Raw genomic sequence first — 70,337 nt, 5'->3', positions numbered from 1 at the left:
TACACTAGTAATTGCAAGAAAAGAAAGAAGAGAGTGAAATCAAACTCAAATAGACAAAGTAGCTCAACGAACCAATTCAAATTACTTCATAAATATTTTGTGCATTATTTCTTGGCATGAATACATATTTATAGCAACCCCTTGAGAGGGAGCTATTGCACACTAGGTTGAGTGCATGCACACTAGAAAATATAAAAGTACTTTCCCTATTTAGCAACTCACCCAAAAATGGAGTTTTAGGGCCTAAAATAGAGGAGTCTATAATAGGGTTTACTAGAGAGAGCATGATTTAAAATTAATTTCAAACTAACTTGAAAATAGCAAGAAAACTCCAAAAGTAAGACTAAAATTGAAAGGAAGGTAAGTGTATAAGGTTATGGATAAGATAGTTTGCCAAAATAATAAAGGAAGAGAACATTCATGGACAAGGTGGTTAGAGAATAGGAAATTCATACCAGTGGATAGGAAATATCCATGTCACTACCCAATTATTGCCTAGTGACTACCATATGTCATCTTAGGTGCCCCCTACTAAAAATAGGCTTATTGAAAATAAAAAAATATAAAGCGACCCTAAAGAGTAGGGGATTTCTATTAGGTTATGAAAAGTGATCCTAACGTTCATGTACCCCAACATTGAGTATCTCCCACTTAGTTACTAGCGAGTCTCCTGTCAACTTAAGTGCCTTGATATGGTTCTCTTGCAAGGTTTCTACATGGTATTCTAGATTTAGTCTAGAAAAAACTATTTTGTGCTCCTCTAATACATTATGCACACTAAGATAGAATTTATATTTTTGCAATGAATAATTCAATTTATGTTTATCTACCTCACCTTTGTAGTGTTTGATTTCAACCTTCACTTCCATTTTAAATAGGTGCTAAGAAGATTAGCTTCTGATATTCCATTTTTCAAGATTTAATTCTTCCTCTCTTTCTTGAACTTCTCATGATACTTTATCTTTTCATGAGAATTGGGGTTCCCGTAAACATACCAATTATTTTTAGAAGAGTAGAAAAAAGGTTGACCATGCACAAAGAAACATCAACTAGTTGAGCTTCCAATCTCATAAATCTTACTTTGTCTTCTTCTATGGGTCTTTCCTAATGCTCGTTTTCCATTTCTTAGGTTTGTGGCTACTTCTTAACCTTTCTTGGGCCAATCCTAGGATTAGGGTACAACTCTCTTAGAAATTTGGATTTGAGTTGAGAAAGAACTTACTATGCTGAAACTACCAAATTGCCCGATAAGCCCACTTTGATACCAATATGTTTTGGGAACATCTTTGTATATTCAAAGGGTTGACTTACAAAAAAATATTTTAACCTAAAATGACTACAATGAGCCTATGCTCCACAATGACCATCATTTTTCATTTTTAACACTTCAACATAAAAATAGAAACAGAGTTCAAATTCTTTAACTAGTGCAACAGATGAAATATAATATATTAGTAACAACACACGGTTGAACACACATATACCATGGAACTTCCATATAGGAAACCCATCATTCAATTAAGGATTGTTTCTTCTATCTTCTTATATGATAAGTATTACAATAAAAATTATGAAGATTTCCAAGGTTACTAGAAACACTATAGTCTTGTATAGTCCTCTACAACATGCTTTCCCCATTAGTATCTCCTCACAACCTCACTCATACTATGGAACAACTAATGGCTAGAGAAAAGGTGATACCCTTAACTTTAGGGTTTTGAACTTCTTTTAGAATATGCGAGTTTTCTACAGTTACACCATCTTTCTTTTATATTTTCCCTAACTTATTCATCCTTCTAGGGTCTCCACTCTTTTGAAGAAGTGAACTTAAGTTCTCTTCCTTAGAAACTTCACTCCAAGGTTTGTGTTATAATATTCCATTGTCCTTGGGATACATGAGCTTAAAATTGCACAAAATCCCATTTTCTCTCATTTTATTTAGCCCTTCGTTGAGAAAAGATCAAAGACATGATCATAGTTTCTATACAGAAGGGTGTTTGGATATATTTCAGAATGCTTCTAGGGAAAATGAGGTTCTTGCAATGTTATAATGTATAGGTAGAAACAATTTTTTTTAATAAATTGAGGAATATGATGCCATCCTCCCAAAGACAATAGAAACCTATACTATTCCATAACCTTTTCATTGATGCTACAAATTCCTCAGGAATCAATCAATAACTCACTTGGATTCCGATACCCCTTTTTCGACTCCCCTTCACTAGGGTCTTGTCCTTGTTTTCGACACTTACCTCCATAATTTTGGAAAACGTTGTTGAGTTGGTGCTTGTTCTACCTACTATCAAAATATGAGTTGTCTATTATAACACTAAAAACCATTCCCACCTTAGGTTTTCCTAGACACATTTCTCTAAATTTGGCCTTTGTTTTACTTTCCTTTGAGTTTTAGCTATTATATTTTCTAATACCCTCCTTTAAGACATTGTAAATCTAACATCAAAATATTGGCCCCCTTGTCTTTTCTATCAAATTTTCTTGACTTATGGATCTCCTCATCTTTTAATCACTCACATATTTACCACCTTACTCCTGCCCAACAATTCCAAAATTCTCTTACATTTTAGGAAAACTTCTATTTTAGAAAACCTAACCATATTCCTTGATCTTTACTCAATAAAATACCACCATCTTTAATCATCAAAGTATCTAGGCTCTTCCTCAACACAATGATTTAGATCTTGCTTAATATTATCCACACTGATTTAGACCTTGGTTAATGTAATCATTTTCTACCACTAACTTATCTTACCAAGCAAAACCTCTTTATTTAACTAAAATCTCACCTTATTTGACCAAGCAAAACCTCTTTATTTAACTAAAATCTCACCTTTGCTTATTGAATATTATTTCATAGTAAATTATCCTTTCTTTTGCTTGATGAATTGTCTTACCTTTGGATCTATGTTTGCATTTCATCCTTTGAGTCTTAGCATTGAATTTGCCTAGTTGAGCACCCTTACACAAAATCCGTTAAATTAATGTTGCCTAGTAATCTCAATAGAATTTTGATCTTTAACCCGATCTCTTGAATTTGCCTAGTTGAGCACCCTTACACAAAATCCGTTAAATTAATGTTGCCTAGTAATCTCACTAGAATTTTGAACTTTAACCCGACCTCTTGAATTTCACCATTACTCAAATTTCAATCTTTGGTATTAACCTTAGAGCAGGTCTAGACATTCCTCATGCAAAAGTGTTACCCAGAAATTTGAAATGTGAGCCAATTTTTTTTTAAGGTTTATAGTTTCAACTGTAGTTGAGTGGATTGTTTGGGGTCTTCAATTGGTTTAATTTTCATAGATGATATATTGTCATATTGTAATAAGTTAAAAGGAAAATGCTCTCAGTTTGTACTTTTGATATGACTAAATGTTATGATTGACAATACCTTTTGTGAACATGTTCCAATTTTTCAAACGAACTTTTTCTTTTTATAGGTTGTTTGAAGTGGGTTCGATCCGTAGGACGAGATTCTCGAATAAAAATATATGAAAGAAGATGAGAATGAAATCAAATCTCGCACCATTCACTTCCAGCTAATGTTAAACAGCCGCCTATAGCAGGTTACGTGAAGTTTCAGATGTCTCCAAAAATCAATACGGACCATAGTTGCTTCACGGGATGAGCGTGATCCTAACGTACCCCTGCTGGAAAATAATATGCGATGCAAGGCCCGGCCCCGCGTCCGAAAATTCATGTTGGCAGACTAGTCCAATCTTGAGAGAGCTTTCTATTCCCCATAAGTACATAAGTACGTTGTTTTTATCTGTTTGTGATTCCTTGCGTATTATATAAGGTTACAGTTTTTCGGACAGATTATTTTTTCATGTAATTAATATATTGAATTTTTTCCTGTGAAATTTTAAGATAAACGTTTTCAATTTTTTGACAAATCAATAAATTATCTAAAAACTAACCACCAAAATATTTACATAACTTTATCTATATCCTTAAAAACCTCGCATTCTAAATATATATTCAAATTACTCCAACCACCTAAATAACATACACCACTCCACCAATTTAAGATCATTGTCCATATTGACCCATAAACTAGAGAATGTCATCTCTATTCACCACAACCTTAAAATTAAATTAAATTGTTATCGTCATCGTCGCCATCCATTTCTCCGTCGTCAGTTAAACTTGCTACGCAACCAGAAAGAACACCATCCATCGGAAACTCCTTTTTGAAGTTATCGAAAGCCAAGACAACGTCAGCGGGATAAGCTTTCAATAAATTGCGACAGCGAATCAGTTAGTTGATTACGAACGTCTAGTCAAAAGTGACGTTATTCTGTTAGAGGAGGAACGGATACTTCAGTTATAGTGTCTCGGATTGCTTCAATATACAATACAATAAATACCGCGCTCTGCTCTATTATAATTTCGCCCATATAATTGCAGTTTTGCCACACGCCCTGGAGGAGGACGCAATTCAATTCAATGGAGATGATAAAGCTTAGAAATATGATCATGCAGGCTAGCCTGCGCAGGAATCCACAAGTGCCCATTTCTCCACCGAACTTCTCTTCCAGGTAAATTATTATAAAGCGCCCCTTGCTCTCTCACAAACACTGAAATTTTAACATTTCTCACAATTTTCAGGGGCCGTTGGTCTCATGGATGGGCTTCCCCCGATATTAACAAAATAGTTTGCACGCCTGATGATGATGAAGAAGTCGACGATTCTCAGAATTTTGCCAAAGAGGAGGCATGGTGGGCTCTTCAGCCAAAAAAGGGCGGTTTCTATGGGCCGGAATGTGACCACAAATGGATTGAGGACGTCAATAATCGCAAAACGGTGGATGAAGAAGAACAAACGCACTGGTTTCGATCATCGGAGGACGTTCAGAAACCACCCCACCATATTGATATCAATGCTTATATCAGCTCCGATTAACTCTAATTTTCATCCTTTGCGATGGTATTACTGTACACTGCTATGATGCTTTTTATTTTCTAATAATTATGGTATTGATCTCGAATCCCTAGCTTGCTGTACAGTATAAATGCCACTACACACGTCTCTGTTTCTCTTGATTATACAAGTGGGACGGGGACGCGCTATATGAAGGATCTGTTAGAGAGATTTCTATGCATGAGAGGGAGGCTTGATCCCATAGTTATCTAGTATCAACTTCGAATTAGAATTCAGATTCTATTTGATATTGAATTTTTTTGTGGTTTAAAATTTAATATTAATTTTCCTGGGGTAATATACCTTTTATAAATATTTAAATATATTACTATTTTAGAATATTAAAAAAATATTTAAATATATTATTGTTTAGTTAAAGTATTTAAATATATTATTGTTTTAGTAGATTAAAAAATTTAAATACATTATTATTTTAGTATATTAAAAAATCTAAATGAACACGGCTAACATTGAAATGATTAAAAACTATTTAAAAATTGTTTTTATTTTAAATGTTGTGAGAAAGCTAGTAGTTTCATGTTTAGAATAGCAAGTTATGAGAATTTGTGTTTTCATTTATAAACCTGAAAACAGGCTATATAATACTCAATATAAATTTCATTTTCATCCAAATTTCATATTACAGTGAACTATATAAATTTCACAATACCAAGTATTTTATGTTTAGAATAAATAGTAAATAAAACTGACTATAATGAGCCTATGATTCATAATGACTATCCTTTTTAGTTTTTAACACTTTCATATAAAAACAGAAACACAATTCAAATTCATTAACTAATGCAACATATGAAAAATGACTATAATGAGCTTATGCTTCATAATGACTATCTTTTTTAGTTTTTAACACTTTAACATAAAAATAGAAACACAATTCAAATTCATTAACTAATGCAACATATGAAATATAATATATTAGTAATGACACGCACAATTGAACACATATACCATGGAACTTCCATAGAGGAAATCCATCATTCAATTAAGGATTGTTTCTTCTATCTTCTTATATGATAAGTATTACAATAAAAATTACAAAGAATTCCAAGGTTACTAGAAACACTACAATGTTGTATAGTCCTTTACAACATGTTTTCCCCATTAGTATCCCCTCACAACCTCACTCATACTATGGAACAAATGATGACTAGAGAAAAAGTAACCCTTTAGATTTAGGGTTTTGAACTTCCCTTAGAATATGTTAGTTTTCTATAATTCCACCATCATTGTTTTGTGACTTCCCTAACTTATCCCCCTTTTAGGTCTCCACTCTCTTGAAGAAATGAAGTTAAGTTTACTTAGAAACTTCACTCCAAGGTTTGTGTTATAATATTCCATTATCCTTGGGATGTGTATGAGATTAAAATTGCACAAGGTCCTATTTTCTCTCATTCTATTGAGCCCTCCATTGAGAAAAGATTAAAGACATGATCATAGGTTCTATATAGAAGGGTGTTTTGATATATTTTGGAATGCTTCTAAGGCAAATGAGCTTCTTGCAATGTTTTAGTGTACACTTAGAAAAAGAAAAAAAAATTCTTGAGGATTAAGAAGTCATCCTCCCTAAGAGAAGAGAAACCTATATTATTTCATAACATTTTCATTTATGCTACAAATTCCTCAAGAATCAATCAATAACTCACTTGGAATCCCATACCCCTTTTTTTTACTCTCCTTCATTAAGGTCTTGCCCTTGTTTTTGACACTTAGCTCCATAATTTTGGAAAATATTGTTGAGTTGGTGCTTATTCTACTTACTGTCAAAATATGAGTTGCCTATTATAGCACTCAAAACCTTTCCCATCTCAGGTTTTCCTAGACAGAATTCTCTAATGTCTTTTGCTTTACTTTCCTTGAGTTTTGGCTATTATATTTTTTAATACCCTCACATAAGACACCATAAACCTAACATCAAGTATTGACTCCCCTTGTCTTTTCTATCAATTTTTCTTCACTTATGGATTTCCTCAACTTCTAATCACTCACATGTTTACCACCTTGCCACTCCCAAAAATTCCAAAATTCTCATCCATTTTAGGAAAACCTAACCATATTCCTTAGTTTTCACTCAATAAAATACCACCACCTTTAATCATCAAAATACCTAAATTCCTTTTTTGAGAAGAATCTTCGGCGAAAATCACATAGAGATAAAATTTCACTTTTACTTATTAAATATTAATTCATAATAAATTATTCTTCCTATTAGTTGATGAATTGTCTTACCTTTTACTCTATGTTTGCATTTCATCTTTTGAAGAGCATTGAAATTGCCTACCTTGTTAAGCACTCCTACTCATTAAATTGACGTTTCTCGGTAATCTCAATAGAATTTTGATCTTTAATCCCATTTCTTCAATTTCACTACCTTGTTAAGCACTCCTACCCATTAAATTGATGTTGCTCGGTAATCTCAATATAATTTTGATCTTTAATCCGATTTCTTCAATTTCACTAGTTACTCAAATTTCAATTTTTGGTCTTAGAATAGATATAGACATTCTTGATAAGTGTTACCAAGAAATTTGAAACTTAACACACTTTTTTTAGGGTTTATAGTTTTAGTAGTTGAGTGGATAGCTTATTGCCGTCTGCTCTTGGTTTAATTTCTATACATGATATATTGTCATATTGTAGAAGTTAAAAAGGTAGATACTCTTAGTTTGTACTTTTGATATCAATGTTATAGTTGGTACGACCTTTTGCCAACCTGTTCCAATTTTTCAAAAAAAAAATTGTCACGACCTCGTATAATTTTTTTTTTATGGGTTACATTTACCATCGTTATAGAGTTCCATAGTTACAATGTATTGTTGATTACATCCCAATGCAATTTACACTTTTAATGATTTAATTCCACATCCATGATATTTGTGCCCCAATGCAATTTACTTGGTTTAATTCCCTATCCATTTGTGTACAAGCAATCTCGGTATTAATGGAGGTGGCGGCCCAGACTTAATGTAGGCATGGTGCGAGCTTGATCTACTCCATTTGTCATCAAGGAAATATGGGTTAAAGGATCTTGGACATCGATATTTTGTTTGTTGTTGTTATTAATTGGAGTTTCTATGTCAACCTTGCACTACCACTGTACGTGGCATGTGCAGTGTTGTCCAATCTCTTCAACGTTCTCGGGATTCATCCTGGATCGACGGTACTGGGGTTAGTCTGGAGATCCAACGGTTGTGGAGGATGCGGTCCTTGTTCACACCCTTTGGGCTGGATACAAAACCTCATTCCATCGCCATTTCGACCGCTACTTGGCTACTACTTCCCCTCCTACTGTTTTCCACTCGACTCAGGTTTCTACAATGGTCATGGGAGGTGCTCAGCATGCCCTACCCTTGTCCTTATCCTCTAATTCCATCACTGGTAAGCTTCACGCCTCATGTTTATTAATTCTCCTCACCAGTATTGGTTACGACTTAGTCATGCATACTGGTTCTTTTTTTTATACTACTATTCCATTTTTCCTGACACTGTTGGGTTTCTGACTTACTTTTGGTGGTCTCTGCAGGTTCCCTCGGTTCCGTCTTCAAGCTTGGCACCGGTGTATCCTCAGTTCTCCAGAAATTAACTTGGATTACAGCCGGGGATGAGGGCTTTCTGCCTGGTTTTGATTTGTAAGCAAATTCTCTGTTATCTTTCCTGTGAACAGGCCTACCTCGAGGTTTGGGATTAAATTTGTAGTTGCATTTAAGTTTTCTTTTGAGAGAAGGCTTATCTCAGAGTTTAGGACTTTCTTTTCCATGTATCCATGGATTATACACCCACCGAAACTCTATTTCCATGTACTGTGTCATATTTGTAAATTATTTAACTCCGAGGGTTTTCTCCTCTGAAGCGGTATGAACCACGCGGACCCAAATGCAATTTCTTCTATTTTTGGATTACAACTTATTTATCTCCTTTGGCTAGTCTTTGTTATAATTACAGGAATTCTTGTACTGTTTACTCTTGGTATATAGAATGATTGTACATGTGTTGTTCATTGAAATACCCTTTCTTTTGGTTGTGACTGCTGTCAGCTTATTTCAGTGCCCGAAGGCATTTACCATGTATTAGCTTATCCAATAAGGTTTTTTCTATTTGAACTGCCGCCGAGTTTTCAGGCATGTCATTATTTGTACAACATGAGCTCCCATGTCAATTGTTACAGGGGTCTCATTAATTCAATAATTGCATAGAATTATTTGTTGTTTGATCTCTAAATGATACTGTTCATCAATGCATTTCTTTCAACTACGACTCTCCCGCTATGCAGTTAATATTCTATATTCCTGCAGGTTATTTTTGGTAGCAAAGCAATGGTTTCCATTTCTCCTTTCCTTATTGGTAATACTCAGAATATTATAGCCGTTCGCCTTAATTGGATGCTCGATGATAGCGATGGGTATCTCTTGTTATAATAAATAGTAACATATATAGCCACTAGCAGACCCAGATTTTGGCAATAACAATAGGGTTTTTTCTTGTTATACCATAGTCGTATAATCATTGGGCATAAATTATCCGACGATGTAACTGATGCGATAATGAGTAACCCCCGTCGAGGGTTACATGTGAACCCGTTGAACTGAGGGTAGTGGCTATCCATGGAATGTAAGACAACCATTCAGTCTAAAACTCGATTGACCCTCAATGCAAGGCTCCCTTCCTCCTCTTAAAAGAATTTCTAACTTCTACTACAACAAACACTTACTTCTAGAATGAAACCCTACACTTAGGGATTTTGGGTACATAAATTGTGGATTTCCCTCCACAGTCGACGGCTTTAACTAACAACTGCATAGTCACTCCAAACTAGTTTTCCTAGGCCTTCACTACCCCTAATACACAACTTCCCTTATTCCTACAACACTCCACTTTACATCCTATAGGACTACAGATGGTTTTGCGTGTACCCTCTGTGTATCTTTTAACTGTACAGTTGCACAGCTATAATGACCTACATAGTATTCTTGGTTTTTCTGTTATAATTAGTTATCATGGTTTTTGGGTAAGAGCCCCTTTACCTATGACCCAGTCTTTAATAAATAAACACAATAATGCTACCATAAAATACAACTTACTCTGCTAATGGTTTGAAATACTTCTAGCATAGTTCAGCCGCTTACCTGAGCCACTGTAGCTTGCTTAAACACTTGAGAAGCTGAGATTACCTCTGTTCGTCTGCTCCCAGTCTGCCACCCGTCCATGAGATTCATCCTTTGGGACAAGAATCTCCCCCCTTGCTCTCTTGCAGGACCACTGTCTGCAGCAAGATATTCGCACTTAGTGCCTAGCTATCTGGTCCTTACCAGACTTAGCCAATTTCTCATTGCTTTCTCTCTTCTTCTTTTTTTTCTATTTGTCCCAACATCCCAGAACACCTTTTCCTTTCTCTTTTGCCTGTTTTCCTCTCAAAGCCTTCCACTTAGGGAAACCAGTTAGGGTTGGGAATCACAAAAACTCTCTTGCCTCTAATTTCCCCCTTGAGAAGTGGCCAGCTTTTTTTAAGAAAACATTTCTTGAATTTCTTTTTTTTTTTAAAGCTAATATTATTTAAATTCAAATAGATAATGTTGTTAATACAGTTCATCATTTACCACAGTAAAATCAAATATTTACATTTATCCCGGGGCATTACATTTCCCCCTCCTAAAATTAGACATTGTCCCGATGTCTTTCGGCCACGAACAACCCTCGATACGTCTGTTTCATGAGCTCCTCATCTTCCCAAGTAGCCTCATCAAGCCCAAAGTACTGCCACTGCACTTTAACTCGGGTAATAGCTTGCTTCTACAACATTACTTCTCTTTTTTATCGAGGATGTTCAACGGTTAGACCTGCAACATATAACATCCTAAGTCAGTTTTCTTTTAAAGGAAACATTTTCGACTACCTAGCTGGAGATAATTCTAACTTGGATATCTTGCCATCTGATTACATGTTTAGGATCATAAACATATTTTTTTAATACGGAAACATGGAAGACGTTGTGGACCCTTATGTGACTTGGCAGGGTGAGCTGGTAAGCTACTGACCCAATTCTCGCTAAGACCTGAAAGGGTGCACAAAATTGGGGTGCTAATTTAACGCACCCGCTCCATTGCAATGTGCTGTTTTTTTCTTGAATTCTCACGTATACGTGGTCACCAACTTGATATTCTTTAAATCTCCTTTTCTAATTAGCAAAGTTCTTTTGCCTATCCTGAGCTGCCTTTAGATCAACTCACACTTTCTTAACCATTTCCTCCATCTCCTTAAGCATGTCGGGTCCCAACATTAGCCTATCTTCCGACCAGCCCCAGCTTGAGGGTGTGTGGCACTTTCGCCCATATAATACCTCAAATGGGCTCATCTTCAATGATGTATGATAGCCGTTATTATATATGAACTCGACTAAGTGGAGATAATCTTCCCACTTGGTCGGTTGCTGCATCACATATGCCCTTAGCATGTCCTCAAGCACCTGGTTCACCTGCTCTGTTTTTCCATCTGTTTGAGGGTGGAATGTTGTGCTAAAATTCAATTGAGTCCCTAATTCCCCAAACAATGTCTTCCAAAAGACCGAGGTGAATTTCACATCACGGTCTGAAATGATTGTTTTAGGTAATCCATGCAGTCTAAATATGTTCTGCATAAAAACGTGGGCAATCTGCACAGCTCTATAAGTCGATTGCACAGGTATAAAATGTGCCGCTTTACTCAATTTATCCACCACCACCATGATGGAATCATTATTTTTCCTTGTCTTGGGAAAACCTATTATAAAGTCCATGGAAATGGTTTCCCACTTCCATTCTAGAATAGGTAGTGGTTGCAACAACCCTGCCAGATGTTGATGTTCAGCCTTAATTTGTTGGCACTCCAGACACCGTGCCAAGTACTCCACTACATCCTTCTTCATGCCTGGCCAGTAATACTCTTTTTTGAGTGCTGAAATCATTTTCTGATAACTTGGGTGTCCCACGTAGTGACTTTTATGAAATTCATCTAGAATCAAATTTTTAATGCTATTCTGGTAGGGTACATATAGCCTATCCCAATAGTACAACATTCCAACGATATCTAACACATAACCTTGTTGTTTTTCTTTGCTGTTGGAGTGCTGTAATTGCTATTTTATTTGTTGATATTCTTTATCTTGCTCTGCTGCTTGTCTAATCATGTCCCTGAAGGAACTTTTCGACTTGCTATAGGAAATCTCATACAGACATTACACTTTATGACATAGAGCATCTACCACCTGATTTTCCTTCCCCTTCAAATGCTTGATTTCGAAATCAAAACCACTTAGGCAATACACCCATCGTGCTTGCCGGGAACTTAAGGTGGGTTGACTAAAATAATTGGTTAGACTGTGGTAATCTGTCAAAAGTAAAAGTTTCCTTCCCACAAGGTAATGTCGCCACATTTTCAAGGCATGAATAACGGCTACCAGTTCTAGATCATAAGCGGAATATTTATGCTCATGTTCTTTCAGTTTCCCAGACTTGTAAGAAATTACTTTCCCTTCCTGGATCAACACGCCTCCTACACCTTCTTTGCTTGCGTCAGTGCACATAAGATAATCCTTGCTGGGATCAGCTATGCTTAGAATGGGTGCAGTGGTGAGCAGATGCTTAAGCTACTCAAAACCTTTTTAACATTCCGAGGTCCAGCTAAAAACTCTTCCTCTCTTTTGTAAGAAGGTGATAGGATATACCACTTTTGAAAATCCTTCTACAAATCATCTGTGATAACCAGCTAATCCCATGAAGGATTTGATATCTACTACATCCTTCGATACGGGCCATTCCATTATGGTTTTTATCTTTTCGCGATCTACCTCAATCCCTTCCTTCATGATTATATGTCCCAAATACTGTATTTCTTCCTTGAAATCACACTTACTGAACTTGGCATATAACTAGTGTTTTCGGAGGGTTTGCAACACTAATCTGAGGTGCTCCTTGTGCTCCTCCACAGTGCGGGAATATATTAGTATATCATCAATAAATATCAGCACGAATCTATCCAAATATTGATGGAAAATGCTTTTCATTAAACACATAAAAGTCGCAAGGGCGTTGGTTAACCCAAAAGCTAACACCACAAACTCGTAATGCCCATACCTTGTTCTAAAAGTAGTCTTAGCTATGTCTTCCTCCTTAATCCAGATTTGGTGATAACCTGTTCGCAAATCGATCTTTGAAAACATTGTTGCTCCATTCACTTGATCAAAAAGCTCATCGATCTGGGGTAAGGGATACTTGCTTTTGATGGTTAGTTTATTCAACTGACGATAATCTATGCACATGTGAAGGGTCCCATATTTTTTCTTAACAAACAATACTAGAGCTCCCCACAGAGACACATTGGACCGAATGTAATTTTTGTCTAGCAGTTCCTGTAACTGCACTTTTAACTCTGTTAACTCTGGTGTACTCATTCTATAGGGTGCTCGGGATACAGGTGCTGCCCCTAGTACCAATTTGATAGTAAAGTATATATCTCTCTTAGGTGGCCGTCCAGTAATCTCCTTCGGAAACACATCAGCAAATTCTTGTATCACAGGGATGTTGTCCAAAGTGGCTGTTTTATCTTTCGAGTTAGCATAGCCCACTTGGATGGCATACATCTAACACCCCTTTCTGATACATTTTTCTAGTTGTGAGGTAGTTATCGGCCGAATCTGCACTAATCGCTTAATCCCCTGTAGCTCCTGCCTTGTTCCAAGTTCATCTCTGTAATAGATAGCCTTTGTTTTGCAGTTGATCAGGGACCAGTGTTTTTCTAACCAGTCCATACCAATAAGGACATCATATGACCCAAGGGGAAGTACATTCAAATCTGCCTTTACTGACTGTCCTACTATCCTTAAGGGGCAGTTATCGACCTTAGCAAGTACTCTTCGCTTCACCCCTACGCCAACTGTACTAACCATGGGTTCCTAAATTTAACGGTTTGTAATTTACATTGCTCCACAATCTTAGGACTGATATAACTTAATGTGGCTCCTGGATCAATTAAAACACTAAGGTCTGAAATTTTACCTTCGAATTCCACCATAGTTGGCTGGTACTCCCCCTAAGGATCCTCGAGGGAAACATGAATCCTGGGTAGACTACGTCCTACGTCACCGACTATCGACGCTTCATGGATCTGGGAAACTTGTTTGGTTCCCTTTCGTTGAAGACAATTTTTAACGTAATGGGGTCCACCGTAGCCTCAACACTACATGGGAGGCCTCGATGTCCCTTCACCGTCTAATTTACCAGGGGGTTCACTGGTCCTTAACTCATTGGTTGGCTTTGACTTGAGTGAATTTTTCTGTAAATTACTATTGTTTTTCCCTTTTGCAAAGCCACTGTTACCTCCTCCTCGACTCCCTTTATTATTTCCAGCCAATCTACTATTCCTCTTATCAGTCCCTCTTTTACCTGGAACCTCTCCCCTCTGCTTACTTTGTTGGTAACAAATTCTGGCTTTACGTATTGCTTCGTCCATGGTCTTCAGATTGTCAAACTCAATCCTTTCCCTCATACTCATGGGTAAACTACTGACAAATCTCTATACTTTAGCCTTTTCCTCTCTAATATAAGGTACATAACAGAGTAATGATGTAAAACGGGTGATAAATTCATCCATAGTTTGCTGCCCCAAACACAAGTCATGGAATTCCCTTGCCTTTTCATCATAAAACCGTTCTGTCAGGTACCTTTCCTTAAAATATTTTTGAAATTTTCCCAAGTGATATTCTATTTGCTCACTCATTTCACAATCTTGACTTCCTCCCACCACAAAGTGGCTTTCCCTTGTAACTGGAAAATGGCTAACCACACCTTGAGGTTGTGATCATATTCATATAGCTGGAAATATTTTTTCATATTAATCAAACATGCCTCAGCTGCCTCCTCTTGCTCCCCATCAAACCATGGCGGTTTAATTTTATGGAATTCTCCTTGCAACTCTGCCTGCTGTCTTTTTGATGTCTCTTGCTCTAAAGTGTTATCCGATCGCTCCTCTCGTTCTTCCTCCCTTCCTTCCGACCCCTCTGGTTCCATGTGGGGATTCTGTTCCTCCGACAACCTTTGCTGCTCGGCACTGGGATTCAATGGTTGCTGATTCTGTCTGTCGGATAGGATCTTTAGAATCCTCTCCTGCTCCATGGTTAACCTCGCGTTATCCTCTCGTAATCGGGCCATTTTGTTTTTCAATTCTTGTACTGTCTCAAGTATTGCAAGGTTCGTGTTGCGAGTCTCCTCTCCAAGCTGTACCCATAATTCTAGGTTATTTCCAGGATTTGTCGCTGGTCCCTGACCTGCTAAGAACCTATCCGGTCCGTTGTCTACCCTTCTCATGTTGGCTCTCTTATGCTTCCCCCTGGTCTTGGCCTAAGAATATGAACAGAAAAAAAAGGTTAGCACAGTACAATTTATATATATATATATATATATATATATATATATATATATATATATATATATATATATATATATATATATATATATATATCTTAGCTTTTGTTCTTTGAGTAATTAGACATGCAGAGATAATACATAATGAATCTACTCCAGCCATTTATTTCCCCAGAGGCCATAGTTTTGAAAATGTGGCTCTGATACCATTTTTCACGACCTCGTATAACTTTAATTTTTTTTAGGGGTTACATTTACCATCGTTATAGAGTTCAATAGTTACAAGGTATTGTTGATTGCGTCCCAATGCAATTTACACTTTTAATGATTTAATTCCACATCCATGATATTTGTGCCCCAATGCAATTTACTTGGCTTAATTCCCTATCCATATGTGTACGAGCAATCCCGGTATTAATGGATGTGGCGGCTCAGAGTTAATGTAGGCATGGTGTGAGCTTGATCTACTCCATCTGTCATCGTGGAAATATGGGTTACAGGATCTTTGCCGTCGATATTTTGTTTGTTGTTGTTATTAATTGGAGTTTCTATGTTAACCCTGCACTACCACTGTACGTGGCATGTGCAGTGCTGTCCGATCTTTGCAGCATTCTCGGGATCCCTCCTGGATTGACGGTACTGGGATTAGTATGGAGATCCAATGGTTTTTGAGGATGCGGTCCTTGCTCAGACCCTTTGGGCTAGATCCAAAACCTCATTCCACCGCCATTTCGACCAGCTACTTGGCTACTGCTTCCGCTCCTGATTTTTACCACTCGACTCAGGTTTCTACGATGGTCATGGGAGGTGCTAAGCATGCCCTACCCTGGTCCTTATCCTCTAATTCCATCACTGGTAAGCTTCACGCCTCATGGTTTATTAATTCTCCTTGCGCAGTATCGGTTACGACTTACTCATGCATACCGATTCTTTTTTTTTATACTACTATTCCATTTATCCTGAAACTGTTGGGTTTCTGACTTACATTTGGTGGTCTCTGCAGGTTCCCTCGGTTCCGTCTTCAAGCTTGGCACCGGTGTATCCTCAGTTCTCCAGAAATTAACTTTAATTACAGTCGGGTATGAGGGCTTTCTGCCTGGTTTTGATTTGTAAACGAATGCTCCTTTATCTTTCCTGTGAACAGGCCTACCTCGGGGTTTGGGCTTAAATCTGTAGTTGCATTTAAGTTTTCTTTTGAGAGAGGGCTTATCTCAGAGTTTAGGACTTGCTTTTCCATGTATCCCTGGATTATACACCCACAGAAACTCTTTTTTCATGTACCGTGTCATATTTGTAAATGATTTAACTCTGAGGGTTTTCTCCTCTGAAGCGGTATGAACCGCACAGACCTAAATGTAATTTCTTCTATTTTGGATTACAGTTTATCTATCTCCTTTGGCTAGTCTTCATTATAATTACAGGAATTCGCGTACTATTTACTCTTCGTATATAGAATGATTCTACATATGCTGTTCATTGAAATACCCTTTCTTTTGGTTGCAACTGTTGTCAGCTTATTTCAGTGCCCGAAGGCGTTTACCATGTATTAGCTTATCCAATAAGGTTTCTTCTATTTGAACTGCAGTCGAGTTTTCAGGCATGTCATTATTTGTACAGAATGAGCTCCCATGTCAATTGTTACAGGGGTCTCATTAATTCAATAATTGCATACAATTATTTGTTGTTTGTTCTCTGAATGATACTGTTCATCAATGCATTTCTTTCAACTACGACTCTCCCGCTATGCAGTTAATATTCTATATTCTTACAGATTATTTTTGGTAGAAAAGCCATGGTTTCCATTTCTCCTTTCCTTATTGGTAATACTCGGAATATTATAACCATTCATCTTAATTGGATGTTGGACGATAGTGACGAGTATCTCTTGTTATAATAAACAGTAACATATATAGCCACTATTAGACCTAGATTTTGGCATTTAAAATAGGGATTTTTCCTGTTATACCACAACCATATAATTGTTGGGCATAACTTATCCAACGATGTAACTAATGCGATAATGAGTAACCCCCATCGAGGGTTACATGTGAACCCGCTGAACTGAAGGTATTGCCTCTCCATGGAATGTAAGACAACCATTTAGTCTAAAAATCGGTCAACCCTCAACGCAGGGCTCCCATCCTCCTCTTAAAAGAATTTCTAACTTCTGCTACAACACACACTTACTTCTGGAATGAAACCCTACACCTAGGGATTTTGGGTACATAAAATGTGGGTTTCCCTCCACAGTCGGCGGCTTTAACTAACAATTGCACAGTCACACCAAACTAGTTTTCCTAGGCCTTCACTACCCCTAATACACGACTTCCCTTATTCCTACAACACTCCACTTTACGTCCTACAGGACTACAGATGGTTTTGTGTGTACCTGCTGTGTATATTTCAACTGTACAGTTGCACACTTATAATGACCTGCACAGTATTCTTAGTTTTTCTGTTATCATCGATTATCATGGTTTTTGGGTAAGAGCCCCTTTACCTATGACCCAGCCTTTAATAAATAAACACAACAATGCTACCATAAAATACAACTTACTTCATCAATGCTTTGAAATACTTCTAGCACAGTTCAGCCACTTACCTGAGCCAATGTAGCTTGCTTAAACACTTGAGAATCTGAGATTACCTCTGTTCATTTGCTCCCAGTCTGCCATCCGTCCATGAGATTCGTCCTTCCAGACCAAAATCTCCCCCTTGCTGTCTTGCAGGACCACTTTCCGCAACAAGATATTCGCACTTAGTGCTTAGCTATCTGGTCCTTACTAGACTTTGCCAATTTTTCATTGCTTTCTCTTTTCTTTTTCTTTTTTGTCTGTCCCAATAGCCCAGAACACCTTTTCCTTTCTCCTTTCCCTGTTTTCCTCTGGAAGCCTTCGACTTAGAGAAAACAGTTAAGGTTGGGAATCACAGCAACTGTCTTGCCTCTAACTTCCCCCTTGAGAACTGGCCAACTTTTTTTAAGAAAACATTTCTTGAATTTATTTTTTCTTAAAAGCTAATATCATTTAAATTCAAACAAATAATGTTGTTAATACAGCTCATCATTTACCACAGTAAAATAAAATATTTACATTTATCCCAGGGCATTAGATTTCCCCTCCTGAAATTATACATCGTCGCAATGTCTTTCGACCACGAACAACCCTGGATACGTTTGTTTCATGAGCTCCTCATCTTCCCAAGTAGCCTCATCAGGCCCAAAGTGCTGCCACTGCACTTTAACTTGGGTTATATCTTGCTTCTGTAGCATTACTTCTCTCTGGTTGAGGATGTTCAACAGTTCGACCAGTATTTCTCCTTCCGGTTCGACCTGCAACATGCAACATTCTAAGTTAGTTTTATTTTAAAGGAAACATTTTCGACTACTTAACTTAAGATAATTCTAACCTAAATATCTTGCCATCTGATTAGATGTTTAAGATCATAAACATATTATTTTAATACAGAAACATGGAAGACGTTGTGGACCCATATGTGACTTGGAAGGGCGAGCTGGTAAGCTACCGGCGCAATTCTTGCTAAGACCTGAACGGGTCCACAAAATCAGGGTGCTAATTTAGTGCACCCGCTCCATTATAATGTGCTCTTTTTTGCTCAAATTCTCACGTATACATGTTCACCAACTTGATATTCTTTAAATCTCCTTTTCCAGTCAGCAATGTTCTTTTGCCTATCCTGAGCTGCATTTAGATTAACTCACACTTTCTTAACCATTTCTTCCATCTCCTTATCCATGTCGGGTCCCAACATTAGCCTATTTTCTGGCCCGCCCCATCTTGAGGGTGTGCAGCACTTTCGCCCATATAATACCTCAAATGGGCTCATTTACAATGATGTATGATAGCCATTATTATATGCGAACTCGACCAAGTGTAGATAATCTTCCCACTTGGTCGGTTGCTGCATCATATATGCCCTTAGCATGTCTTCTAGCACCTGGTTCACCCGCTCTATTTGTCCATCTATTTGAGGGTTGAATGATGTGCTGAAATTCAATTGAGTCCCTAATTCCCGAAACAATGTCTTCCAAAAGACCAATGTAAATTTCACATCATAGTCTGAAATGATTGTTTTAGGTAATCCATGCAGTCTAAATATGTTCTACATAAAAATGTGGGCAATCTGCACAACTCTATAAGTCAATTGCACATGTATAAAATGTGTTGCTTTACTCAATTTATCCACCACCGCCATGATGGAATCGTTATTTTTCCTTGTCTTGGACAAACTCGTTATAAAGTCTATGGAAATGGTTACCCACTTCAATTCTGGAATAGGTAGTTGTTGTAACAACCCTGCCGGATGTTGATGTTCAACTTTAATTTTTTGGCACTCCAGACACCGTGCCAAGTACTCCACTACATCCTTCTTCATGCCTGGCCAGTAGTACTCTTTTTTGAGTGCTAAAATCATTTTCTAATAACTTGGGTGTCCTGCATAGTTACTTTTATGAAATTCGTCCAGAATCAAATTTTTAATGTTGTTCTGGTAGGGTACATATAGCCTATCCTGATAGTACAACATTCCAGCGGTATCTAACACATAACCCTATTGTTTTTATTTGCTATTGGAGTGTTGTAATTGTTGTTTTATTTGTTTATATTCATTATCTTGCTATGCTGCTTGTCTAATCATGTCCTCAAAGCAACTTTTCCATTTTCTATAGGAAATCTCATACAGACATTGCACTTTCTGACTTAGAGCATCTGCCAACCGATTTTCCTTCCCCTTCAAATGCTTGATTTCGAAATCAAAACCACTTAGGAAATCCACCCATCGTGCTTGTCGGGCATTTAAGGTGGGTTGAATAAAATAATTGGTTAGACTGTGGTGGTCTGTCAAAAGTAAAAATTTCCTTCCCACAAGGTAATGTCGCCACATTTTCAAGGCGTGAATATTGGCTGCCAATTCTAGATCATAAGCAGAATATTTCTGCTCATGTTCTTTCAGTTTCCTGGACTCGTAAGCAATTACTTTCCCTTCCTGCATCAACACGCCTCCTACACCTTCTTTGCTTGCGTCAGTACACACCACATAATCCTTGCTGGGATCAGCTATGCTTAGAATGGGTGTGGTGGTGAGCAGATGCTTAAGCTGCTCTAAACCTTTTTGGCATTCTAGGGTCCACCTAAAAACTCTTCCTTTCTTTTGTAAGGAGGTGATAGGATATGCGACTTTTGAAAATCCTTCTACAAATCGTGTGTAATAACCAGCTAATCCCATGAAGGATCTGATATCTGGTACATCCTTCAGTACAGGCCATTCCATTATGGTTTTTATCTTTTCGGGATCTACCACGATACCTTCTTTTGTGATTATATGGCCCAAATACTATATTTCTTCTTGGAAAAAGTTGCACTTGCTGAACTTGGCATATAACTAGTGTTCTCGGAGGGTTTGCAGCACTAATCTAAGGTTCTCCTTGTGCTCCTCCACAGTGTGTGAATATATTATTATATCATCAATAAAGATCAGCGCGAATCTATCCAAATATTGATGGAAAATGTTGTTCATTAAACACATAAAAGTTGCAAGGGCGTTGGTTAACCCAAAAGGTAACACCACAAACTCGTAATGCCCATATCTTGTTCTAAAAGCAGTCTTAGCTATGTCTTCCTCCTTAATCTGGATTTGGTGATAACCTGATCGCAAATCGATCTTGGAAAACAATGTTTCTCCCTTCACTTGATCAAAACGTTCATCGATATGGGGTAAGGGATACTTGCTTTTGATGGTCAATTTATTCAACTGATGATAATCTATGCACATGGGAAGGGTCTTGTCTTTTCTCTTAACAAACAATACTGGAGCCCCACAGAGACACACTGGAGCGAGTGTAATTTTTGTCTAGCAGTTCCTGTAACTGCATTTTTAACTCTGTCAACTCTGGTGTACACATTCTGTAGGGTGCTCGGGATACAGGTGCTGCCCTTGGTACCAATTCGATAGTAAAGTCTATATCTTTCTTAGGTGGTACTCCAAATCTCCTCCGGAAACACATCAGCAAATTCTTGTATCACAGGGATGTTGTCCAAAATGGCTGTTTTATCTTTCGAGTTAGCATAACCCACTTGGATGACATACATCTGACACCCCTTTCTGATACATTTAGCTAGTTGTGAGGCAGTTATCGACCGAATTTGCATTGATCGCTTAATACCCTGCAGCTCCTGCATTGTTCCAAGTTCATCTCTGTAATAGATAGTCTTTGTTTTGCAGTTGACCAGGGACCAATGTTTTCCTAACCAATCCATACCAATAAGGACATCATATGACCCAAGGGGAAGTACATTCAAATATACCTTTATTGATTGTCCTGATATCTTTAAGGGGCAGTTATCGACCTTAGCAAGTACTCTTCGCTTCGCCCCTATCGCCAACTGTACTAACCATGGGTTCCTAAATCTAGCGGTTTGTAATTTACATTTCTCCACAATCTTAGGACTAATATAACTTAATGTGGCTCCGAGATCAATTAAAACAGTAACAGTAAGGTTTGAAATTTTACCTTCGAATTCCACCATAGTCGGCTGGTACTCCGTTCGACGATCCTCCAGAGCAGCATGAATCTTGGGTAGACTACGTCCTACGTCACCGACTGTCGACGCTTCATGGATCTGGGAAACTTGTTCGGTTCCCTTCTGTTGAGGATAGTTTTTAATGTAATGGGGTCCGCCGCAGCCCCAACACTGCACGGGAGGCCTCGTTGTCCCTTCCCCGTCTAATTTACGAGGGGGTTCACTGGTCCTTGACTCATTGGTTGGCTTTGACTTGAGTGAATTTTTCTATAAATTCCTACTGTTTTCCCCTTTTGCAAAGCCCCTGTTACCTCCACCTCGACTCCCTTTATTATTTCCAACTAATTTGTTGTTCCTCTTATTAGTCCCTCTTTTACCTGGAACCTCTCCCCTATGCTTACTTTACTGGTAACAAATTCTGGCTTTACGTATTGCTTCGTCCATGGCCTTCGGATTGTCAAACTCAATCCTTTCCCTCATACTCAAGGGTAAACTACTGAAAAATCTCTGTACTTTAGCCTTTTCCTCTCTAATATAAGGTACATAACAGAGTAATGATGTAAAATGGGTGATAAATTCATTCATAGTTTTCTGCCCCAAACGCAAGTCATGGAATTCCCTTGCCTTTTCATCATAGAACGATTCTGTCAGGTACCTTTCCTTAAAATATTTTTGAAATTTTTCTCGAGTGATATTCTGTTCACTCACTCCTTTCACAACCTTGACTTCCTCCCACCATAGAGTGGCTTTCCCTTGTAACTAGAAAATGGCTAACCACGCCTTGAGGTTGTGATTGTATTCATATCGTTGGAAATATTTGTTCATATTAATCAGCCATGCCTCAGCAGCCTCCTCTTGCTCCTCATCAAAGTATGGTGGTTTAATCTTATGAAATTCTCCTTGCAACTCTACCCGTTGTCTTTTGTATGTCTATTGGTCGGAAGCGTTATCAGATCACTCCTCCCGTTCTTCCTCCCTTCCTTCCGATCCCTCTCGTTCTGTGTGGGGATTCTGTTCCTCCGACACCCTTTGCTACTCGGCACTGGGATTCAACGGTTTCTGATTATGTCTGTCGAATATGCTCTTTATAATCTTCTCCTGCTCCATGGTTAACCTCACGTTATCCTCCCGTAATCGGGCCATTTCATTTTTCAATTCTTGTACTGTCTCAAGTATTGCAAGGTTCGTGTTGCGAGTCTCCTCTCCAAGCTGTACCCATAATTCTGGGTTGTTTCCAGGATTTGCCGCTGGTCCTTGACCTGCTACAAACATATGCGGTCCACTGTCTGCGGTCCACTGTCTTGGCATAAGAATATGAACAGAAAAGAAAGGTTACAACAATACAGTTATATATATATATATCTATATCTTAGCTTTTGTTCTTTGAGTAATTAGACATGCAAAGATAATACATAATTAATCTACTTCAGCCATTTATTTCCCCAAAGGCCACAATTTTGAAAACGTGGCTCTGATACCACTTGTCACGACCTTTTATATATATATATATATAGTTTATGGGTAACATTTACCATCGTTATAGAGTTCCATGGTTACAAGGTATTGTTGATTGTGTCCCAATGCAATTTACTTGGTTTAATTCCCTATCCATATGTGTACAAGAAATCCTGGTATTAATGGAGGTGGCAGCCCAGACATAATGTAGGCACGGTACGAGCTTGATCTACTCCATCTGTCATCATGGAAATATGGGTTACAAGATCTTGGCCGTCGATATTTTGTTTGTTGTTGTTATTAATTGGAGTTTCTATGTTAACCCTGCATTACCACTGTACGTGGCATGTGCAGCGCTGTCCGATCTCTACAACATTCTCGGGATCCATCCTGGATCGACCGTACTGGGTTAGTCTGGAGATCCAACGGTTGTGGAGGATGCAGTCCTTGTTCACACCCTTTGGGCTAGATCCAGAACCTCATTCCACCGCCATTTCAACCCACTGCTTGGCTACTGCTTCCCCTCCTGCTCTTTTCCACTCGACTCAGGTTTCTACAATGGTCATGGGAGGTGCTCAACATGCCCTAGCCTAGTCCTTATCATCTAATTCCATCACTCGTAAGCTTCATGCCTCATGGTTTATTAATTCTCCTCGCGTAGGATTGGTTACGACTTACTCATGCATACCGGTTTTGTTTTTTTAATACTACTATTCCATTTATCCTGAAACTGTTGGGTTTTTGACTTACTTTTGGTGGTCTCTGTAGGTTCCCTTGGTTCCGTCTTCAAGCTTGGCATCGGTGTATCCTTAGTTCTCCAGAAATTAACTCCGATTACAACCGGGTATGAGGGCTTTCTGCCTGGTTTTGATTTGTAAACGAATGCTCTGTTATCTTTCCTGTGAAGAGGCCTACCTCGAGGTTTGGGGTTAAATCTGTAGTTGCATTTAAGTTTTCTTTTGAGAGAGGGCTTATCTAAAAGTTTACGACTTGCTTTTCCATGTATCCCTGGATTATACACCCATCGAAACTCTGTTTCCATGTACTGTCTCATATTTGTAAATGATTTAACTCCAAGGGTTTTCTCCTCTGAAGCGGTATGAACCGCGGACCCAAATGTAATTTATTCTATTTTTGGATTACATTTTATCTATCTCCTTTGGCTAGTCTTCGTTATAATTACAGGAATTCATGTACTGTTTACTCTTGGTATTTAGAATGATTGTAGATATGTTTTTCATTGAAATACCCTTTCTTTTAGTTGCGACTGATGTCAACTTATTTCAGTGCCCAAAGGTGTTTCCATGTATTAGCTTATCCAATAAGGTTTTTTCTATTTGAACTGCCGCCGAGTTTTCAGGCATGTCATTATTTGTACAGCATGAGCTCCCATGTCAATTGTTACAGGTGTCTCATTAATTCAATAATCGCATAGAATTATTTGTTGTTTGTTCTCTGAATGATACTGTTCATCAATGCATTTCTTTCAACTACTACTCTTCTGCTATACAGTTAATATTCTATATTCCTACAGGTTATTTTTGGTAGCAAAGCCATGGTTTCCATTTCTCCTTTCCTTATTCGTAATATAGCTATTTGTCTTAATTGGACGCTGGATGATAGCGACGAGTATCTCTTGTTATAATAAATAGTAACATATATAGCCACTAGCAGACCTAGATTTTGGCAATAACAACAGGGATTTTTCTTGTTATACCATAACCGTATAATCATTGGGCATAACTTATCCAACGATGTAACTGATGCGATAATGAGTAACCCCCGTCGAGGGTTACATGTGAACCCGTTGAACTGAGGTTAGTGGCTATCCATGGAATGTAAGACAACCATTCAGTCTAAAACTCGATCGACCCTCAAAGCAGGGCTCCCTTCCTCCTCTTAAAATAATTTCTAACATATGCTACAACAAAAACTTACTTCTAGAATGAAACTCTGCACCTAGGGATTCTGGGTATATAAATCGTGGGTTTCCCTCCACAGTCAGCGACTTTAACTAACAATTGCACAGTCACACCAAACTAGTTTTCCTGGGCCTTCACTACCCCTAATACATGACTTCCCTTATTCCTACAGCACTCCACTTTACATCCTACGAGGCTACAGATGGTTTTGTGTGTACCCGCTGTGTATCTTTTAATTGTACAATTGTGCAGTTATAACAACCTACACAGTATTTTTGGTTTTTCTGTTATCGTCGGTTATCATGGTTTTTGGGTAAGAGCCCATTTACCTATGATCCAGCCTTTAATAAATAAACACAACAATGCTACCATAAAATACAACTTATTTCATCAATGCTTTGAAATACTTCTAGCACAGTTCAGCCACTTACCTTTCAGCCACTTACCTGAGCCACTGTAGCTTGCTTAAACACTTGAGAAGCCGAGATTACCTCTGTTCATGTTCATCTGCTTTGAGTGTGCCACCCGTCCATGAGATTCATCCTTCCAGACCAAAATCTCCCTTGTTGCTCCCACTGTCCACAACAAGATATTCGCACTTAGTGCGTGGCTATCTGGTCCTTACCAGACTTAGCCAATTTCTCATTGCTTTCTCTCTTCTTCTTTTTTTTTTTTTGGTCACAACAACCCAAAACACCTTTTCCTTCCCCCTTTCCCTATTTTCCTCTGGAAGCCTTCCACTTAGAGAAAACAGTTAGGGTTGGGAATCACAACAAGTGTCTTACCTCTAACTTCCCCCTTTAGAAGTGGGCAGCTTTTTTGAAGAAAACATTTCTTGAATTTCTTTTTTAAAAAAACTAATATTATTTAAATTCAAACAGATAATATTGTTAATGAAGTTCATCATTTACCACAGTGAAATTAAATATTTACATTTATCCAGGGGCATTATCCGTTGAGAGATTCTCGATTAAAAATATATGAAAGATGAGAATGAAATAAAATCTGGTACCAATCACATCCATCTACTGTTAAATGGCCGCCTACACGAGAGTACTTAAAGTTTCAGATATCTCCAAAATCAATACGGATTGCACTTGCTTGCTTCACAGGCACGGTTGGAATTTGAAAACGAACTTAAATTTGACGGTTTTTACATCTTTATAATTCGACTTCACAATTTCAAAAAAAATTGACTGTTTTTACATCTTTTTAATTCGATTTCACAAGTTCAAAAAAATTATTAATGATTTTGTAATTTGTAAATGGTATTTAACAAATCAATAATTCAATAACAAATAATTTACTAACCAAATTTTATGGTAAAAGTGATATGAATCCGAGCAAAATAATTTCCAAAAATCTTCTAGAAACAGTGTTTGAATCATATTTTTATGGTGGAAATAGATTCAGCTCCATCAAAAATGTCTAAAATACCTAAAATTTGGAAGTTTAACAACTATAACTTTGATTTACAAAAATCCATGTCAATTTTTTCAAAATATAACCAAAAATTCTATAAATTTAAAAAAAAACAATAATTAAACTAAGTTGTAAAAAAACATGCGATGCAACGGTCGGCCCCGCGTACAAAATCAACCCTCCCGGCCAATCTTGACAGACTCTTCTATTCCCCAAAAGCGCAGTTACTAGAATCCCGAGTTTCAATGCAATTTTTTTTAAGGTTGTTCTTAATACGCATGTGATTAGTTACCTATTATTATTGTATAGCATATGTCGATGTCGGCTTTCTGTTCTCGTTCAATCTTTTGATTTTGCACAAACATAACTGAAAATTCACATCTCGGATAATCCATAACCCTTAAATGCTTCTGAACATCACTGAAAATTAACATCTCGGACAATCCCTTTTGAATGAGTGTAATAGGTAAATAGTTTTGAGTGAGTTTAATAAGCAAGAGTATGTGTTTATATTCAAATTATGTACAAATCAAAAGTGTAGAGTACTTATATTCAAATCATATGCCAAGATGAATTTTTATCTCATATAAAAAAAAGATGCCATATAATTAAGAGTTAAATTATTATGAAAACAAGATATATCTTTATTTCATAACAAAAAAAAAAATCATATTTTAATAATTGTTTCTGAGATTTGTGAAGGATTTTATTGACCCCAAGGACATGAAAGGTGTTTATATTATTCCTAGTTCTTGTGGGACCCCCTATATCAGTGAGACTGGTCACTCCATTAACCAAAGGATTAGTGAGCACGAGAACCAAGTCTTCCAATTTAGCAGAGCATGTGGAGAAAGCCAATCCTGCATCGAAGAAGCTAGTGTGATTGCTATAGTGTCGCAATTCCATCACTGGAAATTTAGGGAAGCCCTTATTGAAAAAAAGTTGAACAATCTCAATATAGAGGATCGTTGGAAGATGAGTAGTTGCTAGGTCCCATCCCTCTCCTCCTAGTCCTTTTCTCCCTTAAGTAATCTAATTTTATTTATTTATTTTTAATTATGGTAATTTTTTCTAATACTTGAATTCTCTAATATTTATATATTTAAACTCTTTGACTATTAAATTAAAATTAATATCTATTTTATGTTTATTTATTTATTTTAATTTTGTAATTTTTTCTAATACTTGAATTCTCTAATATTTATATATTTAAACGCTTTGACTATAAAATTAAAATTAATATATTATTATTTTTATTTTTATTTTACTTTATTAATTTAAAACTAATATATTAATTTTTACCCTTAATAAAATATTAATTAATATTGTAATTCTCTAATATTTTTATATCGGGATACTCTTTGATTATGAATATGAAACTAATATATTTATTTTAATATATATTTATAAATATATGTCCTTTCAGCTTATATTTTAAAAAATAGAATTAACTATTTATAGATTATTCTATTTTTAACTTATACAACTAACTAATATTTATATAACATCTTTGATAAGTAACTAATTAATTTATTTACTTAATTTAAATTAAGATTTAAATGTCCCTTATTAAAATATAATTTATATTTTATTTAAAATATAATTAACTATTCTCTATCACTTTAATTATTTTATGATTATAATATATTAACTTGCTCATTCTAATATATATTTATAATTATAAAATTGTCCATTTACGTCTATTTTAATAAAAAAATATTAAATTATGTTTATACCCTTTATAGTCAAACTAGCGGTTTCCTCATTATTTTAGTGGTTACATAACGTGAAAATTTGGATATTCTGGGTGATCTATTTATAATGCATAACAAGATCTACTCATTCAACTTGTCGTGATGATGAATCACACTGGTTGGTTCAAAACAATAAAAATTTCTCTAAGTGATTTTCACCGAAAATTCTTATCAAAATTAAATTACTCTACAAATTATATTAATTTTTTTATTTAAACCCTAAAAGTTGAAAATAAGTATCAAGTTTATTTGAAGATTACATGGTTTCTCTGGAAAGATTTTGGGATAAGCTAAGCCATACTAGTTTGGCCAGCCACATGTGATTCCGTTAGGGTTAATCTATATTACCACCCAATATCAATAAACCACAAATAAAAAAAATGTTAATCTCTTTATCTCACAAACAATAAAATATTATATACCACTTTTATATGTAACCGTAAACATCCCTTGTATACCAATTTTATATCTAAGCATAACATTAAAATAAAATTATTCGCCTCCTTCACGTAATCTACTACACCAGCCATCGGAAACTCTTTTTTTAAGTTACCAACAGCCAAAACAACGTCAGCTGGATAAGCTTTCATTAAATTGCCAAAGCGAGTCAGTTAGTTGATTACGAGCGTTAGTCAAAAGTGACGTTATTCTGTTCGAGGAGGAACGGATACTTCAGTTATCTTCAATATCCAACACAATAAATACTGCGCCCCCCTCTTATCATTTCGCCCATATAATTGCAGTTTTGCCACACGCCCTGGAGGAGGACGCAATTCAATTCAATGGAGATGATAAGGTTTATAAGTATGATCATGCAGGCCAGCCTGCGCAGGAATCCACAAGTGCCCATTTCTCCACCGAACTTCTCTTCCATGTAAATTCTTAGTGTATATTATTCTAAAGCTCCCCTTGCTCTCTCACAAACACTGAAATTTTAACATTTCTCACAATTTTCAGAGGCCGTTGGTCTTATGGATGGGTTTCCCCCGATATTAACAAAATAATTTGCACGCCCGATGATGAAGAAGACGACGATTGTCAGAACTTTTCCAAAGAGGAAGCATGGTGGGTTCTTCATCCAAAAAAGGGCGGTTACTATGGGCTGGAATGTGACCACAAATGGATTGAGGACGCGAATAACCGCAAAACGGTGGATGAAGAAGAGCAAAAGTATTGGTTTTCGATCATCAGAGGACGTTCAGAAACCACCCCACGACACTGATATGTCTGGGATGGTATTATGTATGGTGCTATGATGATTTTTATTTTCTAAAAATTATAGTATTAATCTCGAATCCCTAGCTCACTGTACAATATAAGTGTCACTACACAGTTTCTGTTTTTCTTGTTTATACAAGTGGGACCATGATGTAAATGTGTTAGAAAACTTGCACAGATGAATCTAGGTAGTAAAGGTTGAACACACAACTTTGCATAGCAAAAACACTAAAATAATCAAAAGAACAAAAAGAATGATTGATTCAGAAAATAGGTTACAATGCTCATGATATAGCATTACTTGGTGAAGATTCCAAGGTAATGCACCATAGTGGTGAACAATGAGAGGACTCAACACCTAGAGCAAGTTCTTGAGAGAACTAGCGAGTTGCAGAGTGAAAGGAGGAGAAAATCATGGAGAAGAACTAGTCACAGTGAAAGGAGGAGAAAATCAGGGTGTAAATCATGCAGAAGAATGTGTCAGTAATGAGGGTCCTAGGTGTGTAGTATCTTCAACACCCCCTGTGAACACCACTATGGGGAAAAATAGAAAATGGGCCTTGGCAACTAAGGCCAAAAGTCACCCAAAATACAGTGCAACTTGTACTAAAATTGAGAAAAGAGATAAAACCTCGTGGGAACCCCCTACCTCCCCCACCCCTCAAAATACAATGTAATCAAAAGAAAAGAGGAAGAAGACAGTCGCTAAGCAACTGTGTCCTTCACTCCAAGACGATCATGCAAAGAGTGAAACTTTTGCTCAGTGAATGTCTTGGTGAAGATGTGTGCAATCTGTTCTGCTGAAGGATAGAACTGCAAATAAATGACCCGATCTCTATGTGCTTCATCCGTTGTCGCTGTATTGGATCCCTGGAAAATTTGAGAGTGCTCTAGTTGTCACACCACATGACAATGGGTTGGTGGAATTGGACACCCAACTCAGTGAGGAAGTGCTATAGCCACAGAGCTTGAATGGTGATGTTGACTACTCGTGTATACTCGGCTTTAGTTGAAAAGAGAGCAGTAGCAGCCTGCTTCTTGCTCGACCAATATATAGGGCTAGACCCTAGACTGAGTGAATATTCGAAGGTGGACTTGTGATCAATGCTGTCACTCGCCCAATCAGAATCTGTGAAGCAAAGGAGATTCAATGCAGTGCCTACTGCATAATGAATCCTGGAGGTGATGGTGCCTTTTCACATATCAGAGGATGCGCTTGGCAACATTCCAGTGTAGCTCATGCGGCTTCTGCATGTATTTGGAAACTGCCCCTACTGCATATGAGAGATCTGATCTGGAGTGGGTGAAGTATAGTAAGCTCCCCACTAGCTGTCGTTAGAGAGTACTGTCAACTAATGGAATGTCACCTCCATCCTAAAGGCGGACCCCAGACAGAAAAGGAGTCTGTGCTCGGTTGCAATGAGTCATGTGAAATCTCTCGAGTAGATCCCATGCATACTTAGCCTGAGAGATTTTGATGCCTGTGGCATCGTGTCTGATCTCAAGACGAACAAGGAACTGTAATGGACCCATGTTCATCATCAAGAACCTATCATGCACGGCCCTCTTGACTACAGCAATGGCTGAAACCGAGCTTCCGGTGATTAGGAGATCATCCACATACAAAACTAAGATAAGAAGAGAATCATGTGCCCTGAGCATGTAAACATTTGGATCAGACTTACATTTTTCAAAGTTTTGTGATAAGAGAAAAGAATCCATCTTTTCATACCAAGCTCTTGGGGCGTGCTTAAGGTCGTAGAGAGATTTCTTCAGTCTGCAGACCAAAGATGAACCCTGAATGAAACCATGTGGCTGCTCCATGTAGATCTCCTCAGATAGGTCTCCATGAAGAAAGGCATTCTTTACACCCATATAATGTACTTCCCACCCCTGGGTAGTCGCAATGGCAAGTGCAAGGCATATGGAATCCATCTTTGCTACTCGATCAAAGGTCTCATCATAATCAATGCCATGCACTTGCAGGAAGCCTTTGGCTACTAGCCTTTTGGCTACTAGCCTGGCTTTCTGATTGGTGATTTGCCCATCTACAGCACTCTTGGTCATGTAGACCCATTTTCATTGGACAAGTTTCCTTCCTGAAGGAAGGGGGACCAAATCCCAGGTTTGGTTCTCGAGGAGGGAGTTGTACTCCTCCTCCATGGCAAACTCCCAAGAGGCATGCCCAGTAGCCTCAGTATAAGACTGCGGATCGGAAGATTGAACCAAATGACAATGTTAGGATGGCATTGGTTCAGTGGCAGTGAGGGCAAGAGGAGGCTCAATAAACTTTGAGCTAGTCCTTCGCGGATTAGAATTATCCCCCATAAGACCATTTCTAGCAGTTGGGTGGTCTTGTGCATATATCTTAGTTAAGCTCCTTATTCTCTGATTTATGATAGGGGAATTTGATTCACTGCTAGAAGCTTGATTTGGCCTTGGATGTGGATCATCATATGCATGCACTGGATTTGTATCTTAAGACTCTGTCTCTGCATCTGCATGCTCTACCTCGGCATCTGCTTGCTCTATATCTACATCTAAGTGTATTGAGTCATCATCTTGGTCATGAGGTAGATAAAAGGTGTCTGCATGCGGCAATTGAGGTGCATGCGAGAGACTTTACTCAAATTGGACACTTCGATCAATGATGAGCTTGTCCGTAGAGGAAATCAGGAGTCAATATCTTCACACCATCAGGGTATCCAAGAAATATGCACTCAATGCTCTGTGCATGAAGAGTTTTCCTCTTTTGAGAGGGGATCCTAGCCCATGCTCAGGAGTTGAAAACACGGAAGTGGGTGACCTCTAGTTTAGTGCCGCTCCAAGCCTCAAAGGGGGTCTGATCCTTGACAGATCTATGAGGAGATCTGTTATGGATGTAGTTAGCACAATTAAGTGCTTTAGCCCATAGCTTATGAGGTAGTGACTTAGCATGCAGCATGCAGGAAGTGATCTCTTTGAGAGATCGATTCTTTCTCTTAGCAACTTCGTTCTGTTGCAGAGTGTATGGAACTGTGTGTTGTAACTGTATGTCGGGCTCAAGGCAAAAGTTCTGAAGTGTTGTGTTAACATATTCCCCCCCAATTATCTGTACGAAGGGCTTTGATCTTTCTCTCTAACTGTGTCTTAACTAGTGCTTTGAAATCTTCAAAGTGAGCAAAAACTTCAGATTTGGCCCTGAGAAGATACACCCAAGTATACCATGAGAAATCATCAATAAATGTAAGCACATACATTGCTTTGTTGATGGAAGTATGAGGAAAAGGCTCCATGAGATCACTATGGATCAGATCTAGAGGAGAGGATGCTCTGTGAGTCTTGCCGGTGTCAAACTTTTCTCTAGGATGTTTGCCAATGACACACCCTTCACAAACTCCTTTGGAGAAACTGATATTCGGCAAGCCTTCCACCATCTCATGCTTACTTATTTGTTGCATATACTTGTAATTTAAGTGACCACACCTCTTGTGCCAAAGCCTACTACTACCATCAGCATGTTTAAGTAATAAGGAGGATTCAAATTTAATAAATTCAGAAAATGTATACAGTCTAGCTCCATTGTTTACCTCACTGGTTGCAATTTGGGAGCTACTATGTAGGTCATACATGTTCACTGCATCTGGAGTGAATTCAACTCTCTTTCTGGTGCCGGAATGAGTGATCTGATAAACTGAAAGCAGGTTTACCGAAAGTTTTAGAACATGAAGCACATCTTCAAAGCTTCTGTGTAAAAGTTCCACTCTACCTTTTCCAGTGACCTCAATAGGTGAGTCATCTCCCATGAGGATGGGAGGTCCCTTGCATGCATTCAAAGAGGAATAGACTTTCTTTTCAGTAGCCATATGATGTGATGCACCATAATCTATAATCCATGCATCAGGGGAAGAGTTAATTGCAACTAAAGCATGAAAATTGTTACCTTTCCCTTGTGGCGGATCCTCAGTTTTCTTCTTGGCGCCCTGAGGGATGTGGTCTGCAAGGTCGAGCTTCTGAAGGATTTCTACCATTTGGTCAATTTGTTTCATCATGTAGGAGGATTTCGGATTGAATCCTCAGTGACAGTAGGTGCATTGGTCTCCTTTCTTCCCTTTCTCATTTTTGGAGCCAGAGGAGTCATTGAAGGGCTTGGTGTACCCTTCCTTCTTTGGATGGGAATGCGCTTTTCCCTTGTCTTTTTGCTGCTGATTTTTCTGATTTGAATAAGATATGTGATTTTTACTGTGGCTTCCATCATGCACAGCAAGTGCATGCGCTTTTGGAGATTTGATTTTCCCCATGCCAATAAGTATATCTTGCTCAAAAGTGAGGGACTCCATGAACTCTTTAAGAGAAGGCATAGTGTAGGATTTACCTGTTGCGAGCCTTACTTAATGAAATGTAGACACAAAGACAGAGTATTCTGGTCTGAGCTTTGACATAATAGAGAGAACTTGGCGACTCTCCTCCTTGGATTTGTCAATTCCACAACCCTTGAGTTGCAGAAATAGATCATTATATTTGGTGAAGAAGTCTTGAATTCTGTCATAGTTTTGTGGATCCAACGAGAGAATCTCCACTTCAAGTAGATGTCCTTTCATCTCATCCTATTTCCCGTAGAGTTCTTCAACCTTTTTCCAAATCTCATTGGGAGTATTGCAGGTAGATAGATGAAACTGCAACTTTGGGGAGATGCACATGCATATGGATCTGTGGGCCTCATCCATGCAGTTGAGGTACTTGGATTTCTCTATGGCTAAAGTGGGTTCCACTTCTGTATCCATGGTAATCTTGTACAACCCTTTCTGACAAAGGTATCAAGCCATTTGGTCCTTCCATTCGTGATAGTTGTATGGTGTTAGGATTGATGCTTTGGAAAACTCCATTTTTCTGTCGATCTTCGATCTCCGAGCTGTAATACCTGCAAAATAAAGTACTGGTGCGCCTTTTACCTAACAACCTGTGGGCTCTGATACCATGTAAATGTGCTAGAAAACCTGCATAGATGAATCTAGCTAGTAAAGGTTGAACACAAAGCTTTGTAGAGCAAAAACACTAAAAGAATCAAAAGAACAAAAAGAATCATTGATTCAGAAAATAGGTTACAATGCTCATGATATAGCATTACTAGGTGAAGATCCCAAGCTAATACGCCATAGTGGTGATCAATGAGAGAACTCAACACCTACAGCGAGTTCCGGAGAGAACTAGTGAGTTGCGGAGTGAAAGGAGGAGCAAATTAGGGAGTAAATCATGCAGAAGAACTAGCCAGTTGCGGAGTGAAAGGAGGAGAAAATAAGGGAATAAATCATGTAGAAGAACTAGCCAGTTACGAAGTGAAAGGAGGAGTAAATCAGGGAGTAAATCATGCAAAAAGGATCTTGCATGTAGTCCCATGCTCTAACTAAGTGTGCACATTTGCCAGTAATGAAGGTCCTAGGTGTGTCGTATCTCCAGCAGGGGACGCGCTATATAAAGGATCTATTAGACAGATTTTTATGTATTACAGGGAGGTTTGATCCCATAGTTATCATGTTCTAATTTGAAATGGATTCTATTCAATATGGAAAAAAAAAACTTTTAAAATTTAATAAGAAAAAAATTTGTAGTATATTTTTTATAAATATTCAAATATATTATTGTTTTAGTATATTAAAAAATTTAAATGAACATTTGTAACATTGAAAATGTTAAAAATTATTTAAAAATTGTTTTCAATCATAAATGTTGTGAGAAAGCTAGGAGTTTCACATTTAAAATAGCAAGTTACGAAAATTTGTGTTTTTATTTATACATTTAAAAACACTACAAATTATATGATACTCTATATAAATTGCATTTTCATTCAAATTTCACATTACAGTGAAAAATATAAATTTCACATTGCCAAGCATTTTAAGTTTAGAATAAATAGTAAATATATAAAAAAATACTTTCAAAATATACAATTAAATTTCAATTACAAATTATTCACTAATAAAATCAAACTAATCTCTAATTCATAACCATTAGTAACCCTATCTATTATTCTTTTGTATAATACAAAATATCAAAGGCTTATAATTTATACTTAACTCAAATTCCTAATGAATATACCTATTTTAAATTTAAAAATTACATGTTCTTACTCTAGAAATAACGACCATACTCTGGATAGTCTATTCTCTAACAATTATATAAATCATAATCCATATATTTAAATACTTGTTCAGGAATTTCTCGTACAAAAACGTATGCCATTTCACCGATCCAGTACAAAAACTTATGCCATTTCATATTGATCCAGAAGGAGGTTTTGAAGAGTAGATTATATAAAGCATAGCTAGTTATATTGGTTATGGTTACTTGTTTTCTTAATAAAATACAGTGCTTCTAAAGTACATGCCAATCATGATGTTTATCTTTTCAAACCCACATATTTTCATTTATGTACTTATTTTTCAATCTTTTTCATGTCAATCTTGGAAGGGAGGAATATATTGACCGGAGAGGGGTGACACCTTTACCATATCCACAATTAAACCATCTTTACTAACCCAATGTCCTTGGACGATGCAATCAATAATTGCTACATGTGTTGAATAGTTCATTCATTGTTATAAAATTTGTAGAATATGAAATGGTTTCTTGAAGCAAGTTGATAAGCCAACATAATTATGAAGAAAAGCACATAAAAAAATTAACAAATAAAACACAGTCACTGTGTGAGCTCAAACCTGCTGTAAATCTCATATATTGGATTAAACCATTAACTACATTGTTATATAGTAGAATTATTACTAATATGATTATCAATCAACTCTGAAACAAATCTACTGACGCTACCAATTTTCTGAAAGCTACCACCCTAATAATTTGCTGCCCTAATTATGCAAAGAGAACACAAAATCTCTTGACTAATTTGGGAGCAATTTACATAACAAGATTAAGCATTATTCCCAACACTCCCCCTTAATGATTAATGAGGATTTACTATCTTATCTGATAGTGCGAAAAACTTAGCTTTTGCAACTGTTTTGGTGAATATATCTGCTAGCTGATCATGAGTATTTATATGATTCAATTCAATATCCTTCTTTTGTACCAAATCTTGAATGAAGTGATATTTCATATCCAAATTCTTTGTTCTGCTGTGATGAATTAGATTCTTTGCTAACTTGATGGCAATTACATTATCACAATAAATCATTGTAGGCTAAATTTTTTCTTCTCCATTTTCTTCCAAATTTTTCTTGAGCCAAAGAGCTTGTGTACCTGCTGAGGTAATTGCAACATACTCCACTTTTGTGGATGAGAGGGAAACAATACTTTGCTTTTTTATGATCATCAATACTACCTCCCCAATCTGAATCACTAAATCCAACAAGATTGAACTTTTCAGAAGAGTAGTAATGAATACCAAAATTTAGACTGCCTTTCACATACCTTAAAATCCTCTTGGCTACCTTCATATGTATTTCAGACGGATTTGTCATATGCCGTGAAACAAGTGAAATTGAATATGTAATATCAAGCCTTGTGTGGGTTAGAAATATCAAGCTCGCCATAATACTTCTGTAAGTTTTCTCATCAACTAAATTGGCACCATCATCTATACAGAACACATCTCCATGAGAACTTGGAGTAGGGGATGGATTAAATCAAGCATATCAAATTTATTTAGCAGATTCTATGCATACTTTGTCTGACAAATGAAAATCTCATTCTTACTTTGATAAACCTCCATTCCTACAAAATATTTCATGATGCCTAGATCTTTCATCTCAAATTCATTCATCATAGCAACTTTGAATCTATCATTCATCTTAGAACTACTACCCATATACAATAGATCATCAACATACAAACTTATGATTAGAATATCAATACCTTCTTGTTTGTAGTAAAGGGTAGGATCACTCTTACTTCTCTAGAAGCCATTTTCCTGAAAGTATCCATCAATCCTAGCATACCATGCTCTTGGTGCTTGCTTGAGACCATACAAAGCCTTCTTCAACTTGTAGAAATTATTCTCCTTTCCTTCCACTTGAAAATCTTGTGGCTACTCCACATATGCTTCCTCTTCTAAGTACCCATTCAAGAAGGCACTTTTCACGCCCATATGATGTATGTTCCACTTTTTCTGAGATGCCGATGAAATCAACATTCTAATGGTCTCCTATCTTGTTACTGGTGCAAATGTCTCTTCATAATCAATTCCATACTTCTGTGTGAATCCTTTAGCAACTAATCTTGCTTTGTGTCTTTCAACACTCCCATCACTGTCAAATTTAGTCTTATAGACCGATTTGGTGCCAATATTTTTCTTATCACGTGGAAGCTCTGTCAACTTCCAAGTGTCATTCCTTTGAATGGAATCCATCTCTTCTTGCATGGCTTGCATCCAAACCTCAATAGTACATGCATCTTCAAAACATGATGGTTCAAAATCAGCCTTGGCTAATAAAGCGAAATTGACTATCTCACCTATTGTGTTTTCTTCATGTTCTTGATTTTCACTCCTTCGATAAATATCACTCAATGTTCTTACCTTCCTTGTAGAACTTGGAGAAGAAGTTGGACTTGAGCTTGATATTGAAGAAATTGACGAAGGGCTGCTTGGTGGAGTTAACCCACTTGTTACAAAAACATTAATTAGCTGCTCATGATCAATATCGACAATTATATCATCATTCAAAATAGATTTTGTCTTCTCAACATGGCCTTTTTGATGACAATAAACTCCCCCTTCATTAAAAATTACATCTCTTGAGACAATAAGCTTGTTAGTTAGAGGATTATACAATTTATAAGCCTTTCTTGTTTCAATATATGTAATAAAAATACATAACTCACTCTTTGCATCTAACTTTTTTCTATTCTGATCATGTACATGCACATAAGCCAAACAACCAAAATTTTTGAAATGATTAACATTAGGGCTTCTCCCATACCAAGCTTCATAAGGAGTCATCTTTTCGAGTGCACTGGTGGGGCTATGGTTGAGGATGTACTCTGTTGTAGCAACTGCATCTTCCCAATAAGAATTTCTTGATCCCTTAGTTTGGAACATGCATCTTGCCATTTCAACCACAATACGATTCTTCCTTTTAGCTATGCCAGTCTATTGGGGTGTGGGGTGTGTATTCTGTAGTATGCTGCCTCCTGATGCCATTCATATCACAATAACTTTGGAAAGCTTTTGAGCAGAATTGTCCTCCACGGACAGTCCACAAACATTTGATCTTGCATCCTTTCTCATTTTCTACGAGGGATTTGAACTTCTTGAATGTATCCAAGGCCCCACTTTTGGCCTTCATAAAATATACCCAACAATTTCATGAGTAATCATCAATAAAAGTGATGAAATATAATGACTTACCCAAACTTTTAGTCTGCGTCGGACCACATATGTCTGAATGAACAAGCTGAAGTGGGTGATGAGCCCTCCATGTAGTGCCCTTTGGAAACCTTTCCCTTGCATGCTTTCCTTTAGCACATCCTTCACAAACCTCCTTATGCTCCTCTACCTTGGGAAAACCATAAACTAATGCATGTGAGGTTAGAAACTTCAAACTATGAAAATTTAAATGTCTATACCTGAGATGCCATAACCAACTTGAATCCTCATAAGCCATATTTGCAAGATTGTTGTTATGCCCATAAAGCCTCAAGGGAAACATCTTATTTCTTGTCATAGGCACAACAATGATCATCCTATTTCCCCTATTATTATCATAGATAGTACATGTCTTATTTTCAAAGACTACTTTATAATTTTTCTCACATAGCTGCCCAATGCTCAACAAATTATGCTTCAATTGTGGAGTCAAATAAATGTCATGAATACTCTTTATACCTTATTTTGTTTGGGCCTCCATATCTCCTTTGGCAGAAACCTCCAATGATTTATCATCACCAAGCTGGATCTTGGATTTGAAACTTCCATCCTTTGCTGAAAGCAACTTCTCATTCCTTGTCATATGGTTAGAGCATCCAGAATCTAGGTACCAAACATATTTACTAGTATTTTCACCTTTGGCATAAGATAAAAATAAGTGATCTGGAGGATAATCACCACTTTCTTGAGCATAGTTAGAATTTTTACCTTCTTTCAATCTGCATTCTCTTTCAAAGTGGCCATACCTGTTACAATAGTAACATTGGACATTTCTCTTATCAAATCTACCTCTACCTCTTCCTCTTGAGCCACTTCTTCCTCTACCTCTTGAAGAATTTTAGCTTTTCCATTTACCTTGACCTTGATTGCTTTTGGCACTACTGTTTCTTGCATCTTCATTCTTTGTAATTTGTAATTTAGAGGAAAAATCTTTCTATATACCTTCAAAAGTGTCCTTCAATCTTTCTTCATGAGACATCAAGGATCCAACCAATTGATCAAACTGTAGTTTTGTCAAATCCTTACTTTCTTCCATGATTATGGCAACATGATTCCATCTATGTGTTAAAGATATCAATAATTTTTTAATTGAAACTTCATTACTTACAATTTCTCCAAGTGTAGGCATTTTATTGACTACATCTTTGACTCTCACACAATAGTCACTAACACTTTCAGCTTCTTTCATCTTCAGATTCTCGAACTTTCACATCAATGTCTGAAGCTTGACCACCTTAAATTGATCACTACCTTGGTAAGCTTCTTTTAGAGTCTCCCATGCATCTTTGGAATTTTTTGCTCCTGATATTCTTGGAAATAAGCTCTTATCGAGAGTTATCTGAATGTGAAACAAAGCTTGATCATTCTTCTTCCTTGCTTCCTTTCTCGTTATTCTTTCATTGGCTATAAGGGAATTCCAACCAGCTGGCTCCTCATAACCTGATTCAACAATCTCCCACAAGTCTTTTCCAATAAAAAAGGTTAGCATCTTAATGCACCAATAATCATAATCATTCCCATCAAATTCTGGAATAGGCATTTGGTTAGAATTCGACATGATTAACTTTGGCAAAATTCCAACAATAAAACTTTAACCCAGAACAATTTTACCTACTCTGATACCACTTGTATAATATGAAATGGCTTCTTTAAGCCAACTGATAAGCCAACATAATTATGAAGAAAAACACATAAGAAAAAAATTAACAAATAAAACACAATCACTGTGTAAGCTCAAACCTGCTATAAATCTCATATATTGAATTAAACCATTAACTACATTGTTATATAGTAAAATTATTACTAATATGATTATCGATCAACTCTAAAACAAATCTACTGACACTACCAATCTTCTGAAAGCTAATTTTGAGCACTAACCACCCTAATAATTTGTTGCCCTAATTTTGCACAAAGAACACAAAATCTGCTGACTAATTTGTCAGAAATTTACATAACAAGATTAAGCATTATTCCCAACAAAATTATAATTATGATTAAAAAAATTTGTTGTCTTCATTAATCAATGAACTTACTACATTGTACACTGTACCGAACTTTGAACAACAATATGACTGAATTTGGTAATTATGGTTGATCTTGTAACGTAATTTGTTGCCTTACATATTTTTTTGGATATCTTATAACTTAGATTTAAATATTATTGTTTGGAGAATAAACTTTTATATTTAAAAAAATGAAATCCGAATATGGGATTTATATATATATATATATATATATATATAAATTAATTACTGAAATAAAAATAAAACAAACAGAAATATGTGAAAATGTAGTTAAACTTATATAGATTTGGATAATTAGAAAACAATGAACAAAACTTGCAAGGAAAAAAAAGGAAAATTGATAGAGAAAAATATTAATAAATTCTATAAAAAATTATGAGAAATTTAATGAATATATTCTACATGGTTGAACTGATATAGTAATGAGCCCAATAATGAATCTAGACACATGTGATTATGCACTAAATAAAACTAACACCTAGTCCTAGTTAACTAAAGTGCATACACCTAATTGCACTTTAGTTAAATAGGAATATCTCCATTTGCAAGGTCGCATGAATTCAAGAAGATAAAATATGAATAACCACATGGGAACAAAACCTTCCCTCAAAATACAATACTGAAAAAGAAACACAAGTGCTAGGCATTTATTTCCTTCAACCCAAGGTGGTTTTGCAAAAAGTGAAACTTCTGCTTAGTGAAAGTTTTTGTGAAGATGTCAGTAGTCTGTTTAGGAGTTCCATAGTATTGCAACATGATGATTCCATCGTGTATGAATTCTTGAATGTAGTGCATGTGGATCTTGATGTGTTTTGTTCATTTCTACTACATTGGATCTCTGTAAAATGATGAAATATGATACCGAGCTTAGTGAGGAAGTTCTATAGCCAAATGGCCCTGAATGGAATTTGTTGAATGCACCTTTGTATTCAGGCCTCTTCCAATGATAAAACAATCATGGATTTATTTTTTCTAGACCAACAAATGGGGCCATAACCCAAATTGAGAACATATCTTGAAGTGGAATTATGAGCAATGCCATTTCCAACCCTATTTGAGTCAGTGTGGCCAATGAGATCAAAATTACATCCTACTACATAATGAATCCTATAGTTGATAGTGCCCTGGACATATCTGAGTATGCACTTGGCATCTTTCCAATGCAGTGCATGTGGTTATTCCATGTATTTGGAAATTGTGCCTACTGGAAATGAGAGTGAGTGAGATAGAGGAGACTCTCAACAAGTTTTTTGTATATGGTGCAATCAACCAATGATGTATCCTTTCCATCCTCAAGGTTTACCCCCGATAATAAAGGTGTACATGCTGACTTGTAGTTGGTCATGTGAAAGCGAACTATGAGATCTCTAGCATAATTGGACTGAGAAATTTTGATCCTTGAATCATTTTGGTTGATTTCTATTCTAAGGAAGAAGTGTAACAAACCCATATTTGTCATGGAAAACCTGTCACGCAAAGTGGTTTTGACTGTAGCAATGGAAGGAACTATACTACCTATGATTAGTAGATCATCTACATAGAGCACAATGAGAAACATAGATTGAATGTTCTTAGCATATAAACATTTGAATCAAATTTACATCAAATGAAATGTTGAGAGAGTAAAATTGAACAAGGTCCCATTTTCTCTCATTCTATTTAGCCCTCCATTGAGAAAAGATTAAAGACATGATCATAGGTTCTATATGGAAGGGTGTTTGGATATATTTTGGAATGCTTATAAGGAAAATTAGCTTCTTCCAATGTTGTAGTGTACACTTAGAAAAAGAAAAAAGGAAATTCTTAAGGAATAAGAAGTCATCCTCCCTAAGAGAAAAGAAACCTATATTGTTTCATAACATTTCCATTTATGCTACAAATTCCTCAAGAATCAATCAAGAGCTCACTTGGACTCCCATACCCCTTTTTGACTCTCCTTCATTAAGGTCCTGCCCTTGTTTTTGACACTTACCTCCATAATTTTGGAAAATGTTGTTGAGTTGGTGCTTGTTCTACTTACTGTCAAAATATGAGTTGCCTAGTATAGCACTCAAAACCTTTCCCATATCAGGTTTTCCTAAACATAATTCTCTAATGTCCTTTGTTTTACTTTCCTTTGAGTTTTGACTATTATATTTTCTAATACCCTCCCATAAGGCATCATAAACCTAACATCTAAATATTGGTACCCTGGCTTTTCTATCAATTTTTATTGACTTATGGATTTCCTCAACTTCTAATCACTCACATGTTTACCACCTCACCTCTCCCCAAACACTACAAAATTATCCTCCATTTTAGGAGAACCTCTATTTTAGAAAACCTAACATTCATTCTTGGAATATGGTGTGGGGGTGATTGGATTAAAGAGAGATTTGGTTCAACCCAATCTATGGTCGGGTTGTATGTGGAAGTCCCTAACTTGGTTGGTATTCTTCTAATGTGATTCATGTATACTTGTAGTGATTATGTTGGTTATATTATGGTTGAGTTTCCATGGTTTCTATATTGGATATTTGTTGGTTACATGATATTTGTTATCTATGGTTCATGTCATGATTTGTTTAGTTATGAAATGGTTGATGAATATATGGACTAATAAGTGTTGTTATAGCTATGTGGAGAGGGCATAAATCCTTCTTGGTGATTCTTAGATGAATCTCAGACTCTTATGATCAGATATGCATTCATGACCTGTAGCTTACATGTTTTCCATGTGTTTGACGAAATGTCTAGTGTGTTCTAGGCAGTCTAGGTCAGTTTCTACATTCAAGTTTGAATTATTAACATTGTCATTATGAGAAATATGTTTCTGGAAAGTTACAAGAAGTTCTGGGTAGTGGTCTGGAGACTAGCCTAGAAAAGTGGCTCAGATCCCAGGACTGCAGGAACAAAACTAGAGATCTGGGGTCATAACCACATGGAGCAAGGATCGTGAGTGTGGTTGGAGGCTCACAACCACATGTATGCAGTGGCAAGGGTGCTATTATAGGCCTAGGTCAATGAAACAAGGTTTCAACTCAGGGATTGACCACCTGGGGTGTTTCTTCAACTCTTGGGTGATTTGTAGTCCTTGAAGGATGTTCTTTTGTGTTCAGTTTTAAGGCCCCAATTCGTTAAATGGAACTAGGAGGTCAAGTCAGGTCATAGTGATAAAATTATGTAAAGATAGATAACCAAGTAATCTAGGAAGGATAGAAGTTTAGAAGCTATAAGACTAAGAGTCATTGATAAATCTTGTAATAATAACCTTTTCAATCATGCAAATTGTTCTATTTTGGCATTGTGAAGTGCTATATTCATATGTTAATAGATATATTGTTAGCTTGTGTTCTTATGCTCTTGTATGTTGTGATTGGTCGTAATCTATTTTTTAATCATTCATAGTTTTCTTGAAGCTTGTAGGGAAATATCTTGCTATATGTAGACAATTTTCATGGTTATAGCATCTATGCTTAGTTATCTTATGTAGTTCCAAAAAAAATATGAAGCATGTATTTCTTGGTGACTTTTCATCTATGCTTAATCTCTTAGAGTTGTTCTAGGTTTTGTGCAAGTAATAATTGGTGGACTATTACCCCTACTATTTGTATTTGTTCCCTTTGTTTCATGTCAATGGATTCTATAATGTTCTTATTTAGGATTAGACTAGTTGTTAAATTAGTTATTAGACTAGTTTTTAAATTAGTTTCATTTAATTAATTGGTAAATCCAAATTACAATAATCAAGTCATAATTAGAGGGTTCATGATTTTTCAATGGAGTAATGTGTGGTTCAGCCCTACAGATAACACCAAACATTCATTCACATCAATGGGTTCCCTTAAGTCCCAAATGTGTCACAATGTTTTGGACATCCCATTAGTCCAAGGCATTAGGGAATTTCAATGGCTAGAAAATAATACTTGTACTTTAGAAATATTTCTATTGACCATGACTTTATCTTATTGTGAGTCTATCAAAAATATAAAAAGTGAGTACTCATTGAATATATAATTTTATTTCCCCATATAGGTTGTCAAGTAGAATAGTATTGTTGGACTGTAGGCCTAAACGAACTGTGTGTGAAATCCATGGGTAACCTATACCATGTGACAACTAGTGTCTTTTGGCAAATCCATGTCCAATTGGCCACATATGGAGGAATTTCTAGTATAGGATGCAGAGGAAAACCATTAATCTTATGACATGACCAGTATCAAAACTTTCACTCTTTAGTACGATAGTCTCATTATGATCTCAAGCACCATGAACTTGAATGAGAATAACAATTAGGATGTTTAGGTTAGTCTAGAATATCATGGATTTGGATGGATGGATCAACTCATTTGGTTAATTACTCTTGATAGAGTTTATCATCCACTGTGGATTAACATAATGATAAAAGTAGGGAATGTATTTCCATCTCACAACTCCTCTACATCTGATAAACTACACCCCTTCTTCCTTTTTCTTGTTTATAACTTTCCCTATGGAGTTCTATTGTTGTAAGCCCTATCATGCTGAGGAGTTGTGCCACTGGTAGAGGGTATAGAGATTAGACGGGCCCTTCCAACTACCATAGCAATAGACAAGTTCCCATAGGTACTCTATCCCAACGAAACATACAAGCGAAAACAAATGAGTTATGGGAGAAAATGCCTCATCATATGGACCTCAAAGTAATTGAAATTTCATAGAACAAAATCCATCTTGAGAGGCACACCACTCATGACTAAGACATAGATCTTGAGATGGGTAATTGGATTCCCCATTGGTAGCTCTAGGGCTCGAGATACCAAATACCGAAAAATTATTGATCTCTATTGACATATGGAGATGATTGTGGGGAAAATTCTATAAGACCAGTATGAGGCACATGAGAAGGTTCTACTAAAACTTGATGAAGTCATATTGTGGGTTGATGATCTTTACTCCAAATTCCTGAGTGAGTAGGGTCTTGACCAAAACTAGGTGATCCCAAACTCTAAGCTTCGTGAGCATCCTTCAAGTGCAACATGGTCCTCTCTTGCTCTAAGCTCCGTGAGCATCCTTCAAGTGCAACATGGTCCTCTCTTGATTAATACTTTGTATAATTCCAAAAAAAAACTAAAAAAATATTGAGAATAAAGCCACTTTTAAAATTAAATTTCCCAAATCATTAAATTTAATATTAGAGTAAAGCTATCTAAATTTAATTTAATTAAAATAAATTTTGTAATATTTGATTTTTTAATTATAATATTTTTTTGTTTCTTTTATAAAATAAAAATATTAATTATCTAGCTTTATTTGTACCATCATTATATTGAAAAGGCATCTCGCTCCATTCACAACGATACTGTGCACGACGACCAAGTACAATCTTGCAAAAAAGAAAAAGTTAGGTGCAAATTAATTTAGCTTAAGTTGTAGAATTTATTTAGCTTTATTTGTACAATCACTTTATTAAAGCAGATATCACTATGTGCAATCATAATGATACTTTTGAAGACAAATATAATTTCTGTAAAGTTTTTTAATTAAAGAAATATATCTATATATAATTTTTTGTTATAATTAAAAATAAAATAAAATTTTCAATAAATTTTACGTTTCATTTTCTAATTTATTTAATTTAAATATATTTATTTATTTTAGTATATTGTTTATATTATTTTAAAAAAACATTTAATTGCTTTTTAAATACTATAAATTAATATATTATCAAGTTTTTTAATATTATAAGTTAATATCGAGTAGTGTGTTTGTCATGAAAGAGTATCTTTATTTTTCTTAAAATTAAATATATATTTTTTTTTGTTATAAATTAAAATTTTATATTATTATTATATGATGCATTAGTATAGCTCTTAAGTTTTAAATTTTGATTGAGCACAGAATCTTGACATTTATCAAGGGAGTGGGTTAAATAATCTTAAAATCATATTGTTAATATTTTAGGTTTTAAATTAATTTGATTATTGTTTTAAGTTTAATTAATCATTTTTTGTAACTATATATAAGGCATGAGTAGAATAGGAGAAAAAGATAGAGGTTGAGTGCATGTGAGAAAAGGCCAAGGTTGCATCTTTCCATATTATATGTCAGGGTAAGCTTAATATGTATGGGTGTTTTGATTAATGGATAGCATTTGATGTGTTTTGAGTTTGTAAATACCTCTATTTGTGTGATATCTTGATATGTCTTTTTTGAGCATAGTGGTGAAAATCTGGAATTTGCATGTAAAATTTGTGTGTACAGTTTTGATATTTGTTTGACTTCCAATAGAGTGTAATTGTAGGAATTTCCATTTCTTGTAAAGCAGATTCAAAGCATGTTTAATCGTGAATTTGATTTGAAAAATATTTTCAAAGGGTGCATAGAGAGTGGTATTGAAGCTAATTTAAGTCTCTTTGTGAGGGTTGTCTCCAAAAGAAGTATAGTTTCATTGGTGCTCCGTGTTTGGAAGAAATTATTTAGTATTGACAGAGTTGACATCTGTCATATTACTCCTCGGACATTGGATGAAGTTTTTCATATTACTCCTCAACGTTGGAATTATTTGATGACCCTTCAATTGGATCAAACCCAAATAGAATGAAGTTGTGTTGTTTATCGAGGGGACCTAATGGCTTGATGGCCTAGTACTTGGACTAACGATTTGTCATGATGGCATGGCAGAAGGCACGTTTGGATGATGTTGTGCTAACACAGTATGCTAACATGGCGTTCACATGGTGATGTGATTTGTCATGATGACATGACATAGAGGAAAGTCATTAATGACATGGCATACTAATGTGGTATTGATATGGCATGTCAACATGGTAATATGATATGGATTAGAGTGCATAATGATGTTGGGGTGGTAGCTAAGTGGTAACTGAGGTAGACATGATGTGCACTTCATGATATCAAGATATCACACTAATGGATGTAAGGATTTTGGGTGATTGGGTATTAGGAATTAGGATAGTAACTATCAGGTATTACCCCTGATACTGACAAAATTCGATATATTTTTCAGTTAATGGCGATGGAGTATTAGGATTTTTCAAGTGACAAATTATTGAGCTATTAGCTATCAAACCATTAGATTTCAAGTGATAAACCGACTCACTTCCATTATGAACCCCGATGCTGATGGATCCCAAAATGATAGATGATGGGGAGGTGAAGTTCCATCCATTGATGATCTGCCTATCACATCATCCTAGGGTTGACATAGAATAAATGCAAGTTAACCTGATAATGTTTTTCTTGACGTGAAAGAAGCCAATATGATAGTTAGTGGATTGTACAGGCCAATGTGGTACGTGAAATAACATTGTATGATGGAGACATGTGGTAAAAGGGGTGCGATGTGTCTGCCATGTGGAAATATAAAGATGTTGAGATGGCATTACATGAAAATATTCAAATTGGCATAGATTTGTGTCCATAGGTTGGGATCAGGTGATATTTATATCATTGAAAAACTCTTGATGAGAAGAATATGATGACGATCTTAAAATGAGTTTTGAGGTAGTTATAAAGGAAATAGAAATTTTGATAAGCCCACTTGTGTAAGGTGGCCTAGGAGGTCAAGTTTGGAGACCCACATCCTTAATAGGGCATTAAGGGGCTGGGTATGTTACATTATCCTTGGAGTCATCATTAGTAATATTTTTTGTTCGATCTATGTTGGAACCTTGGAGGGAAGTGGGATACCCTGAGGGACTATGTGGTAGAGAAGGGAATTCAATTCCTTAGGTTTTGTAGGCTAATGAAGAAATAGGTATAACAGATTGTAATAGATGTAAAAGTTTATAGACTATACATTCTAGGAATTGGGTTATGTGAAGAGAGCTAGAGCCACCCAGATGAAGTTTTTCCTTGATGGAGTCATAGCCTCAACTTGTGTTGGCCTTGTTGTAGGGAAATTATGTGCAAATGGGAGCTATAGTTAGGTGGAATTTGCTTTTTCTGCATCTAGTTGGTGGCTAATTCCAAGAATGATAAATGCTATGATCTATTCATGGTTATGTTGATTTAATACTTTAAAGTTATGAATTGAGTGTTCTTTCACATGCATTTATAACTCTATCTTTATATATATGATTGAGTAATTGTTCTTGCATGTTGTAATCAATTTAAGAATAGGATACTAAAGAAAGTATGGTACCAGAACTATAAAATATTGATTTCATCTTAAAAATTATATAATTAGATACCTTATAGAGTTGTACCAAAGCATAATTTTAAGTTAGTGGGAGGACTTTGGAGTACTCCACCACCTTAATAGTGTTAAAAGGATGGTTGGGTATATTACATTTCAATGGATAGCGTGATGTGTTTCCCTTAATAGATGCAGGAGAAGTGTACTCTCCAAGATGTCAAAGGATCATTCCAAGAAGAGTTCAAAAACCAAAACCTCAAAATATTTGACTCAAAATATACACCATTAATAACTTGAACTCACATTTTATAAGGAAAATGTACTCAAGATAAAATGTTATAAAGAATTGGGAAGGATTTCACATATGAAAGTTTCAAATTGAAGAAAAGAAGGACACCCAATGAAATATTATACAATCAAGAAGCAATGAAAAAGATTGAAAAACATCCATTAAATAAGAATAAGAAAATTAGGATTGGCTAGATATGGTCTTCATTCATGAGTCCCAAGGTACAAGAAGAACAATACTTATAGCATGTAAGCCACAAGAGGGGCTACTTTTGTGACCACTTTTAAAAATATTAACAATGAGGTTCTTAGTCCAATATCTAGAGAAACCTTGTTTGATTGCTACGTAGAAAAGTATGTAAATATGGGGGATGAGAATAGATTCTACAATTTTGAGAGTGTATTCCTAATAAACTTCAACATTTTTGCCTTTCTCAATTGATAGGATTTTTATAACAAATTTAATGTCTTCCAAAGTGAAAACCTTTTGTGTTCTGAAATGGGTTTGAATGTTATCCAAAACATTAGTGAAGCCACATATTTTAATGTAGGAATTCCAATTTCAAGATTATGATAAACTTGTGTAAGGTAGGAAAACTAACAAAATTTTGAATGAAAAAATAAAAGAATAATACATTCACCTATTCTACACAAGATTCACCCTAGAAAACCTTAACTAAGGAACTAGGCCAAGTGAGAGTTGTATCTATCTCTTTCTCCTTGTATCAACTCAACCATTCATAGTGTAATATTTAGGTATTCTATAGATTCAATTAATCTATATTACATTAAAAATCTAATCCCGTCACTTAGAATAGATTACAGTGGGAAAAAACCATTAGTTAAGAAAACATAAGTCTATAAAATAAATAAATAATACTTGAGGGATTTTCCCTCAAATCCCACCCAAACCCCTAAATTGGGAGGTGGGAGTGGGGGGGTGCATCAAAATTAGATTATAATGGACCAAACCATTCAATGAGAAAACATCGACCTAGATTAGATCACTAACCTAGATTACGTTACAACCTTAATCTCATCATTAAGATTAGATACAATGAATCGATATGATTGGTTGAGAAACAAAAGAATTAAAAAAATACCTTCAAGCCCCACCAAAACCTATAGATATGGGGGCAATTGGCCCTAAAAATCCCCATTTGGATGTGGGTAAGTCCACTTGCAAAGAATACAAAAAATATCCAAAATTTTCCATTGTATTAAATAGATTACAAAAGTGGGTGTGGGAGTAATGAATCTATATAACCAAGCACTAAAGGTAGTTATTACCATTGATTATCGACACTAAGAAAACTTATTAGTACTAACATATTTGATTAATGAGATAGTAGTATTCTTCAAGGTACAACATTTTCCAACAATTCTTTGGTGTCTTGAAATATGTCTCTAGCAAGTTGTACTCCACATGAATGCATTTTTTCTTAACATGATAAGTAGTGTTCTTTTGTAGGAAAATTGCACTTAAGTTGTCACAATCTATCTTTAATTATTTCAAAGAAAAAGCAATAACCTAACATAATGTTTGTAACCATACAACTTCCTCACTTGCATGGGTGGTTGTCATATACTTAGTTTCTGTAGTTGATAGTGAAACTATGGCCTACCTCTTACTTACCAAAACAATTTATCCACCAAATAGGTTGAAAACATAACCACATGTAGACATTTTTTAGTGAAGATCTGTAATTGAGTTTGCATTAACAAAATCCCATATATTTATCTAAAGTTGCTACAGGTATGATAGTTAATCAATTGAAGCCCTCTTTATCTCCATTTGAACTTAATGCATATGAGTTAACACACATCCAAAACATTTTCCTATTTTCACTAATGGCTTTGGATGAAGGTATAAAATATCTTGGTTTTTGTATCAAACCAAATTCCTACAAGAAAGCTTACTAGAATTAGCTATTAGCCAAATAGGAGAGGTGACTCTGCAACTAGAGCCTTCACTGGTTATCTAGAGCAGGAAGGATGGTTCTTGTCAAGTCAGTCCTAGAGTCCATTTTAGTCTATGATGCGGGAGCATCAAGACCATGAAAAGGGGGGCGTAATAATTTTAGTATTTTGTTATTTTAATAAAGCAGATTATGTAAATATTCTTTTAGAAAAAGAATATGAGGGAAATAGGATAGAATTTCTATGTTTTTCAGTTAAAATTAGGATAAGAGGGAGAATAAAACTCATGCTTTAAATCATTATGGGAAAAAGGGAAAAGCTGGCTTTTGTAAAAGATAAGGATAAAATGCCTATTTTGATCCTAAAACAAAAGGCAGAAAATATAAGAAAAGCGCCTTGATCATACTTTTAAGGGAGAAAACGATGCGCTCCAGAGCATTGAATTCTGTCCTCTGTATGTACATATTCATGAAAACCGTGGAATAAAATTATGTGTGGTTTTATGGTTCGATTTTGTTCTCATGCGCTATCATTGTGCATTCATAGTTGAATTAGTTTTCTGGCTTGATGACTTATAGTTTAATTTATGATTGCGCCATGCCTCTGGTTTCCAAGATTTTACCTCTGTTTATATATTTGAATGATATACTTGCAAGTTATTATCGCTGTTGGTTCATATATCGGCGCCGAGACTGAACTGTCTGTGAGAGATGGATATCATATTTATGTGGAGCTGATATGCCCTGCGTTCAATAAAATGTTGAAGCCCATGCCAAGCTGAATGGCGTAACCCTGTGATGATTTGCTCAAATCATAAATCGTGGACGTGAAACAAAAAGGCCAGTTGTGTAAAAGGCGGCGGAAGAAATCTAACTCGTTGGGTATGTATACCTATTTTGTCTGCGTAAGCGACTTGGATCATGTGAACTGTTTGATTTAGTGATGCATGTGGGCGGAGATGTAACGTTGTGTGAGGTAGCGTCTATATATATATATATATATATATATATATATATATATATATATATATATATATATATATATAGATATATATATATATATATATATATATATATATATATATATATATATATATATATATATATATATATATATATATATATATATATATATATATACGCTGTGTAAATCCGTCAGTTGGCACTTCGTTAAAGCGCTTCTGGAACGCACTGTTTGGTATATATAAGATTCGTGGTTATATGCCGTGTATATATATATTCATATCTGAATCTGAAACTATTTGGGCGTGAGAAGGTATCGAAACGAAGCAGAGAGTGCCGCCGGTAATAATAACCAGAGCTGAGATATATGTATACAACAGTAGTTATATATTCAGGGTTTGTGCGCCAGAAGACCTCTATGGAATTGATAGCCGAGTTGGGTATGCGACAGTTGAACTGTATAAATAGGAGAAATTTATATATATTTATCGTCCTTTATATCTGAGTTTTATGCATGGTAAAATCTAGCCTATCGCCAATAAAAAGAGGATGCATGGGAATATATGAGGTAGTATATATATATGGCTGTTATGTTGCTTAAGACCGCCCTTGAAATTTCTTTTAAAAATTTCTGGAAAAGCGCTGATTGTGAATAGAGCTTAACAGTATGATTTTCAAGGAAATGAACTACCAAGTTTAATGATTGATGCATTTGTTCCAGAAGAAAGGTCAATAGAACGAGATATTGAGGAACTTGCTGGCAAGCTAGAGAAGTTGTCTCTAAAACCTGCTTCCCCACCATCATTAGTGGTATCAGAGCCATCAACTGGCGTTGAATTGAATCTCAGGAGAAGAAGAAGGATGGCTTTCAGAGTTGGAAGAGGACGAGGACGAGGACGAGGACGTGGTGGAAGAGGACGACCTGCTACAAATGTTGAATTATTTGAATCAATGGAGGAGCTGCGAGCTAGAGTGGATGCTTTAACTACAGGTCAAAATATAGATGATGGAGATGTCAGTGAGCCTGAAGTTGACGCTGCTGAAGAAGAGGAAACTGTAGAGCTTACTCCTGAGATGAAGTTCTTTCAGTCAGTGTTGAAGTTCACAGCCAGGCCATGGAACCAGTTAGTACCAATATACCAAGGAGGATTGAATCCAGAAGAGCTGATCGACTGGATCAACAGCATGGAGAAATTCTTCGATTATGAAGAAACAGAAGATGAGAAGAAAGTCAAGTTTGCCGTCACCAAGTTAAAGGGACATGCAGCACTCTGGTGGGATGGTGTGCAGGCGGAAAGGAAGAGACTTGGTAAGCAGCCAATCAAGAACTGGAGCCGAATGGTAGCAAAGTTAAGAGGTAAGTTCTTGCCTAGTAATTATCAGCAAACGTTGTTTAGACAAATGCAAAATCTTAGACAGAGAGCTTTAACAGTGAAAGAGTATACAAAAGAGTTTTATAAAATAAGCATAAGAGCTGGTGAAGCCCAAGACGCAGATGAGAAGGTGGCTAGATACATGAATGGCCTCAGAATGGACATTCAAGATGAGATCAGTCTGTTGTCTCCTAAAACAGTAGAGGAAGCTTATCAGCTGGCGCTGAAAGCTGAGGAAAAACCCATAAGGAAGCAGTCTACCAGAGGGAAAGGAATTCAAGGTGGTAGAGGAGGATCTACAGCACCTAAAGAAGGAGCTAGCAGTAGCTCAACCCCGCATGCAACCAGAGAAGGTGATGCAGGAGGCAGAGGGAGTTTTTCTAGAGGAAGAGGAGGCAGATGAGCAGGCAGAGAGATAAGATGTTACAGATGTAACAAGCTGGGACATAGAGCTTTTGAGTGCCTAGAGAATGCAGACATAAAGTAGAGGAATGCAATTGTTGCTCCAGCTGAAGAAGAAGCACTAGCGACAGTGGTAACAGAAGAAGAAGATGCACCAGAAATAGGAGATTCTCTGGTGGTTAATAAAGTTTTACTTAAGCCAATGAAGGAGGTGGCTGCTAAACCACCGCAAAGGAAAGCTTTATTCAGGACACTGTGCAAAGTCCAAGGGAAATGTTGCCAGATGGTTGTTGATAGTGGCAGCACTGATAATTTGGTCTCTATAGATGTAGTGGAGAAATTGAAGCTGAAGACAACGAAGCATCCAACACCGTATAAGGTGTCATGGTTACAGAAGGGACATCAACTGTTGGTAAGTGAACAATGTGAGGTGGAATTTCAAGTGGGCAAGTACAAAGACAAAATTGTTTATGATGTGATGCCCATGGACGTGTGTCACATATTGCTTGGAAGGCCTTGGCAATATGACAGAGGAGCCATGCATGATGGAAGAAGAAACACTTACAAGTTTGGGAAGGATGGTATCAATCATACATTGTTGCCTCTGCAAGAAGAAGATGAGCAGGGACAGAAGACTAATTCAAGAACTCTGTTACTTGGAAAAAAGGAGTACCTGGAGCAGATGATAAGTGAAGAGGAGATCATTGATGAGTTTTTGAGTTATTGGGTAAAGCCAGATCAGCTGGATATAGCTGATACTTTTGATGTGGTTACAGGGGCTGAGGAGGATATGCAATCTCGTGAAGTTGCTACAGCACAAAAAGAAGATCTTATAGATACAGTAGATCAGTCTGTAGAATGGATAAGTGAACCAACAGTTGAGACTGTTGAACTCAGTGATTTTCAAACTGACAGTGTGTGTGTGAATGCAGGGACTGTAAGTGATGATGAAATGCTGCAACAATGCTATAGAGAAATTGCATTGATAGAGCACTGGTTGGAAAATCCAAGATATGACAGAGAGATTGCAAGTGGAAAAGTTCAATACAAGGGACAAGAGCAAGAAGGCATCATGGATAGTGTCAAGAGTTCGGATCAGCATGCTGATATGCTGGCAGAAGAGAAGGACCAAACAGAACAACCACTTGAATCATTGCCAAAAGGAGATAAGGCCCAGGAGCCTTATGTTTTTAATTTTAACATGTGCTTTGTGAATGCAGGTATTGTTGCCGGTCCTGAGAAACAATTGACTCAGTTGAACAAACAAATGAAAGGAAAAGAAGTTCTCTGTTCCAGAAGACAAGAGAGGGTGGATGATTGGGTGGCAGTCAGAATAGAGACCAGCATAGAGGTAAGGAATCAACAATTGGGAGATTTATTGGACCAAGAGATTGAAAGCATCAGAAAGATGATGATGACAGTATCCTGGAAGAGGCCAACACCAGCAAAACAAAAGAGAAGCCGCAAGAACAAGACAGCAGAAGGTTGTGAGAGTGCAGCTAGCGGAGCGAGGCAGCATAAGATATGGGAACCTGGCGAAAGACAGCAAGCAATAGCACCTGATGACTTGCAGCACAAGATATGGGATCCAGGCATCCACAAATCCAAACACATGATCAGGAGATCATGATTAATTTTAAGGTTGGGTGTCTGATGCGGGAGCATCAAGACCATGAAAAGGGGGGCGTAATAATTTTAGTATTTTGTTATTTTAATAAAGCAGATTATGTAAATATTCTTTTAGAAAAAGAATATGAGGTAAATAGGATAGAATTTCTATGTTTTTCAGTTAAAATTAGGATAAGAGGGAGAATAAAACTCATGCTTTAAATCATTATGGGAAAAAGGGAAAAACTGGCTTTTGTAAAAGATAAGGATAAAATGCCTATTTTGATCCTAAAACAAAAGGCAGAAAATCTAAGAAAAGCGCCTTGATCATACTTTTAAAGGAGAAAAACTATGCGCTCCAGATCATTCAATTCTGTCCTCTGTATGTACATATTCATGAAAACCGTGGAATAAAATTATGTGTGGTTTTATGGTTCAATTTTGTCCTCATGCGCCATCATGGTGCGTTCATAGTTGAATTATTTTTCTGGCTTGATGACTTACAGTTTAATTTATGATTGCGCCATGTCTCTGGTTTCCAAGATTTTATCTCTGTTTATATATTTGAATGATATACTTGCAAGTTATTATCGCTGTTGGTTCATATATCGGCGCTGAGACTGAACTGTCCATGAGAGATTGATAGCATATTTATGTGGAGCTGATATGTCCTGCGTTCAATCAAATGTTGAAGCCCATGCCAAGCTGAATGGCGTAACCCTGTGATGATTTGCTCAAATCATAAATCGTGGACGTGAAACAAAAAGGCCAGTTGTGTAAATGGCGGCGGAAGAAATCTAACTCGTTGGGTATGTATACCTATTTTGTCTGCGTAAGCGACTTGGATCATGTGAACTGTTTGATTTAGTGATGCATGCGGGCGGAGATGTAACGTTGTGTGAGGTAGCGTATATATATATATATATATATATATATATATATATATATATATATATATCTATATATACATATATATGTATATATATATATATATATATATACATATATATGTATATATATATATATATATATATATACATATATATGTATATATATATATATATATATATATATATATATATATATACATATATATATGTATATATATATATACATATATATATGTATATATATATATATATATATATATATATATATATATATATATATATATATATATATATACGCTGTGTAAATCCGTCAGTTGGCACTTCGTTAAAGCGCTTCCGGAATGCACTGTTTGGTATATATAAGATTCGTGGTTATATGCCGTGTATATATATATTCATATCTGAATCTGAAACTGTTTGGGCGTGAGAAGGTATCGAAACGAAGCAGAGAGTGCCGCCGGTAATAATAGCCAGAGCTGAGATATATATATACAACAGTAGTTTATATATTCAGGCTTTGTGCGCCAGAAGACCTCTGTGGAATTGATAGCCGAGTTGGGTATGCGACAATTGAACTGTATAAATAGCGGGAATCTATATATATTCATCGTCCTTTATATCTGAGTTTTATGCACGGTAAAATCTAACCTATCGCCAATAAAAAGAGGATGCATGGGAATATATGAGGTAGTATATATATATGGTTGTTATGTTGCTTAAGACCGCCCTTGAAATTTCTTTTAAGAATTTCTGGAAAAGCGCTGGTTGTGAATAGAGCTTAACAGTATGATTTTCAAGGAAATGAATTACCAAGTTTAATGACTGATGCATTTGAACCAGAAGAAAGGCCAGTAGAACGAGATATTGAAGAACTTGCTGGCAAGCTAGAGAAGTTGTCTCTAAAACCTGCTTCCCCACCATCAGTCTACTAGATGGCCTTACCATGGATCCCCAAGAGCATATTAAAAATATCGGGAGAATTTCTATAAGTTCTTATGGGTTGGGTCGTCAGATAATTATGCCTTTCCTTGGGTCAAATGGGACTGCATTGCACTTTCAAAGGCCTAGGGGAGTTGGGGACTGAAGCACTTTCCTCCTCAAAAGCATTGACCACTAAATCAGGTCGAAGACTCATCTTCTCATCTGGTCTTTGGTCGATTGTGGCTTCTTGAAAGTATATAACCCTCTCTCCATTGATGATTGGATCCAGTCACCAATCAAATCAGTGCACAACTATTCTATAATATGGAAGGTTATTATGTCTTCATTTCCTACAATTGAAAATGATCTAGTTTGGAAGATAGGGAATGGATCATGTTTCAGAATTGGCACTAATCAATGGTTCAAATGCAATGAGGTTTTTATATTACCTACAGATCTTGTTAATTGGCTCCAATACATGGGACTCTTCTCTTTGGAATATATTGGGAGAAGGTATGTAAACATATTAAGTCCACAGGGATGGTTATCACCTCAACAGTTCAGCTTACCACCGATTTACAAGGCTATTTGGACAGATTATATAATGGATTTGGCTGCTAGTAGCATTAGAATTAAAGATAAGGAGGATGAGATGGTTTGGCATCACTCGACGAATGGCCACTATTCGCCAAAATCGGGATATGACTTATTGCTTATCTAGCTCTAGAGCCACATTCTAGATGGTGGAAATCTCTATGACATTTAAAATTCCCTACAAAAGTGTGGTTGTTTATGTGGTGCACACTGAAGAACAAGGTTCCTACCTAGGACTTTTTACAGAAAAGGAAGCATGTTGGCCCTAGTTGGTGCTACATTTGTAGATATCATGAGGAGATTGTGCATCATATGTTTATTTCATGCTCTTACACTCATGAATTCTGGTCTTTATTTGCAGCCAAATATGCTCTGACATGTCAATGGCTAGGGAACTCACTAAAGTCTAGGAATAGTGGTTCTCATCCCATGAGGTGAAGTTCTTTAAGGTATTTTCATTGTTAATATGCTAAAGAATCTGTCTTTCCTGCAACAAATTATTTTTTTGCGACAATTTCACTCCTTCATGGATCACTATTGTCAAGGCATTTGCTATTTTTGATCTCCTCCCTATGTGAAAATCATCTGAGCCTTGTAGAGTTATTGTTGAGGTTCCTATTAATAAAATAGTTCCCTATGATTTTTATGATAGGGCTTCTCAAGGTTCTCCTTGTTCATGTGGTGGAGAGGCTCTACTCTTTCTCAATGAGAGTCACTCTTATAGAATGAAAATGAGTATGGGCGATGTCACTAATAATTTTGTAGAGTTGCTCGCTTTGAAGCTTCTTTTGACTTATGCTCTGGAGAAGGATATTACAGTCCTGCATGTTTATGGAGATTCTCAATTGGTGGCCAAATGGACAAACAACAACTTTCAATGCCAAAATCTTTGATTTTTTCCCATTATGATTAAATCAATGTAAACTTTGAAATGGGAACTGACACTGTTACCCGTTTCGTAGAGATAGCAAAAAAGTGACCTAATTTTGAAAAAGGGTGATGCAGTACATGTTTTTTTTAGAGAATAGTTTTTGGCACTTTAATTTTTTTTTATGTACATTGCGTTTTAGAATGGTAGTGATTTTCATGCTGATTTAAAAAAGTGGTAATTCCCCATCAGACCCTTTTTTTAAAAGACCTATTTTTTGACTTTAAATTTTCTAATGTATGAAATGTAAATAATTATTTTGTAAATTTAATAATTTTTTAAGTAGTCATTTTCTTCATATTTTTTTGTTTTTATTTTAATTTTAATTTTTTCCTGGTGAGGTTTTTATTGTTTTGCATTTTTAAATTAGAAAGTCGATACTTTGAATTTTCAATATTCTACATATTTATACATCCTTAATTAATTTTTCAATCTACATGAAATAATTATCTTTAAAAAACAATATTTTTTAACAATGGACATAAAAATAACCATTTTTAACATAAATATAGCTAAAAAACTACATGTTTTGATAATTTTTTTGCTAGAATTGACATGTCAAAATCACAATTTTTATACGAAAAATTTAACTAAAAATGGTTAAATAATAGTTTTTTTTATGAATTTCATGTCAAAAAAATAATAATAATGATTTTTTTTCAAAAAATAATGATTAACTTAAAAATTAATGCGAAAATCACATATTACAAATATTGAACACATAACAGTATCAGTTCCCGTAATCGGAATCGAATAACCACTGCGCAACTGCCCATGGGAGTGGCTATCCGATTCTCGGAATCGGATAGCCACTGTCGAGCCACCCCTATGGGAGGCTGAACGGTGGCCATCTCATTCTGAGAATGAGATAGTCATCGCCGAGCCACCCCCACGGGTGGCTAGGCAGTGGCTATTCGCTTCTAAGAATCGGATAGCCACCGCCCAGCTGCCTGTGGGGGTGGCTTGGTGGTGGCTATCTGATTCTATCACCCGACCACCCCCACGGGTGGCTGGGTAGTGGAATCGGATAGCCACCCCCATGGGCAACCAGGAGATGGCTATACAATTCTATGAATTGGATAGCCACCCCCATGTGCATCCGGGTGATGGCTATTCCATTCTGAGAATCGGATAACCACCCTCACGGGCACTCGAGCGATGGCTATTCGATTTCGAGAATCAGATAACCACCCCCACCGGTGGTGAGGTGGTGGCTATCTGATTCTCGGAATTAGATAACCACCCCCTCACCATAGTTAAGATGGATATCCGAGAATCGGATAGCCACCGTCTGGCCACCCCCACAGGCGGCTGAGTGGTGGTTATCCGATTCTGAGAATCGTATAGCCACCATCCAACCACGAGTGGGGGTGGCTATTCGATTTTTGGAATCGAATAGCCATCGCCCGGCCGCCCGTGGGGGTGGTGGTTGATAAAATTGTTTTTTTAAATAAAAAAAATTGTTATATATATATATATATATATATGTTTTTTTTAATTTTATATAAATTTGTAAAATATATATATTTTAAATATTATTTTAAAAAATATCAAAAATATAATTAGTTTTTTTAAATTTTAATTTTTTTTGAAAATATGTATTTTTAAATTTTAATTGTTTTTCAGGTTTTTATTTTATTTTTAATTTCAACATATTTTTGTTTCATAGGGTTTTTTGAAAATGTTTTTAATCTTAATTTTCGTAGTTTTTTAATTTTTTTTATTTCTTTTTTGTTATTTTTTTATTTTTTTAATCTAGTTTGTTTTTAATTTAATTTAATTTGTTTAGTTTTTCTTATTGATTTTTTAAAATTTCCTATTTTTACTTAATTTTATAGTTTTTATTTTTTATGTTTTTTCCAAATTTTTTTATGGTTTACCACATTAAAAAAATGTTATTTTTTGAAAATATGTTTTTCTTATTATTTATTTCTTTAAATTTTTTTAATTTTTTAATTTTTATATGTTAATTTTGTTTTTTTTTAACATTTTTATGATTGACTTTTTTTTCTTAATTTAATTTTATGTTTTGTTTTCAATATATATTTTTATTTACGTTTTGGTATTTTTTTTATTCTTTTTTATTTTTATTTTTATTTTTAATTTTAGGTTTTCATTATTGTTTTGAGATTTTAATGTTTTTCGGAGTCATAACAAAATCTTTTACACCATTATTCAAAATGTTGAAAATTTACCCATAAAAAAAAGTGTTATTCCAGCATCAAAAAACCCATCGTTTCATTATTAGCACTTTTCATTTTCACACTTTTTTTTGCACAAAAAATTAGTTCTCACTGCCATTTTTAAAAGATGTTCAAAATTGACCCTAAAAAAAAATCATCGTTCTAGTACACACACTTTGAGTTTATAATTACGGTTTCAAAGTTTACATTGTTTTAAAATCTTCATACTTAAATCAATGTCAAACATTTTCACCATTACACGTATCTATAAGGAATTAAATATAGATGTTGACATACTTTCAAAATAGGGAATTTTAATGGCATTAAGACCTCACATATTATGGAGATACAGAATGAAGCCCACAATACTATCTAAGATCATTCATTTATAGGCATGTATCTATGGGACTCATTTTCATTATGAAATAATTAGTTTATGTTCTTTTTTCACACAATTATTTTACTACCTACATAATACTTATGTTACTCTCATATAATAAGAAACACATAACACTTTTTAAGTATATAACCATAATCTTCTTTTTTAATTGACATTGCCATAAATCATTTTTAATTTTTAATAATAAATATATGTAAAAGCTAGACTTATACCTAAATACATGCTTATCATGTATAAACCATATGTAATTTTATATCTTCTTAATAAAATTATAATTTATTTCTGGGGAAAAAATTTAATAAAATCAACGACTTTTTATATATGAATATTCACATGAATTTAATTGAAAATCCATTTATAAAATAGTAATTTTTCCAACATAAATATTTAATAATACAAAATCATCCGAATTAAAGGAAATAATTTATAAAATATTAGTTTTTAAAGCATAAATAATACAAAATCATACAAAATAATCAATTGTGAGAGGACGAAATGCTTCAGGCGTGAATTTGATTTTTACAAAAGCACCTTTTAAAAAGGTATTGGAATATCTTCTGCAGCAAAAGGGGTTATTTTGTGGCTTATGGTTTTTGCCAAAATGAATAAAGTACTTGCAATTGTTCTCTACGTGAATACAATAATGCATTCAAAGTGTCTGCACATTCCAATTGAGAGGTCATTACCATGAACTACATTAAAACATGTCCTTAGCATCTCTTACGCGTTACATCTCCGTGATTCTTTTCTTATTGTAATTGGCATATTTGATGTGGGCCTCTGCTCTTTTCCTTTTATTTCCTCTCAACTCTGCACAATAATTCGAAGGTTGCCATCAAAGTAGCATATCTGTCTTAGCAGTTAGTATAAATTAAATTAATAAGTATATTGAGAAATTAATGTATTTTAAAGGATGTTTAAGTTTAAGTTTTATATAATTTTGGTGATAGTATTTTATTATAATAGATTCCTCGCTTAACATGTTAAATTTATCTGGATTGCAGATTCCTCCACAGGAACATTTCTGGTAAATTTTCATGATATTCTAAAAAGCTACGACAGAAATAAAGAGATTGCAGATTCCTCCACACGAACATTTCTGGTCAAACTTCATGATATTCTGAAAATCTACAACAGAAATAAAAATTATTTGAAGTAAAGATGCTCTGCGCTGCCTAGTTAAAAATAAATAAATAATATGTACACTTGACTAACATTGTCCTTCCCCTGCTGATCTAGGAATATATGACAGGTTTGCTTTATATCTGTTCAGTGAATAGTGCAACTTTCACTGAGGCTGAGGTTAAGTCTCCACAAATCTGGCTATCCATTCTTGAAAGCGACTAGGTTAAATCCCCACAAATCTCGGATCCATTCTTGAAAGCGACTAGGTTAAATGCCCAACACCCGATCAAGTTACTCTGAAAAATATATATGTTCATTGAATGTTAAAGCTTTATAGATGGGTGTTTTTAGACGCATCCAGAAGAACTAATCACACAGAGCTATCACCGACAATTCCTACCTTCCTCACTCCAATTTCCCAAATTTGACCAGAGCCCACTCATACTCCGCCATTGGTAAGTAGTAAGGACTGTAAAGTAGAATAAAGTTACACCACCGAAGAACCGTATTTTTGAACCGTTAAACGAACTGATGGGAGTGGCAGCGGCCTACAATTTTCATTCTAGAGAGATAATCGATTACGAACATCGCGTCAGAAGTCGTGTTATTCCGTTGGGAAGAGAGAGAAAGTAGGCACACATACCACAATTCTGGTTGGTTCTTGTTGGTGTACATGCATCTAGATTAGCTCCAGTTAACTTATTGCTTGTATGTGGCACATGTACAAGATAAAACACACTTAGCTTTAGTTATTGCATGTACAACTAAGGTTAACTTAGTTGCTTTTATGTATTTATTCTAAAACTAATATTGTAGAATCAATTTTTATTCTTTTCTCAATTCTTGCTCGCTTCCTTCCTTCTCTTGCAAGGTTGTTTATTGTTTTGCAGATCTAGATCTGTGTATCTCAAAAATCTTACATGGTATCAGAGCAAAGGGATTTGTAATCAGTGCACAAGCAATTTTATTTGCAAGTTCAGAAGATTGAAGCAACAACAAAGAATGGAATCTAAATTGGAGTTTCCACAATCGGCAATTCTCACTCCATATGATTATTTCGAATGGAAGCCAAAGATTCAACTTCATCTCAGAAGTAGAGGCTTATTTCGAATAACCATGGAAACGGAAGTTGAACCAACATCGGCAATGGAGAAAATAAGATATTTCAATCGCATGGACGAGGCCTTCGGCATCCTATGTTTATCTATTTCTCCGGAACTGCTATTTCATGTTGAATCATGTTCAACTCCAAATGAAGTTTGGAAAAAATTGGAAGGATTGTTTGGAAAACATGATGAAATGCAAGGTCACATTCTCGAAAATGAGTTAAACTCATTAGATCCGAGAAACTTTCAGAACATTCAAGATTTTTTTACAAGGTATAAAGCCTTGTTGGTTCAGCTGAAAGGATGCGGGGTCGACAAATCCAAGCAAGAAAATCAGTTGATTCTTTCCATTTTATCAAAACTTGGTCCAGAGTATGCAGTATTCGTCTCTACATTCCACACAGTCATATCTGCAACTGGATGCAGCTTGGAAGATGCCCTCACTGGATTCTTTTATTCAGTCTTTGATGCATGAGCAAGATAAGCTCATCAAAATGGGCACACTTAAAAATTCCTAAGCGCATGCACTTACTATGCATGCAAAATGAAAGGCAAATTCCAAAGACCATCAGAAAGGAAAAGGGAAGAAGGATCCTGATCCAAGAAAGGGAGGACATCCCAAACTCCCTGATGGATCATCTGGCTCAAAGGAAAGGAAAGGAACGAAAGGGCAACCAATGTGCAATTATTGCCACCGTGGTTTTCATCCTGAATCTGCATGCATGAAGAAGACTATATATCTTATGGCGCAGACACTCCAACAACACAATCTTGGAGACCACATTCCTGAGAATGCTAAGAAGAAGTCTGGAGAAAAAGCACCAAATCTAAGAGGTAACGGGCATGCTTTGATTGTTCTTCATTCTGCACCACAAGAATGGATCATCGATTCAGGAGCTTCACATCATATGGCTTCTTCAAAGGAATCCTTTTCTTCTCTACATGCATACTCAGGTCCTCCTATTCTCATGGGGGATAATTCTGCAGTTGCAGCGACTGGACAAGGAAGAGTGCAATTCGAAGATGGAAGTTTTTAAAATGTCTTGCATATTCCAAGGCTTTCTGTGAGTCTTCTCTCAGTGTATCAGATGACACACATAGGCAGCGGAAGGAAAGTGGAATTTACCCCAAATTCCGTGAGCATTTATGACATGCAAACCAATTTGAAGATTGCATCTGGCAAGGTAAATGATCAATCTCGTCTGTATACATTTTCTGATTTTGTTCCTCAATAAGATTCTATTTTGCTACTTACGCATGTAAATGAAGAAAGTAGGATTTGGCACGAGAGATTTGGGCACTTGAATTTCAGATATATGCAACAACTTAGTAAACAAGGGATGGTCAAAGGATTGCCAACCATTGAATTTTCAGATGGTGTTTGTAATGGATGTGCTCTTGGAAAGCATCCACAAGAAAAATTTGAGAAGGGGCATGCATGGAGAGCCTCTTCACCTTTGGAACTTGTACACAGTGATCTCATGGGTTCATTTCCGGTGCTTTCAATGAGCAAAGCAAGATATGTGTTGTCATTTATAGATGATTACACGAGATTCACTTGGGTTTACTTCTTGAAACTCAAGTCTGAAGTTTTTCAACATCTAAAGATTTTCAAAGCGCATGCGGAAAATCAGTCTGGAAAACGCATCAAAATACTCCGCACAGATAATGGGACGGAATATGTCAACAAAGATATCAAGAATCTTTGTGATGAAGCAGGCATACAGTTGCAGCATAGAGTTCCTTACACTCCACAGCAAAATGACGTGGCTGAAAGGAAAAATCGATCTTTGAAAGAGATGGCTAATTTCATGTTGCATGCAAGATCTCTTTCGTCGAAATTGTGGGTCGAAGCTATTAATTATGCCTCATACATCCAGAATAGATCTCATAAATCTGTTACTGGAAAAACACCTTTTGAGGCTTGGACTCGCATGCAACCTGAAGTTAGTCATTTCCGCATTTTTGGATCTTGAGCATGGGCCCGCATTCCTCCAAAGAAGAGAAAGGCTTTGGAGCCTCAAAGCAAAGCATGCATGTTTGTTGGAAATTCTGATGAAGTCAAAGGGTACAGATTGCTTGATATCCACACTGAAGAGCTCTTTATTGAAAGGAGTGTAAAGTTTGACGAAGATATTTCGCATGCACCAGTAGATGAACTTGTTACCAAATTTTCATCACCACTCATTGATGAGTATGCAGATGAAACTTCAGACCATCATTCTGATGAAGATGAGTCTTTTCCTGTGACCCCTGTTAGACCACCAGTTGTTGAACATCGAGATCATACTTCTGCATGTAGTTCGGAAGATTCTCGACCACCTTCAACACAAAAATGGAGTAGCATGAGTGATATCCTTGATGATCCTGCCTCTATCCCTCTGTTTGAGGAAGATCCGCAAGCACTCTTAGCTATGGAGCCATCCATGCCCATGCATGCTTATATGATGCATGGATCTGATCCACAAACGTATGCAGAAGCAAATGGGCATCCTGAATGGGAAGCCGCCATGGATGAGGAATATAACTCTCCCATTGAGAACCAGACTTGGGATTTGGTTCCGCTACCTTCAAATCGCAAACTTGTGAGATGGTTTACCGGACCAAGAAAGCATCAAATGGCCAAGTTAGTCGATATAAGGCACGATTGGTAGCAAAAGGTTTTCAGCAAGTACATGGTGTTGACTATGATGAGACTTTTGCTCCAGTGGCAAAAATGGATTCCATTCGGCTAGCTCTCTCCATTGCAGCAGCAAGAGGATGGGAGGTGCATCATATGGATGTGAAGAATGTCTTTCTTCATGGTGATCTCGAGGAGGAAATCTACATGGAGCAGCCACCGGGATACATGCAGAATTCATCTCTGGTATGCAAACTAAAGAAGTCTCTCTATGGCCTCAAGCAGGCACCTAGAGCATGGTATGCAAAGATGAATTCTTATTTGTTATCTCAAAATTTTGTATGTTGCAAATCTGATTCCAATGTTTATTTTCTGAAGAAAATTGACTCTTTGTTGATCATAGTACTCTACGTAGATGATCTTTTGATAACGGGTAGTTCAGCTTCTGTCATTACTAACATCAAAACTGCATTGCATAAGCGGTTTTCTATGATAGACATGGGCTTACTAAATTTCTTCCTTGGACTAGAGATCCATCAGCGTGATTCTGGCATTACCATTTCTCAACCAAAATATGCCAGAGATCTTTTGGCACGATTTCACATGAGTGACTGCAAGCCAGCAGCCACACCTTTCTTATCAGGGATAAAGCTTGAGAATGGCAAAGACACACCATTGGTTGATTGCACATTGTATCGCCAGCTTGTGGGAAGTCTTCTTTATCTCACTCACTCCCGTCCTGATCTCTCCTATGCTGTCGGAGCAGTTTCCAGATACATGCAGGAGCCACATGAGTTACACTGGAATGCTGCAAAGCGCATCCTTCGATATGTCCAGGGGACAATCACCTATGGGATTTATTATGCAGCCAATTGTTCTTTGAATCTCATCGGGTTCACAGATTCAGACTGGGCTGGCGACACCATTGATCGCAAGTCTACTTCCGGTTATGTACTTACTTTGGGATCCGGCCCAATTTGTTGGTCAAGTAAGAAGCAGGCTGCCATTACTTTATCATCAGCAGAGGCCGAGTATAGAGGAGAAGTCAATGCCACTATTTAGGCAATTTGGCTACAACATTCCCTATCTGAGCTTGCGATTAGTGTCCATCATCCAACTGTCATTTGGTGCGATAATCAAAGTACGCTAAAGTTTTGCAGAGATCCAGTGCAGCGACAGCATACCAAACACATCGAGATCCACATGCACTTCATTAGAGAACTCATTCATGATGGGATCATCGATCTTCAATACTGTCCTAGTTCCGAGCAGATTGCTCACATTTTCACCAAGACTTTCACTGAGCAGAAGTTTCGATTCCTGCGAGATCATCTTAGGGTGAAGGACACGACTGCCTAGCAGTTGTCTTTTCTCTACTTTTGCATTATATTTTGGGGGGGGGGGGGGGTTTCTTCCCACTGGGTTGTCCCTCTTTCCTCCTTTTTATGCATTGTATATGGGTACCTAAAATGGTCGTGTTGCCGAGACTCATTCATTTTGCATCACACTCATCTAAGTTATGCTTAAGGGGGGGTGTTGGTGTACATGCACCTAGATTAGCTCCAGTTAACTTATTGCTTGCATGTGGCACATGTACACATTAACATAAGATAAAACACACTTAGCTTTAGTTAGCTTTAGTTATTGCATGTACAACTAAGCTTAACTTAGTTGCTTTTATGTATTTATTCTAAAACTAATATTGTAGAATCAATTTTTATTCTTTTCTCAATTCTTGCTCGCTTCCTTCCTTCTCTTGCAAGCTTGTTTATTGTTTTGCAGATCTAGATCTGTGTATCTCAAAAATCTTACAGTCCCGGTTCGTCCTGGGCTCACCTCGCTTTTCGATACTATAAGGAGCCCCCGTCTCCGATTTACTTACAGTTTCGCACACAGGTAACTCGTGGGAGGGGATTAAATTCATTGGTGATGATGAATTTTCGAAATATAATGATGCAGGCCAGCCTGTGCAAGAATTCTCATGCACTCGCTCCCTGGACTTTAGTAATGGTAAGGTATGAATGGTGCGATTATAGTAAAGTGGTGTTCTGCGTCTCTTTACCTCCTGTAACATAAATTCTTTAGTGGATCATAACTTTCGGGGGACGCAGGTCGCATGGAAAGGCTTCAGCGGAAATTAACAAAGTGGTATACACCCCTGATAATGATAATGATGAAGAAGAAGAAGAAGAATATCTTTTGAATCAGTGACCTCAGAATCCATAGTATAAACATTTTTATATCAATGTTTCAAAAGATACAAATCACAGATCTCTTAAATCCAAGAAGAATATCATGGCCGCAGCAGCATGACCAGACACTGTTGTGAGCATGAGAATGACAAAGAGAAAGAGAAGACATGGTGGGTTCCAGACGGTCACCAGAAATGGATTGAAGACGTTAATAATTGCAAGAAGGTGCGTGAGGAAGAACAAAAGTATTGGGTTCGATACCTTCAAGACGTTACACCACCGCACCATATTGATCTTAATACTTATATTAGTTCAGATTAACGCTCTTTCTCCTACCATCACAGTTTTACAGAGACGAGAAAATCGAGTTATATTTTAATACTTTTCATCATGCGTATTTCGTTTTTTGTTTCGAAAAACAAACAACTTATGTTGGGTGAATCTTTTTTGGCTTTTTACTTGATGCAATTTTTTTTGGTATTGGTTAATGAGTTTTTGGAATTTAGTATTTATCAAAGTTTACAAATCTTCTAAAATGCAAGGTGTCAAGATCTAAGTTATTCTTGGAAAAATTAAACTAGAACCTTTACAAAGTTTTATAATTAAAGGAAAAGTTGAATAGATTTAATTAATAAGATTTCAATTTTTTATTATAATTAAAAAAATATTTAATTAATAATATTTTAAAATTTTCATTATAATTAAAATAAGTGAGTTATTTCTTCTTTTATAAAATATTATTTTGGTAAATATATTCTATTTTATGGCTGTGATCACTTTATTGAAAGTGCATTTAACCATGTGCAATCACAATGATACTTCTTAGGACAGGTATAATCTTTATAAAGTTAAATCAAATAATTGAGTATTTCATTTTCCATCAGCTTTTTTTGCTGGCATAAAATTAAAAAATATATACATTGGTCTTCTTACAAAAATTGTATGTATATATAAAATTTAAATGTAAAAAATAATTTTTTATGTTAATATATATTAATATATTTGGAAGAATTTGGATATTATGATGAATAGTGTGTTGGTATGAGATTTTTTTGGGTACATGGGTTAAAATAAAAAAATATATTTTTTGTGATTTTTCTTAAAATTAAAATTAGTTTTGGAATTCTATTAATTTATTTTTTCACACTATAAATCCAAATGAGCTTGCAATGAAAGTCAATTCCAAGATATTTGCGCAAAAGAACTTTATTCAAAATGTTATTATCATACACTAAATAAGTGAAATCCCTAAATTTGATGATCATAACTTTTCTCTTATTTATTGGAATTATAGATATAACACAAAAATATCTAATAATTTTATGTTACATGTTAATATAAGTGTAAGTCCTTGTAGAAAAACAATATCATATGCAAAAAGGAGAAGAAAAATGATTATTCTAACCAATATCATATGCAAAAACAAGAAAAAACATGATTATTCTAACAAAAGCACTGAGAGTGCAATATGCTTTCTATAAACAAAATCCTTTCTATAAACAAAATCCCTTAAATTGTCATTATAAATGCCAAAAAATATACGTGAAAAAAGACATCATTGCTTAATCCCTATATTGAAAGATTTATTTTCATGAACCATCAATATTCCTCAACTTTGAAATTATTTTCTCACACAATCTTATTGCAACATCCTTCCAAC

General features: G+C 36.0%; 2 protein-coding genes across 2 annotated transcripts; one reads left to right on the top strand and one right to left on the bottom strand.

The window, feature by feature from the left end:
* The first annotated feature begins 4,400 nt into the window (after nt 1-4,400).
* Nucleotides 4,401-5,144, top strand: LOC149146777 (uncharacterized). Its single transcript, XM_089450028.1, has 2 exons — nt 4,401-4,559; nt 4,630-5,144. The coding sequence occupies exons 1-2, from the start codon at nt 4,468-4,470 to the stop codon at nt 4,922-4,924; spliced, it is 387 nt and encodes a 128-aa protein (XP_089306154.1). The 5' UTR covers nt 4,401-4,467; the 3' UTR covers nt 4,925-5,144.
* A 16,194-nt stretch (nt 5,145-21,338) lies between these two features.
* On the bottom strand, nt 21,339-22,370 carry LOC149146776 (uncharacterized). Its single transcript, XM_089452859.1, has 2 exons — nt 22,297-22,370; nt 21,339-22,119 (listed from the first exon to the last, which is right to left on the bottom strand). Exons 1-2 carry the CDS (start codon nt 22,368-22,370, stop codon nt 21,339-21,341), a joined length of 855 nt encoding a protein of 284 aa, XP_089308985.1.
* Between the last annotated feature and the right edge of the window lie 47,967 nt (nt 22,371-70,337).

This window comes from Pinus tabuliformis, chromosome X (assembly GCF_031772625.1).
Source record: "Pinus tabuliformis cultivar Carrire ecotype Pingquan chromosome X, CPIR1, whole genome shotgun sequence".
NCBI classification, from domain to species: domain Eukaryota; kingdom Viridiplantae; phylum Streptophyta; class Pinopsida; order Pinales; family Pinaceae; genus Pinus; species Pinus tabuliformis.
The sequence above is the reverse complement of the archived record's forward strand: the minus strand, read 5'-3'. Positions and strand labels throughout refer to the sequence as shown.

Excerpts from the sequence above, each read along its gene's own strand:
- LOC149146777 (XM_089450028.1), top strand. The coding sequence starts at position 4,468 with ATGGAGATGATAAAGCTTAGAAATATGATCATGCAGGCTAGCCTGCGC. Across the intron at positions 4,560-4,629 it reads CCACCGAACTTCTCTTCCAG|GGGCCGTTGGTCTCATGGAT; the intron begins GTAAATTATTAT and ends CACAATTTTCAG.
- LOC149146776 (XM_089452859.1), bottom strand. The coding sequence starts at position 22,370 with ATGAGGGAAAGGATTGAGTTTGACAATCCGAAGGCCATGGACGAAGCA. Across the intron at positions 22,120-22,296 it reads AAAGCCAGAATTTGTTACCA|GACCAGTGAACCCCCTCGTA; the intron begins GTAAAGTAAGCA and ends CAATGAGTCAAG.